Source organism: Phyllostomus hastatus, unplaced genomic scaffold (assembly GCF_019186645.2).
Source record: "Phyllostomus hastatus isolate PE091 unplaced genomic scaffold, TTU_PhHast_1.1 phas_contig_64, whole genome shotgun sequence".
NCBI classification, from domain to species: Eukaryota; Metazoa; Chordata; class Mammalia; order Chiroptera; family Phyllostomidae; genus Phyllostomus; species Phyllostomus hastatus.
In genome coordinates this window covers 11,399,407-11,461,285 of record NW_025333928.1, presented here as the reverse complement: position 1 = coordinate 11,461,285, position 61,879 = coordinate 11,399,407, and the positions used below count along the sequence as shown (strand labels likewise).

General features: G+C 59.3%; 4 protein-coding genes across 10 annotated transcripts; all 4 read right to left on the bottom strand.

The window, feature by feature from the left end:
- Positions 1–2,972: 2,972 nt before the first annotated feature.
- PIGQ (phosphatidylinositol glycan anchor biosynthesis class Q) lies at positions 2,973–17,619 on the bottom strand. The gene is made up of 11 exons (XM_045849086.1): positions 17,428–17,619; positions 13,772–14,470; positions 11,668–11,799; positions 11,394–11,514; positions 9,250–9,376; positions 8,769–8,922; positions 8,515–8,626; positions 7,668–7,748; positions 6,915–7,029; positions 5,214–5,275; positions 2,973–4,409 (listed from the first exon to the last, which is right to left on the bottom strand). Exons 2-11 carry the CDS (start codon positions 14,458–14,460, stop codon positions 4,257–4,259), a joined length of 1,746 nt encoding a protein of 581 aa, XP_045705042.1. The 5' UTR covers positions 14,461–14,470; positions 17,428–17,619; the 3' UTR covers positions 2,973–4,256.
- A 2,973-nt stretch (positions 17,620–20,592) lies between these two features.
- Positions 20,593–20,937, bottom strand: NHLRC4 (NHL repeat containing 4). Its single transcript, XM_045848824.1, is given in 3 exon segments — positions 20,593–20,733; positions 20,735–20,829; positions 20,832–20,937. Coding segments are annotated over 3 exon segments (342 nt in total).
- Positions 20,938–23,606: 2,669 nt separating this feature from the next.
- On the bottom strand, positions 23,607–29,764 carry PRR35 (proline rich 35). 4 transcript variants are annotated; one of them, XM_045849138.1, is made up of 5 exons: positions 28,899–29,764; positions 28,626–28,771; positions 26,012–26,090; positions 24,729–25,861; positions 23,607–24,461 (listed from the first exon to the last, which is right to left on the bottom strand). In XM_045849138.1, the coding sequence occupies exons 4-5, from the start codon at positions 25,820–25,822 to the stop codon at positions 23,828–23,830; spliced, it is 1,728 nt and encodes a 575-aa protein (XP_045705094.1). In that variant the 5' UTR covers positions 25,823–25,861; positions 26,012–26,090; positions 28,626–28,771; positions 28,899–29,764; the 3' UTR covers positions 23,607–23,827. The 4 variants fall into 4 exon arrangements, with proteins under 4 accessions (XP_045705094.1, XP_045705093.1, XP_045705091.1 ...); XM_045849137.1 differs by having other exon boundaries at positions 26,012–26,086; XM_045849135.1 differs by lacking the exon at positions 26,012–26,090.
- A 5,042-nt stretch (positions 29,765–34,806) lies between these two features.
- On the bottom strand, positions 34,807–59,861 carry CAPN15 (calpain 15). Of its 4 annotated transcripts, XM_045849150.1 has the most exons (13): positions 59,639–59,861; positions 58,963–59,094; positions 40,765–42,220; positions 39,609–39,817; positions 39,346–39,529; positions 39,049–39,272; positions 38,104–38,229; positions 37,870–38,022; positions 37,279–37,440; positions 36,878–37,110; positions 36,646–36,797; positions 36,393–36,571; positions 34,807–36,326 (listed from the first exon to the last, which is right to left on the bottom strand). In XM_045849150.1, exons 3-13 carry the CDS (start codon positions 42,196–42,198, stop codon positions 36,149–36,151), a joined length of 3,234 nt encoding a protein of 1,077 aa, XP_045705106.1. In that variant the 5' UTR covers positions 42,199–42,220; positions 58,963–59,094; positions 59,639–59,861; the 3' UTR covers positions 34,807–36,148. The 4 variants fall into 4 exon arrangements, with proteins under 4 accessions (XP_045705106.1, XP_045705105.1, XP_045705103.1 ...); XM_045849149.1 differs by lacking the exon at positions 58,963–59,094; XM_045849147.1 differs by lacking the exons at positions 58,963–59,094; positions 59,639–59,861 and adding an exon at positions 50,902–51,098.
- Positions 59,862–61,879: the final 2,018 nt, after the last annotated feature.

Below are 61,879 nucleotides of genomic sequence, written 5' to 3'. Positions count from 1 at the left end.
CTACTTGGTAAAGTTACTACAAATCATTCAATTGTTTACTCAAAATAGGTGAATTTTATGATACATAAAACATGCCTTCCATACAGCTGCTAAAAAAATAATAAAAGTTGTCAAAATGGAGCCAAATGCAGCCCTTACTAGACCAGGCACAGAGTGGTGTATGCTAGGGAGAAGCCACACAAGAGTTAGGGCTTCCTAAAAATCCGATCTGTTCAGAAGGAACAACACCGCGACCAGGCCCCAGTGTGCTGCACAAAGGGCACCCTGGCTGGCATTCCTCCCGGCAGGCGAGGAATGGGCAGTAGGAACTTTCCTCCCAGGGGGTCACTGCATCTGTACCATGCCTTCAACAGTAGGTGGTCTTTACAGAGAGCAATCCCTTTCATGGGCAGCACCACACCAAGTGACCTCCCATCCTAAAGATGACAACAGCCTTTACTGGCCAGCAAGCCACACGGATGCTTCCTTTCTGTTTCAGTGTGCTGCCGGGGGAGACTTCCTAAGGTGCAGGTCCCTGCGTTAGGTGGGCAGAACCTGATGAGTTCCTGGGCCTTCCTCATCTGCCTTTAGTAAGAGGGTATCTAGGTGTCCTCCGAGCCCTTTGTGGAAGCAGGAAGCGGAAGCAGGAAGCTGGGACACTTGAGGGCAGGGCCACTAGGAACCTTCGTGGTCCTGCTTGTGCATTTCCTCCGGCCATGTCCCCTCCCCCAGGAATGGCTATTCCCTGGATGTCAGATTACAGCAGACACTGCCTCCCAGGTTTACAGAAAGGGCACACCCACCCAGAACACAATGTTTACAGAAACAGCCAGCAGGTGGTCTTTTTGGCCCTCAGCTGGTCAGGGGTGGGGGACTGAGTCCCCAGAGGGGCTAGGGACTGAGCAGTGACTCATGGAGCATAAGGGAAGCCAGCAGCTTGCGCTTGCTCACCCTTGAACAGGGAGGTTCAAGGTCAGATAGGGCCCTTGGGGTCATCAGGTCAGGGGTCTCTGTGCCCAACCTTGAGCCTACTTCTGCCATGGCCCTGTCCACTCCCTGCTCTAAAGCCACCCAGTCCCCTCTCCAGGGGAAGCACTGTGGTGTTAACTTTTTATCTCACACAAGGACTTTTTTTTTCATTGCTCTTAGAAAGGGGAAGGGAGGGGGAGAGAAGGGAGAGAAACATCAATGTGAGAAACCTCCATCAGCTGCCTCTCTCACACGTCCAACCTCAGGCAGGTGCCATGACTGGGAATCAAACCTGCAACCCTTCAGTCCATGGGACGAAGCTCCAACCAACCTAGCCACACCAGCCAGGACAGCATGCACATATTCTGACTGGGCCTTTCCCAGCACAGCCTGTGGAGCAGGTGCAACCATCATAGGTTGGTAGCCTATCCATGGGGTGTGATTCTGGGCAAAACTGGGTAACCCCCTGGCAGGGGCTTTCAGGTTCTTTGCTGGGATCCTACATTTCAGACACTCAGCCACACAGTAAAAAGGCACCACAAGAACCCATAGGGTCTGAGGCAGCAGGGCCCAGTTGAGGAAGGATGCCAGAGGGGTGCCACTGCCTCGTGTTCAGGAGGTCTTGCAGAGAGAATAGCTGGCTTCCCACTTAGCAGCACGTCCTTGTGCAAGGATGTCCTGGGGCTGAGTGCCAGGCCTGAACTGGGGACTGAGAAAGGGACAAGACAGTATTCTAGCCACTGAGGGACCTCAGGCCAAAAACAAGGCAGCTCACATAGCCTTCTGCTCGCAGGCCCTGGGTCAGCCGTGCTTGGGCACCGCATGTTTGGTGTTTGAGGAGGCCTGGGAATCGTCTCCCTCATGGTTCCCACACCCCCTTGCTCTGGGCAGGATGGGGACAGGCCCCCAGACCCAGCCTCTGTTCAGGTATAGAGTAGGGATACAAGGGGAGAGGTCTGGGGTATCTTCGCCCCTCCCCTCCAGGAATATACCCAAATACCCAGGCCCTCCCCTCTGAGAAATATCTAGCGTTTAACCAACCAATAGGGCAAATGGATGTTGGCCCTGAAGCTCTGGACAGAGGCTCTCTTGAGCACCCACAAAGGTTTCAGTTGCTCTGGACGCCCTGGCCCAGGTTTGGTGACATGGAGAGGCCCCACTAAAGTCCCACAGGTGGAAAGAGCCAGAAACCTGTGTCTGGCAAGAACCAGGCCTGGAACCAGAGCTGTCACTCAGGAAATGGGCAGGCAGCTCAGAACCTGGCAGAGGGTCGCAGCTGCCAGGCTGACCTGTGGCACGGCCACCACGTTGCAGTGGCCTGGGCCAAGCAGCAGGACCCTCATCTGGGGCCTAGGGGCCCCAACAGGAGTGGTAAAGGGCAAAGGTGAGCAGAGGATGAGCAGGTTGGCTAGGGAGAGAGGGGGGAGAATTCAGCAAATTCCAAAAATACAGGTGTAGAGGCTGTTTTCAGCAGGTGATGGAGGCGCCTGCCCACTAGGATGTGCAGGGGCCCACTGTGGGTGGAGATGCAGGCCTGGGAGTTGCTGAGTGACTTCTCTGGGTCAGCCCCTCCCTATACAGTCAGGACAACAGAAGCAGGGGAGGCTACCTGATTTCTGGAGACTGTAGGACAGTCAAGGAGTACCTGTATAGAGTCCTTGAGTTTCAGGTGATGACATATTCATCAGAGCCAGGTGTGGCTCACACCTCAACCACAGGAGGGCCTGTACCCCTGGCTGGGGAGACCCCCCCATGCAAGGGCAAGGCTGACACTAAAAAGCAAGTGGTCCTGGGTCCACCCACCCACACTAGGACATCTTCAAGGGGCCAGAGCCTACACACCCACCCATCAGACCTGCAGAGGCCTGCTCTAGGACACAGGGTGCCCAGTGCCCCTAATCTTGGTATCACCAGAAAAGATGTGGTAGTCAACTCAGAATAAACAGTGAGGACCATCTGTCCCACCACTCCAGGAGAAGGGGGTTTCCCGCTCTCATTGCATATAGGGTGATGAAAAGGCAGTGTCACACTCAAACACACGGAAGGCTTTAATGTCACAGCAGAGAAAGGCGGAGCCAGGACTGGTCCCACCAGATGGTGGGGACTTCCCCAGCAGCCCCCTGTATGGTATGTAGCCAAGGAGTGTGGGGAGCAGAAGTGAACAGTCCTGCGTGCCCATGATGGACAGGGAGTATCAGCCACCCCCGCCCCCGACTATGGCACGAAGTTGCCAACTCCAAGATGACAAACTTCATGTGATGCAGCCATACCTTCAGGCTTCCTCACCCTGGGGATTCTGTGACTCACACCCACACAGATCCTGCAGCCAGCCAGCAGGCAGATGCAGCCTGAGTATCAGGACCCTTCCCCAGAGGGGCACAGAAGCATCTGCCCAGGACCTCCCTGCTTTGTTAGGAAACTAGTGAGGGGAGATGGGAGATTTGGCCAAGAGGTCTGTTCTGCAGGAGCACAGGACAGGAATTGGGCACACACTCAGCTTCTAGCAAGGCAGCTCTGAGTACCCCACATAGCCTGGCTTCACATAGGGACTTCCAAAAGCTGTGAGTGGCTTCTCTTGAATAGCAATTTCCCCAGGAAGCATCACAAATAACCCTGTGCAGTTCAGGGTATAGGGGGCACTGCCTCATTGGGGATGCCGGTTTGGTCCAGGGGTCAGCGGTTACTTGGATCCCCCATATTGGTTGGCCACTGCCCCACTGAGGCAGCTGGGATGTACTGGGGACTCAGAAGTGTATCTGTAGAAAAATACCCAAGGAAGAAGATGCTTGAGAATCAGAGTCTCAAGAACTATTGAGTGCTACCTGGGAGGAGTCCCCCCCACCCCATGACAAGGTTGGGCCACCATGGAGCATCCAGGGAGACATGTCAGCTCACCCCACTAGGGAAGGGCTTGGTAGGCAGAGGTGGGGCTCTGCAAACCCCTCCCAGGCAGGGCCTGGGTCTGAGGGAAGTCAGTGGGGGATTGGGCTAACAGCATCATCATGACAGATAGCAAGCGGGTCCTGAGGCAACAGTGCTTGTTATAGAGCACAGGCCAGCTGACCTGGCTGGGCACCGCCCCCCCCGCCCCCCCCCCCGGCATCCTCCTGCTCACCACCCCATGACCTCAAATTCAACCTCGAAGTTGGGAGGATATGCAACAGGCAGGGCCTGCAGAGGTCCCAGACAACTCAGGGCAGGAAAGTCAGAGTGAAGGGCCATGTGCTGCCTGACAGTCAACACCACCCAGGGTAGAGGGCTGACCGTGGTTGTGCATTGGTGCTGAGTGGGCTGGTGGCTGGGGCCCCTCAGTCCTGTTTGTCCCCTCTCTGCCTCCAGGGGTAGATGAGCTCCCCGAAGAAGAGCTTGCGGCACAAGGAGCCCCAGGAGTGCTTGGGGTGGCAGCCACAGCTGGGGAGGCGGTAGGTGTGTACCACATGATTGTAGGGCAGGGGGTTTATCTGAAAGCACAAGAGCAGCAGTCAGCCTGAGCAAAGCCCCAACTCCCTGGGGCTTGAGGTCTCTGGGCCTCGAAAACCCTTGTGGGTTTCCCTGGGCTAAACAATTGTGTAGCAAGGCCAGCTCTGTGCCAGATGGGCTCTCACCAGTGGTCCATGTGGTAGGATAAATAGCTCAGGAGGGAATGATCTGCTCTGAGCAGGCTACAGGGAGGAGCAGTGGGCTGGGCTGGCAGACTTGCAGACCCCTCAGCATCTGATCTCCCCCAGTGACACTCAAGCCAACCCCACCTGCCTAGACCCAACACTGGCACCCAGTGAGTCACCAAGGGGGGTCACCCAGCAAATAGTCTGCTCCCTCCAGAAGGCTGGAGGCTCCAAGACTTTTTCAAATAAAGGAGTCTAACAGAAAACACATGTGTGTCCTGACTTTTGCCAAATCTGTGCTATTCTCCCTGGAACAAAAGCTCTTGGGGCTCATGGCAGGATTTGGGTACCCAGGGACAAGCAGGCAGGAGCTCTAGGTATTTGACAGTGCAGGGGATCCCGTCCAGGGGCTCTGCTGGGCAAGGTCCCAGGCAGAGATGGTCATGGTGCCCAGAGGCCTTGGGGGTGGGAGAATCTCCCCTTGGGCCCCACCTGTCAGCTTTGCTGGGCCCTTTTGGTTGTACCTTACCCTAGGCCTGTAATGTTCCCAACCCAGGGAAGCACAAAGAAGCCTGATCCCAACTGCCCAAGAATGTGAGCAGTAACATGGCGGGGGGTGGGGGTGGGGGAATCAGCACTAGTGGCACATGGAGGCCTTACCTGCATCAGGAGACGGAGGGGCCTTCCAGCTTCATGCTCCAGGACTCGAAACTTCACACCAGCTGGAGGGAAAGCAAGGTATTCGTGAGGAAAAGGAGTGGCCCCCCAGACCTCAGCAGGCAGCCCCCATTAGTCCTCCTACCCTGTGTGTCAGCAGAAGCAGCATGGACAAAGGAGCTCTGGCAGTGAGGGCCCCTTTGTCTCTGGGTGGCACTCAGAGGCTACCTGGACTCTCCCATCCCTCCCATCCTTCCCATCTGCTGCTGGGCAGATATCAAAGCCTCCTGCACAACTCCACTGAAAGGAAAAGGCTGAATGTCTGGCCAGCAGGGAAGAGCAGCTGGGCTGTGGAGCACAGCCTGTGCTGTCTTCTGAATGAGGACTAGGTTTTCCCACAGAGCCAATGGGAACTTGCTGGGTGGCGGCTGTCCTCCTGGCATCTACATGTCTTCCAAATTCTGTGTGCATGGCCAACTAGGACCCACTATGCCCCTGGCCTGCAGTCTGGACACCCAAGCCTGGGAATTCCCAGGCTGAAGGTTTTTTGAAAAGAGAAATGGGAGCTAATTATCATTTGATGAAGAGGCCCAAGGCAAACTCAGGGAAGAAGAGAGGAGGCAGCAGCATCTGTGGCCTTTCAAGTGAAGTTAAAACAACTCTGCTCTGGCAGGGAGCCAGGGTATGGGGGAGGGGGATGCCGAGTCTCGGGCTCTCCACTTGCATTGTCCAAGCATTCGGAGGTGTGGGTGGAGACTAGGGGCTGAGTGACCTCGGGCAGCACAGTAGATGGGTCCCTGGCCTGGCCACCAGTGGGGAGAGTGCCTTGGAAAGAGGATTTGAGGGTGTTCGGCAGGCAGACTTCAGGCCCAAAGCCTGTAGAAAACCACATTCACACGCTCTGGCTCAGAGCTGTCTGGGAGCAGCCACCATGAGCTGCAGGGTGTGCCCCAAGCTGCCCGGTTACAAACTGGTTGCAGGGCCTCCTTGGCACTGTGACTGTCTCAGGGGCCACCTGAACAGCTGCTAGATAGGGGCTGTGCTGGGGCTTCCTGAGCTCCCCAACATGTTCAACGTCCCTGCACCAACCCCCAACCCCGGAACGGGTTAGGTGGGCCTCCCAAGGTCTGAAGTGGGGCAGCCTCCCCTTGCGGGCATGTGACCAACAGAGTGGTTAGTGTCGGCGTGCAAACAAGCAGCCACCTACACCAGGGATGGCCAGAGGTGGCTGGGATTGGGGAGTGCTGGCCCAGCAATTAGTGGTGTGCTGGGTACAGAGAGGGAGGCACTCTTGTCACACGGATCTGGCCAGCCCAGTGTCATCCGCCCAGTGTCCTGCTGCCTCCAAAGTTGAGGGGCACCAGCAGGCACATACAGCCTCACACAACCACACAGGGACACATCTCTGAGCCACATTCAGGTACCACCTACACCACTGTGGACAGACCTCAGGGCTGATATTCACGGTTGTCACAGGAAAAGGTGAAAACTAACAATGGTCATCTCTATGGCCTCTGAACCCGAGCACCAACTGAGCCCTCCACCTCCAACTTAGTGCAGATGCCCTGGGACCAGGTGTCTCTGTCTTCCCTGCCCACCCACCCTATGCACACCACTGCTTCCAGGCAGGAGGCACACGTGGTGCAGTTGGTGCTTTTCCAGGGCCCACAGGTGTGTGCCTGTCCACCCACCACACAGACCTACCTGCGAGTCTGTAGGGCCGGCAGAGCCGGAGGCCGAGTGCATACAGCGGTAGGGAGTTGATAAGATCCACGAGCAGATGGATCAGACCCTGCACAGTGACCACCAGGAGCCGGAGCTGCAGCATAGACAATGCTCAGGGCCTCTGAGCTGGGACCAGGGCCTGAGCCACACTGACATGCCCACAAGCAGAGCAGCCCAATGGGTCCTGGTCACCCAATGAAGGGTGACCAGAGCCTTGGGAGAGCACGAATCCCACCCTGAGGAGGACACAATCCCCGTCTAGAACATGAAGTCCAAGCATGAAAAGGCAGGGAAGCAGCAGGCAAGAGTGGTTGGCCCTCCCACAAGGTCAGAGGAGATGGTGCTCTGATCCAGCAAAATGAGTCACTGGTCCCTTGGCCCAGACTACCTAGGTGCTGCTCCCCTCCTTCTATCTGAGCTCCCACCCCCATGCCAGGCACTAAGGGGAGACCACCAGTATGACCCACCCACCATGAGTCTTGCCTTCCCTGTTCCCAGCTGAGTGTCCAAGAGCGGTGGGTAGTACTCTCCCAGGGTAGGACCCCTACCCACTCCAGGGCCCAGCATATACTGCCCAGAGAGTCTAGAACAGCCATACCCCACATGGCCTGCAGCAGTGGATGGCCTGCCACAAACTGCCAGACTGGCAAGCACATCTAGCAGTGACCACTCTAAGCACTGTGGGTAAGGCCCCTCAGCCAGGCGTCACACCCAGAGTCTCCCACAGCTCACCAGGGTGAACACCAAGTAGTACAGGGCCGTGGTAGGCAGCAGGAAGACCAGGACGGTGAAGAGCAAAGTCCCAATGAACAACTGCCGGGAGAAGAGTCACCCTCAGCATCAGCTGGAGCTCACGCTGAGGACAGCCCCACCAGCACTGGCCACACCCCTGCTTCCCGTCCCCACCAAGCCTATCCTGTAACTGAGAAGAAAGGGGGGATGCCTGCTGGTGGGACACTGGCTTCCTAAGACAAATGGGAAAGCCCACTCATGATACTCCTGTCTGGTACTGGGAAGGAAATGACTACATGCCCTCCAGACCCAGTGACACCTGGGGGGTGGGGAGGAGAGAGGACCAGCCACCAGGGTGTACAGCCACATGTACCAAAGACTAAAGGGTTGTGAAAATTAGGCAAAAACAAAAGCAAAACAAACAAACAAAAAAAACGTGCCTAGAGGGCACTCCTCAGGGAGGGCCCACGTGTTAGGTCTGAGCAAGCTAACAGGACAAGCCAGAGCCAGGCCCTGTGCCTGGGTCACCTGAAGGCCCACTGCCTAGGTCACCTCTAGGCCCCCTCCTGGGTCACCCTCAGGTCCCACTGCCAAAGTCACTTCTAGTGCCTGCTGACCCACTGGCCTCCTGAGAGCAGGGTCCCCCTTCCACCTGGGGCAAAGTTCTGCACTAAGGGCCCCACATTGGCTCTGTCCCTTGTAGACCCCACTGCAGCAAGTGGACTTCAGGACAGGACAGCAGCTGCCCCCACAGTGCCCACTCAGCAAGGTCTGTTGCACTGGTGCTGGGAGGTCACACTGGCCAGTGGGGCCAGGGTGCCCCCTCCCCTGCAGTTGTTCCCAATACCTGGTCCAGGTCATAGGAGCAGGAGTCCACCCGCTGGCGCAGAACATTCCACTTCTTCCCCCGGAACAGGCGCCAAAGTGAGGACAGGCCACAGATCTTCAGGCAGTAGAGCCTACAGGACATAGGCACCATCAGGGCCCAGCCCGGGCGCCGCACCACCCACACAGCAGCTCAGTCCAAGAGGCCTGTCTGTGGTGCCCAGGGCGTGGAGGGCCGCGCCGGACCAGCCTTCGGGGTTGGGAGCACACACCCACCTGGCACCATAGACATAGAAGCAGTAGATGTGGAAGGTGAGGAGGGCGATGATGTCCGACAGGATGGACAGGGCAACTGTGAGGCCCAGGCAGGCTGAGAGGCCCACATGCCACAGGATTCGCTCGATGAAGGGGGACATGAGGTGGATGTAGCCTGGCAGGAGGGGGTCAGCCCTGAGGGGGTGCTCAGGAGGTCCTGGTCCCCCCAAGTCTTCACTGAGGATGGTACCCGAGGTTGCTGCAAAACTGAGTGACAGACTATGCCACTGGCCATGCTTCAGTAGAGCAGCCAACCTAGCACAGCAGGGCCCCACAAACAATGGACGCAAGGAGGGCAGGAAGCAGGGACCAAGGGGATGGTGCCAGGTCTGGGCCCCCCTGCCCTGCTCAACCAGGGCTTGTATCCCTGGAGTCACACACTTAAGGAGACAAATCAGGGGTCATTGGGAAGTACCTTGGCCCACCCACCCACAGCACTCACTGATCCACAAGTGGATGTGGTACAGGAAGAAGCGGCCTAACACCTGGTCCAGTGCCCGGTTCATCTTGAGCCCAGCAGGTGCACCCATCAGCCACTGAAGCAGATGCTGGAGCTCCTCGGCCACTCGCTGGGAGGACACAGAGGGGCGTGTTGTCCACACACTGGGCCAGCCCATCTGTGCATGCCAAAAGTAGACTGGGCTCCCTCCTCCAGGTGTCTGCACTGCCATCTCCAGTCATGACTGGCACACGGGGTTTCCCACACTTGTCTGGCCATGGAAGCCCTCCCTATATATGTTCTGGGACATGGGGCGGAGAGGCACAACCTACAATGCTGACAATCTTCCCCTGGCCTTCTAGACAGGTAGCCCCTGATGGGAGTCAACCTCCGCATAAAACGTCCTTTCCCCATCTCACCACCCTGGCCACTACAGCCACAGGTACCCTTGGCCTGAGGCTCCAGGATATGGGACAGACCCAGGCCCACTGTGAACCTTTGAGGGGGAACCCACGGGCCCACCCAGTCTTCCTTTACCAAGGACCCACCCTACCACCTGCTGAAGCAGAGGCCTGGGCCTGCCCTGGGTGGATGGCCTCAGGTGAGGGTGAGGGTGTCAAGCCCACCAGGGGCCCAGGTAGTAGGTAGGAGGGCAGGACTGTCCCCTAGAGGGAATTACAGAGGGGAACTCAGAGTCAAATCGATGTTGAATGAAGGCCAGAGACATCACAGGGCGTCTCACAAACAGGCAGGGAAGCTGACCATTGTCCCAGCTGTCTCAGGAGGAAAGCCAACGTCCACGTGCCATGCTGGCCCCAGGGGATGGGCCCTGAGGACTCACAGCCTCTTCACTGACGCTGAGGCCACAGGAGTAACAGCCCTGCCGCACAGTCAGAGGTCTGCCACCACCCCCCTACCCCGCCACCCAGCTCACCTTGCAGGCCTCTCCCGGCCCTGCATGAAGGCCTTAGCCATGGCAGGAGCAATGAGGAGGGGAACAGAACATTCTTTATAAAGAGAGCTTATTTAATATTTAAAGGATAAGAGCTTGGCAGCAGGAAGAGGCTTTCATTTTTAAATTAAATATTTATATTTCTGAGCAGTTTTGCAGAGGAGAGGTCTAGGGTGAAGTTGGCCACAGGCAGAGTGCAGAGGAGGAGGCGAAGCAGCCAAGCCCCTTTCCCAGCCCCCAGACTCTCCTTCCTCCTTCCCTCAGAAGCTGGGCCACGCCAAGGAGCCATGAACACTCTCAGCCTGTGAGGGCTCCTGTCCAGAGTCTGGCCCAGCCACAAGTAGGCCCAGCAAGCACCCATGGCTGGACACTGTCACGGCCAGCAGGGGCTAAGCCCATGTGGGCCACCCGGTCAAGCCTCAGCCACTCAACCACAGGAGGTGCCTGGAGAGGACTGTGGGTAGGCCAAGGGATCAGAGGGACTGCCTTAAGCAAGAAAACCAGCTTCCAACAGAAGTGACAGGGCCTTCAGCTCTGAGAAAGGGAGGCAGAGAAGCTGAATGCAGGGAAGGATGCTATGGCAGGGAGGAGGGGCATGGCACCCAGGTCCTAGAAGCACTGCCCAGATGTGCAAGGCAAATCCAGGTGCACAACAGGTGAGCTGGTACCTCTGGCTATCAGCACGGGAACTACAGACCGACGCTGGGAGCGATGTGACCACTGAAAGGTGGGAGGCCAGAGCTCAACCACACACAGACAGCCCCAGGCACATGAATGTTTCCCATGACGGGGACTGAGTAGAGATGCCAAGCCAAAGGCCAGCCAGGAGAGCAGAAAGAGTCATGCACCGGGGGAGGCAATGGGGATAATGTGATACCAGGCTGGGTGGCAGGAGGTGGGTTCCCGCTAAAAGCCTCAACTGCAGGGTGGCCCCCATACACTACCACCTTCGGGAAGAGAAGGTGGAGGCCAGGAGCTGCAGTGTGACCCAGCTTGGGAGCGTGGGCACCTGGCAGACCCAAGCCTCTGAAGCTCTCAGGGTCAGTGTTAAGGGCTGTTCCAATGGCCAAAAAAGTGGAGGGAAAGAGCTGCTCTGGTTGGTGCAGCAGCCTCTGCTGCCCCCAGGAAAGGCCCCACCCCCACCCCAAGAAACCAGTGCTGGAGTCCAGACCTGGCTCCACCCCATCCAACTCACATCAGCCACAGGTACTAGGGCATCGGCCAGCTGCCCAATTCGGTCTTTCCTGTGGAGCCAGGACAACAGCGCAAGACCTAGGGCCACGTCAAGGAGCACGGAGACAAGCATGTTGGCCTTCCTGGAAGAAGGGGTCCAACAGGAGTGGGTGGTGAGGGCAGCCTGGCTAGAGAGGGTCAGCAAGGATGTGTCTGGTGTGGAGAAGCAGGTGGGGAAGGGCCTGGCCTATGATGCCTCTGGCCACTGCAGAGCAGACCCAGGAAAGGCCCCGAACCTCATCAGCTGGGAGGGGTTCTCGGCTTTCTGGGTGCTGAAGATGAGTGTCAGCTGCTCCAGCCGGTGCCTGAGCTGCTCACATGTGGAGAGCTTGCTCCAGATGAAGGACAGTGGCCACAGCTTGAATACCCTGTGAAGGAGCAGAGATGGATGGGCCTTCAGCTCCTCCTGGAGCTCTCCTGCCTACCAGGGAGCAAGGGTTGCCTCCATGTGGCCAACAACCCTCACTGTGCAGACAGGAAGTACCAGGCCAGGCTCGGCCAGAGTCGCTAATGGCTCCAAACACTGACAGCCACACCCCTGAACTCAGCAGAGCAGGAACACAGGTGAGAGGGCCCAAAGAGCAGCCCAGTGGGGCTCATGGTACATTCATGACCATTAACTGGGAGACCAACCATCGCACAAAGTGCTGACCCCAGGCCACCTTAGTAGTGACAGAATGTGCTGTCTCACCACCCAGCACCTTGCTGTGTTGGATGGGTGACCTTTGTCAAGGGTCTCTGGGCTGACCTGGCTGTCCAATGAGACTGATTTCTCTCTAGGCAAAGGATGCACTGAGATGCTTCCACAGACATTCTAATGTTAAGGGCAGTTGCTTGCAAGCAAAGATGAAGAGAGTACTGCATTGCAACTCAGCCATGCCCAGAGCCCCTTTCCACTCACGACCTTGCTCTTGCTGCCAGCAGGGGACACAAAGGACTTGTGCAAAGTGCAGAGCCACCAACCAGCAAGCACTTAGATTCTTGGGAAAAAAGAGGTCTAGACTTAGAAAAGTTTAAAAGCTTCGTCTCCAACCAAGCAGCTTTAAACCAATGCCAAGAAATGAAAAGAAAGAAAGGGAGGGAGGGAGCAGGGAGAGAGAGAGAGAGAGAGAGAGAGAGAGAGAGAGAGAAAACACGTTCAGCATACACCCCTCCCTGACCAACTCCAATCAAGTGGCAGGTAGCCTCGTACTGGCTGCACAGAGACCCCTGCCTGCACAGCAGTCCCCTCAGTGTTAAGGCCAGCCCTAGGCAGCCTGGACCCCGACAACACCCCTGGGCCTGCCCCAGGGAAACAAAGCGGCTTCATTACTGCAGTGACAGTCATGACTCACGTGAACACGGCTGTGCTGACAGCCACCGCCAATCATTGACCAGCCCCTCCGACAGACAGGCTAATCCATATTCGGGCGCATGAGCAGTTCTTAACTTTTCTTGGTCCTTTGAAAGCCAATAAAAGCTAAGAACCTTCTCCCCCCAAAACTGTACCTAGGCTCAGATGCACTTTGACATACTTCATTCCAAAGGAGTCATGAGACTCTGCAATCCACCCATCCCCTGCAGTACCTACAACCCTAGGCATGCCCACCCACAGCTACCAAGGGCTCTTGCACTGGTGAGCAAGCAAGGCCAGTCCCCAAACCAGACAACTTGAACCCTGGACCTAAGGAAGAGGGTGCCTGGGGGTGTAGCACAGCTGCTCCCCAGCAGGGAGATGGCTTCTCACAGAAAGAGGGGTCCTACAGCCCAGCCAGACACCCTGGTGCTGCCCCCAGCATTCCCCAGGGTCCTCAGGGACTTTTGCAAATCCCTTAGCCAGGCCTGTAGCCAGGAGTGTTCCAGCTGATTCTAGAAAGTAGTCAAGGCTGGGGATCACCACCCCACACCCATGGCTGTCAGTGAATAGGTGCACGCCTGCAGCCTCCAGGGCTGCCTGTCCTATGGGTGCCCAGGCCAAGGAAGTGGGCGGGTCTACATGTGTTCAGGAGTACAAACAACACCCAAGCAGGGCAAACATCAGCTGTCGGCCAGCAACTACCCCATCGCCTCATCTCCCTCTCATGAGCTGGAGCCGTCTGAGGTTCACCCAGTACTCCCCACCAGTGGGGCCTACGCAAGCGCTGAGGTTGTCAGGAAGCCTAGCTTTCCTCGGGAGTGAGGGCCACCAGCACAGTTCCCCTCAGGACGTCCTCTGAAATACCAGGGGTGGAAGTATGAAACAGCTGAGGTGTGGGGGGCAGCTATGAGCCTGAAGAGGGCTGGTCTGGGCCTCCACCCTGAGGGGTGGGCCTAGGACTCAGGAGTCTGACTCCTTCCCACCCCAGCCCCAGGGGCACTTACCGGCAGGTGCTGGCAGCTGAGATGAATGACAGCAGGCAGGCCAGCAGCAGGCAGACGGGCCCCGAGGCCTGCTTGGCCAGCTCCACAAGGATGCTGGCTTCCACACCCTCCGACTGCCAGTGGCTCAGCCGCACAAGGCCCTCATCAAACTGGTCACTTCGGAATAGTGCCTTGCTTCGTGACACTGTATCAAAGACAGCAGCCAAGCCACAAGCACTGGCTGTGGCATCTCCAGCCTGGTGATCAGGCAGGGCTGCAGGCGGGTGCAGCTGGGACAGCAGCACCTTGCGCTGGTCATAGAAGATGAGCATGACCTGGTCCTCACTGTGGGCACCAGGGGAGGTAGGCACCTGCTGATAGGTGGCCTTGCAGCTCCAGAACTTGCTGTCCCTCTCCCGGCACAGCTGGAGCCAAGGCTCGTGGGAGAAGATGGCACCCAGGCCCTCCAGGAAGTGGCCCAGGCTCTCCTCAGGCTCCTGCCGACGGTGGCACCAGGTACCCAGCACAGCCACACCTACTTGGCTGGCCTGCTGCACCTGCGCTAAAAGCTCCTTGACCTGGATGGGGATGAAGGGAAAGTGCACCACAGCCAGGACCACAGCGCTGCTCTGCTCTGGGACCCATCGTCCAATGAGTAGGCCGCTGTCTGCTGAGGTGCAGCACGTGGGGAAGAAAGCTTTAAGCACCATGCTGGAGACACTGGAAGAGAGGGGAGTGGCTTAACTCAGAGCTGCTGCCACCACCACTATGCCTGCATGACCCCAGGGTGGCTGGCAGCACTGCAGCTATAGGCCACCGCCAACATGTGGCACAAACACCCGGTGGGCACATCCCACATGGCCACATGGTTGTGGTGTCCAGGTTTGGGGTTTGGTCATGAAGGTGGGTGGGGGGGTCCCTGGCTGTCCATCTCCCAAGGGCAGTGCCCTCACTTTGCCCTGGCTGTTGTAAGCACAGACCCCAAATCACCATCCTCTGCCCCCCCACCCAAAGCACATCGGTGCTTTCCCCCATCTCACAAATAAGTAGGCTGAAACAGGGATGAGGTTGCATGGCCTTCTTGGTACAACTTGCAAGGAGTGTGGAGGTGAACAAGAGGTTTTATCTTTTGTTTCTAAAGAAACTGATTAGTTTTTTATGTGTAGCACATGGAAAAACGTAGTCTCAATAACACAGCAATGCAAATTAACACTCTGAAGAACGCTGATTTACTTACTAAGCTAGCAAAACTAAAGGTGAAAACTTAAAGAAATTGCTGCTGGGCTGAGGGAAACCGGACACATGCACACTGCTGGTGACTTGGGCACCAGTGCAGATGCCCCAGAAGATGCCCAGAAAGATGCCTGGGAACCTAGGTGCACCCCTCTGCCCAGTCAGCCTCCTGGAGGAGCCTCAGTGCTTAGAGAACAGGCTCAGCTGTCACGGGCCTTTGGCCTATGCTCTAAGCCCCCAGCTGGGCCTAACCTGCCCTGGGAGCCCCATCCATCCGCCACTTCACATCAGGGCTCCCAACAGAGGAGTGTTTCCTCTTGTCACAGCTGAGTATCTCCTTTGGGATGTATTCTTCCAACCAGGTAGCTATCCACAAGTGGGAGTGGGAGAACTTCACCAGCCCTGGGGCATCAAGAGATATCATCATCTTCTCTGAGGGTGAGGGACACCAGCCTTCCTGGCCCTCACCACCCTCACATAGACACCCCCAAGCAGCTGCAATTCCTGAATTTTGTGGGATCCTAAGCCTTAACTTGCCCAGAAGTAAGCTCAATGGGGATGAGGGTTTCCCAGCAAGAGCCTCATTCTTCCACCTGAGCCCCTCCCAGATGAGGCCAAGCAAGCAGCAGGACCTCACACAGCAGGGACTGGGGGTATTCAGCTTGAGGCGTGCCCATTCCCAGACACTGACTGCCCCACATCATAAAGGGCAGAGCAGCCACCCTGAGCTAAGATCCCCACATTGGAGCCCGCACCAGAGGGAGAAACACAGGCCTTGAACTGAGCCTGGGCCTCCAGGTCTCGATGCTCACCACCCCCTTGGGGACAACGGGACAGAGACAGACACACATGTTGGAGCAGTGTGACATTGTAGAAGGCACAGGGAGCCTTTTCCTGAAGATCAGGGGGCACTGGGAGGCCTCACACAAACAGAAATGCCCAGGGCTTAAGAGATCACTGATGTAGCTGCTTTCCTCCCCTGCAGGCAGCCCAACCTGGGGCTAGAGGGTGAAGGCCTCTCCCAGCCATCTTGGAGAAGGGACCTTTCACATCCGTGGGTTCCAGCTGAAAGGATCCATCTGAGTCCAGCAGCAGCAGGACTCCTAAATACACAACTGGTCTAATGATGAATAGATGCTCTGGGGGAAGCTGGGTACATGGTGTTCACTGTGGGAAACTGCATTGCGTTGTACACTCTCTTTGTACGCATTATGCTTCATCTACAAAGTTTACTGAAACAGAAGAAAAAAGCAGCAACTCCTCATGTCTAAGGAACAGCAGAAGGCAGAAGTTGATGTTCTTATCCCTGGGGTAGTGAGAAAGAACTCTTAACAGATTACGGGGCAAATTCCCATTCTTGTTCCCACCTCAGCCTCTGGGAGTGATGAACACAAAGGAGTCTGCTCACATCACACAGCCAGAAAGAGATGAAAGAGCAGGCAATCGATAGCAGAGGTGCAGATGGGAGAAACAGGGCAGCAACTTAGGCAACATGCACATCTTTAAAGACTGTGATTTAAAAAAAATAAAAATAAAAAAAGAGGGAAAAAAGAAAAAAAGGACACACGCCTGGAAAAGCCTGCCCTGTTAAGAACAACACCAAGTTACCTTGTGAAACAAGACATTCCCAGATCAGTCGGGATCTCTAGGATGCCCCTTCCCACAGAACCACAGGCCAACAGTCTACCTTATTAAGTGGGAGGTGTACTTTCCTCTCATCCTTTGAATGAACTGATTCCAGGGAAAAGCCCAGATATGACTGGCCAGGGACATCTCACTGACTGAAACCCTCCTCTGTGAAGCCTCCCAGTCACTGTTCTTCAATAGCTCACAATTAGTTTTTACCCCATGTCGTTTGTGTTTTAAAAAACATTTTTTTTCCTCATGCTTTGTGAATAGTGCCTTCCCCCCTATCATTTCAGAAGAATGGATTCTATTTTTTGCCCTTTACTTCAGTCAGGGACAACTATAAAGTTCCTCTGACCCTGAATGCCCTTCCGAGGAGTCCACAGCGGGGCCCAAGTTGCATGGGTCAAAGGGAACCAGCCAGGCGCCCTTCACTCTGCAGGGTATTGGCACCAGGCTCCTGGCCAAAAGAACCCACGCGGCCCTGCCACAAAACCTCCCGGTCTGGGAAAACGCGCTCCTGGGGCGGGCGGCGGGGAGGCGCTGGCGGGGGCCGCTCCCTGCCCTCCTAAGTCGCAGGCCGGTCCTAGGCCGTGGCTAGTGGCGTCCCCATTTCATGGATGATGAAAGAGACTCCGAATGGCTAGAGGAATGCGCCGGCCCCGGGAGAGGACTCCGGTATACCCTTTCGATCTCCTTCGCCTGAGCCCAATCCCGCCGCCGCCAGGGAGTCAGGCCCACAGCCGGTGCCCCGGGCCGGAGGGGCGGCGCCCTAAGGTCACACCACGCGGACGCCGGCCCTCCCCGCGAATGCTCACCGGCTGCTCCCGGGGGAAGCGCGCCCTCGGGCGGCGGGTTCGGGGTGGGGTTGGGGACAGCGTTGGGCCGGCGCGGGCAGTCAACAGTGGTCCCAGCTCCCACAGCCCTACAGCAGGAGTGCCGCGGGACGCGAGCCCCATTTCCGCTGGCTCCTATCGTCGCCGCGCGACGGTCCGGCCCCCAAAGGCGCTCGGACTGCCCGCCAGCCGTGCCCGAGCGTTCCGCGCACGCTAAGTTCCCGTTCCCGGAGCCCGTGACTGGCGAGCGCAGCGTCCTTGTAGCTCCACAGCCTCCTTGTTACCCACCCCCGCAGCGTCCTTGTCCCTCCATGCATCGCTTTGTGCTCCCCTCAGCGTCCTTGCCCCCCCATTTACTCTACCCGCAGCATCCCCAGCACCCCCGCCCCCCAATAGTCCCTCCACCTTCCCACAGTTGGCAAAGCTCCCCGGGATTTCCTCATCTGAAGAACCCGAGCTTTTGAGAGGCCCCCACTCTCCCAGAGTGATAGGGCCCCCAGGCCCTACGTGTGATTCCAGAAAGAGCTGCCTCCCCAGCTCCAGGCTGCCCCTTCCCTTAGCACATTGGTCTCTGTAGAAGGTCGCCCCCAGATCCCATCCCGACCCCCACCCCTTGCCCCAGGAGCAGGTGGACTAGGAAGTGGTTGGGTCCCGGAGGATCAGCCCAGAGGCTTCTGCCATGTGATCATCAGGGGGAGCTCCTGGCCCCTCCTGCCCTGGGGAACAATCACGCTAACACCAGCCTCAACAACTGTTGAGCACCTACTGCACACACTTGACATTGACCCATTTAATCCCCCTCCCACAGGGCTGGGACGTTTGGAGAGAAACTTATCAGAGGTGAAAGTCCTAAAAACCACAGACCCCAATGTCCTTGTGATAAACAGGAGCACCCCTTCATCAGCCCTTGGGGTCAGGACCAGGCACTGTCCCCTCTTGATGAAGACCCCTCACTGGGACTGGGAGCCTGGCTAGGCACCAGACTCAGAGTCACTCCACACTTCCCTACCATTTTGGGGTCTCATTTCCATGCTACCTTTTTTATTTTTACTTTAAAAAATAGCCCTGGCTGGTGTGGCTCAGTGGATTGAGTGCTAGCCTGTGAACCAAAGGGTCACTAGTTCGATTCCCAGTCAGTGCACATGCCTGGGTTGCAGGCCAAGTCCCCAGAAGGGGGCACGCAACAGGCAACCACATGTTGATGTTTCTCTCTCTCCTTCCCTTCCCCTCCTTAAAAATAAATAAAATCTTTAAAAAAATGTTAAATAAGATTTATTGATTTTAGAGAGAGAGGAAGTGAGAAAGAGAGAAACATTGATGTGAGAGAGAAACATCGATTTGCTGCTTCCCATACACACCCCAACCTGGGATCGAACCCATGATCTTTTGATGTATGGGACACTGCAACTAGCTGAGCCACGCTGGCCAGGGCTCCCTGCTGTTTTTAAGCAGCAGGAGTCTGTCCTCATAGGAAGGCTCTCCTAGACTTGACCACCACCCGGAACCCTCCCAGTACCCCCACCCATGAGCTTGGAGCTGTTCAGCCCTGGTTTATGGAGGAGAAAATGAATGATTAGCGAGCCTGTGAGACAGTCTCACATGAGAGAAGTGGCCAGGGCCATGGAGGCTCCCAATCCAGCCTTGTGACACCCCAGAGTGCCTCCAGGGTAGCCCTTCCTCTGCCTCCCCCTTACCTCAGCTAGTCCCAGAGAGGCTACAGGAGGCTTGGAACCTGACACGTCTCTGAGGATGAGGGACTGTTAGGGGCCGCACCCTTGCCCTGGTCACCCAGCCTAGCCTAACCCAGCCCAGCCGCACCCTCCCTGCCTGCCTGTGACTGATTATGATACTGGGACCGGGGCACCTGGTGGGAGAGCCTGCCTGGGTAAGTACTGGCTGTTGGCCTAACACACCAAAGATCTCCAGGCTTCAGCTGCTGGCCCCAAAGCGCAGGTCTTCTGGGCCATAAGCCAGCAGGCCAGGGCCTGAGTGGACATGGGGGCAGTGAGTTCTGGGGCACAGTGAACTGGGGCATGGAGAGGACTCAGCTTTGGAGGCTGGGAGGCAGCTGATTTGTAACTTCTGACAAAGTCTGAATTCCTTCCAAGAGGAAGACAGGTGGCCAGCCCAGGGCCTGGCCCAGTAGGTGCTCAGTGAATGTGCAGGGTCAGAAAGGCATGTCTGGCAGCCCTGAAGGACTCTACCACCCTCAATGCTTTTCTCATAGTGGTCTGGGAACCTGGGGGCTGGACCTATGCACAGTGAGGGGACTGCTGCCATCTGAGCCCATCTGGTCAGGCCAGATACAAGTGGTACTGGTGTTACTGGGCGGGGGCCTGGCCCTGACAAGGTCCGCCTAGGGCCAGTTGTAACGTGTGGGTTCTTGACTTCATGTGGGAAAGATTCCACAACACAAGTCCAGGTGACTATGAGGATACATTTATTAAAGCTGGGGACAGTGAAACAAGGGCTTAGCATAGAAGCAACAGGAGAGCTTAGGCTGGGCTGCCGTAGCTCACTGGAAAGTCAGAGAAAAGGGGTCTTAGGGGACAGGTTCAAGGGATCAGCCCAGGACAAGCTGCTGCCGCCCATGGCCTTAGGGTTTAAGAGGCAAGTGCCTGTGAAGAAAGAAGTGGGGGGAGAAGAAGGGAAAGGGAATGGTGTGGGCTGCTCTTCAGAGGGAGAGCGGTTCTAGCAGGGTCCTTCCTCTTGAGGCTTTTTTCTGTCTCTTATAGGCAGGAATCTTAGGGGAGGTCTCAGGGGGTTTCAGAAGAATAATCATCAGTTCTCCAGGTGTGCCCTTGCAGGGTCATGCTCTCCACTGATTGATCAGTGACAGGTCAGGGGCTCTCTAGTCATTGCAGTTGGTCCTGGCATCGCCCACCTGGTTTTGCTGCTTTTCTGGGCCTGGAGCTGAAACACAACTGAGGCCTGGATGTTGTCTCCAGGGAGGAAAGACCAGGAGAGAAGAGGTTATTCTGGGGGCAAGGTCCTCATTTTCCCAGTTTGTCCCCTGCCAGGCACTTGGGTTCCCCTTGTGACCATCTGCACCTGTCTGTGAGTTGATCGGCCAGTGTGTTCAGCTGTCTGTCTCAGTTTCCCTATTCCACTTGTCAAGGAATTTTCCTAGCTTCTTACTATCCTGCCTCACCGGTACCTCTTGATGTAGCTGCCTCTTGCATCCGCCACCATGAGCTGGCCCTGTGGCGCACAGGCCATGCCCAAGGGCTGCCCCAGCCCCTTTAACACCAAGCAGGTAGGTGCCGCAGCCCAGGGAAGCAGGGGCAGCTTGGCACTGCTGCTTGTCTGTCACAATGACATTACCCTCTGAGTCAGTGCACACACAGGCTGGGCTGCCAAAGGCAGGCCCTGGCAGGCCCCCCGGGAAGCCCGGGGTGGCAGGAACTGCCGAACAGCCCCGAACTCCTCACTCACAGCAAAGCCCCCATCTGGCCCCAGGCCCACCCAGCAGGGGCCCTCCAGACGCAGCATGGAGGCTGAAGCCAGCAGCTCCAAGGTGGGGACTGATGCGAAGCTGTGTACAGCCCCAGGCCTATAGTCTGTTACCAGGAAGCAGCCAGGGGCATCCACAGCCAGCCCCTGAGGGGCCAGGAGGTGTCCACTGTCACCCAGTGGCCTTGGGGGTTTGGGAAGTATGTCCATGAGCACATGGACAGCCCTGTGGACAAGGTCACTGACCACTATGAGCCCAGCAGCTGTCATAGCCACATCCTCTGGCAGGAAGTCCCCGACCCCTGGAACTTGGCAGGGCAAGTGGCAGTCTCACAAGGTCCAGCACATAGATGTAGGGAACAGACCCAGCTGTCAGGAAGGGCAGGCCATTTGGAGAGTAGTGCAGAACCCGGGGCCCCTGTCCAGGTCCTGAAGGCACCTGGACCTCCCTGAGCAGCCAGGAGTGAGTGGAGTCTCCAGGTCGGTCCAGAATGAGGTGAAGGCCCTGAGGGGCAGCTGATCAGCTAGTGGGGAAGGTCAGGGGGGTCAGAGCAGGAGGCCAGAGGGTGGATATGCTGGCTCCCCCGCTCTGAGGTAAGTTACTACAGTTGAGTCGAGTTTGGGGCAGCTAGAGAAAGAATGCCCCACTGTGCGCCAACCAGCAGCTACCGAGGTTCTCCTTTGACCGCCCAGGCAGTGCTGGTGTTCTCCTGTTTTACAGATGAGGCAACTGAAGCACGGGGGTGGGGGGTGGGGGAGCTAGATTTAAACTCAGTTTCACCAGGCCCTGAGTCCAGCTCAGTCTGCAAACCCAGCAGCCAGCTGTGTCTCTAAAGTCCTGTTCTCCTAGGTGTGATACCTGGGAGACAGTTCCAGGAGACGTGGACCCATGAAGATTGCCATGAGTTTTTCTCTGATGCTTGAATGAGCTCAAGGGCATTGAGATGTCCCAAAGTGGAGGTTGGGGTGACAGATGAACAATTTCTCAAATTCATCAGCCCACAAAACCCTTCCTTCCTTTAGGCAGGGAAAATGACCCTTCTTGGGGGACAGCCCAAGCCCCTGTCCCCTGCCCATTGCCCTCACACAGTCCCTGGGAACTTTCCACCCCTGAGGGAGGAGGCCGGGGTCCTGTCCTAGGCCTGTCCACCTGTCCTTACCCAGGGAGGCCAGCAGGAAAGGTCTTCTCCTACCTGGGGCCAGGTCCTGGGGCCTGCTCCACCAGCAGCTACTAGGGCCTGAGGAAGTGGGAGGAGCCACCTTGACGTGGGCAAAGGAGGAGCCACCGGCCCCAGTGGAGTCCTGACACTCCAACGCCAGGGACTCCCCAGTGCTGCTACATGTGTGCCTTGGGGACTTTGCACTGGCCTCTGGGACATTCTTTCTGCTGCCCCTGCTTGGTTGAATGCCACTCATGGTCAGCCCAACAAACCCCTCCACAGGGAGGCCCCCACAGCCACCCATACCCCACGCTCCTCTGCAATGTCAGTCATGGACAGCCCCACCCACCACCACACGCCCCTCCCACAGGGCCACAGTCCAGGCTGGAGGACCACCAGGGGTCCCTCTTGTCCCCCCACCCCCAGACTGGGCAGGTTGGATCCTGTCTTCCAGATCCCTTTCCTGCACCTGTGAAGCTGGGGTGATCTCCCCCAGCAGGCAGGCTCCCGTCTGCCCTGTGGCTGATGAGAAAGCAAGGAGCAGCAGACACCACACTGGCAGGTGCCGATGGGAGGCTGAGGGCTCAGGACCTGGGGGTTCTCTGGACACTTCCTAACTCAGCCCACAGTCCCCTGCAGCTCCTCCAGGAAGCCCCAGGCAGGTGGAGAGTCAGCCTCTGTCTGCGATTCACAGCTTTCCCCACTTGGCTGGTCTACACCTGCCTCGTGGACACTGGCTCTTAACGCCCTTGGTGGGGAGGGCAGCCGATGCTATCTGCTGCCCGGTGCAGTTAATGGGGCAGCCACAGGTCCTGCTCCGACTGGCTTCAGCCCGGCTGGCCCAGCTTGGGGAGCCAGGCACAGGCAGGAACTGCCTTCCCTGGGGCCATTCCTGAGTGGGCACAGGGGTGTGGCCACCTCACAGGGAGAGAAGTGATTAGCTGGATCCAAGGGTCCCCTGGGAACCCCTTCTACCTGCCCCCCACCCCTGCCTGTGGGAAAGGCCAAGCCAGGCCCAGCTCTGCTGGGAGGGAGGCAGCGAGCTGTGAAGGCCACCCGATGCCTATCATGGCTGCAGGGCCTGGCGGGGGCCCAGTGGAGGCCATGCCGGGCGAGCAGCCCTGGGCCACAGAATGTGGGGGGCACCTTTTAACCACAGTGGGAGCGGCTTCCAGCACGAACCTGACGTGAGGGCCGTCCTGCCAGACTCAGGGCTGCAGGCATACCTGGAGGGCCCTGCCCACCGCTGATGCGCCGAACCATCCGATCGGCCCCCAGGCCACACGCACCTGCCTTTCCTTGCCTCTGCCCCCTCTGATGGAAAGCCCCCTCTCTATCCCCAGTTTCTGCCCCCTCCCCAGGGAGGGCCCAGTCTATGGGAGGCAGGTCAGGACCTGAAGTAGACACCCGGCAGGGAGGCCCAGGACACTCCCCACCCCGGACGCCCAGGCCAGGTACATTTCCATGCGGAGAAGGTGTTCTGCGGGTGATGGCGCAGCAGGAAAGGAAAGAGGAGGCTCAGACACAGTGTGTGAAGGTGGTTTCTATTTTAATGTCCATAATTGTGATCGATAAAAAACCATGGTTCTCTGCTGTCCCCCTGTGGCCCCAGAGACAGGCCACAGCCATGGTGGGTGGGGTCTGTCCATGGGCATGCTGGGCAGGCTCCAGGCCTCACCTCAGGGTCTGAGGCAGGTAGAGGGCCAGGGGGTGGGCATGGGGTTGGGAGAGGACCTCCGTCACGACAGAGGTGGCGGCAGGAGCTGCAGTCAGACCTCTGCGCCTGGGGAGCTCTGAAGGCCAGAGACAGCCTCCGAGGGCCAGGAGCCCCCCACCCTGCCACGGGGGCCCCAGCTACCGCCAGGAATGACAGGGTCGTCTGGGGCTTTGAGGGGGAGTCCCGGAGGTGGGACACTGGAGTCAGCCTCACACTTGGTGGTGTGGCCAGAGAAAGGCTCAGCTACTGTGGGGCCCAGCACTCTGGGGGGTTCAGGGGCCCCCTGGACCAGTATGGAACCCAGCTCTGATTGCCCCCAGGCTCCCGAGGTCACCTCGGGTAACTTGGAGGACGTCCGTTTCACAGAGAGGTCAAGGGGCACGTCCGGGGGCCGCACGGCCTGCTCTAGCACCTGGTGGATGGTGAGCAGCTCCCGGCGGATCTTGCCCAGCTGTTCCCGAAGAGGCCGTGGAGCCAGGCCCCTGGCAGGTGCCAACTGCCCCAGGCGCTGCTCCACCCTAGCATAGTCACCGAGGGCGCGTGTCAGGTCCTCGCACACATGCCCAGGGACCACGAGCATCGGGCCCGATGGCTGCTGGGGCAGGGGGGAGACAGGGCCCGGGGTCTCAGGGTCGCCTGGCTCCTTGTCCTCAGGCCAGAGAATCACGGAAGGGCCAGTCCGCAGGCTAGGGAGTAGGAGCCAGTCAGAGGCTGTGCTGTGCCCCCAGCACCCCCAGCCTCTGTCCCTCTCCCCCTGTGTCCCCCGTGCAGCCTGTCTCCCTGGCCTAGAGACTCAGAACCCCAGAAAGACAGACAGGCTGGCTTTCTGGTCTCAGTAACCTGTCTGTGGCCTGAAGCCTATAATCCTGGGCACTGAGCTCAGGACAGGGGCCCTGCCCTCCTCCCCCAACCTCAGCCTCCCCCCTACATGACTGGGGGGCCCTGATACCTACCTGCTCTGGGAACCAAAGCTGGCCATTCTGGAGGGGGCCTTCGGGGGCTGCAGCCTGCTTCCCAGGGGCAGCTTCCTCTTGGGGTCACTCTGGGCAGCAAGCTCCAGCCCACTCTCCTGCCCTGGGTCCCTGGGGGCACCACAGAGCCAGGGCCCAACCAGCCCAGGTACTGGCACTTTCAGCAGCCCAGGGGCCAGAGTCCCAGGGGGTCCCTTGGGAGGGGCAGGGGGCTTGGCAGGAGCAGCCTTTCCTGACTGCAGCCCCAGGCTATGCTCCAGGAGCAGAGGGTAGTACAGGTGGGGAATAGGGGTGGGGTGCTCGGGGGGCTGCAGGGCAGGGAAGGCAGAGGCTGGGGGAAGCAGGGGGCTGGCTGAGCCCAGGAAGGGCATATGGGCTGCGGCAGCCAGGGAGGGACCCAGGTAGGAGAAGAGGCTGGGGCCAAGAGGGTAGTTGACTCCCAGCAGGGACAGCTGGAGGCTCTGGGCCTCGGGGAACTCGCTGGAAGCGGGCGGAGGGTAGCAGGGGACGCCGCTCTCAGGGCCCACTGTAGCCGAGTCCACCGTAACTGAGCTCCTGGGGCCCCTGCTTGGCCTCGGCTTCCATGATTCAGCCAGGAGCCCACCAAGGCCTGCAACCTTCTGGGCATCCTTGGCCACAGAGGGTGGTGTCCCTGGGGACCCCTCAGCCTCTGGCTTGGGGCCCCCAACTCGGCAGTGCTGGGAGAGAGTGTCAGTGACAATGAGGTCGGGTGAGGTGGGATTATCTGGAAGCTCAGCTCCTCGGGGGTGCCTGCCAGGGTCTGTGGGGCCAGAGGGACAGTCTGTGGTGGGCCCGGGGGGCCGGGATGTGGTTGGGGCCCTGCGGCACGCCCAGTCTGGAGAGTCAAGCAGCAGCGAGAGGGAGTCCTTGCAGAGGCTGTACTTCATGTGGTTGTACAAGTGCGACTTCTCCAGGCAGGTGAACGGGCACTGGAAGCACTTGTAATTGTAGGGCTTGCCCCAGGGCCGAGGGATGTAGTGTGGCTTCTTGGGCTTCCGTGCCCGGGCCCGGGCCCCAGAGCCCAGGCGGCATGAGCCTCCCACCTCTTGGGACATGGCAGACTGCTAGCAGACAGGCCACGGTACCATGACCACCTGCAGACAAGGGGACCTTGGTCAGTGCCTCTGTCAGCTCCCCGAGCTCCAGGAGCAGAAGCCTGGCATGGCGCTGCCTCCATGCTGCAGCCTGGGCCTCCCTGGACTTTGCACACGCAGCCCCGACCTGGAATGCCCTCCCCACCTCACCCTTTAGTTCCTCTCCACGCGCACGTCTAAGGTTGCCAGGTGTAGCTCATAAAAACGTAGGCTGCCCAGGTACACCTGACTCAAATAAAACACAAATGCTTTTTTAGTATAAGTATACTCTCTAGCCAAAATTTGCAATGTACTAAAAAGTATTTGTTGTTTACCTGAAATTTACATTTAACTAGACACCCTGCATTTTATCTCTGCCCCAGCCCCAGCAGCCCCACCACATGGTGATTCCACCCAGGCCTGTTTCTGTCCACACTGCAGGCATTTGGTGAGTGACTGGAAGAAGTCAAGTATGACCAGGCACATTTCTGGGGGACATGAGCTCTTCCTTGTCTTACTCCCCTCCAGAGCCCCTCTGCCCATGCCAGGAAGCCGAGATAAAAAGTCATTCGGATGAGAAAGCAGCAGAAGGCTCCGAGCCTCCGTGCGCGCACCAGCGTGTGCTCCGGCTGGGTACTAGAGGTCTCTGGGGGGGTCAGCCTCACGTGGGGCTAGACCAGGCTGGGGGGCGTGGATGTCACAGCACGACCCCACAGCACGGCCACCTGCTCAGCCTGGCTCCATCTGGGTGGCTTCAGGCAGGTCAGCAGCCGAGCCTGCAGTGGCTGAGCTCGGCCAAGACCTTCCTCTCCCCATGCCCTGCATGTTCACTCAGAAGCCGCTCTGCACTCCATCTGGGCCGCCACCTGGGCTGGCCGCCACCCTGGTGCATGCCTGCGTGGGACACAAGGAGAGCGTGTGCACACAGGCCTGTGAGCCCCTAGATGACCCTCACTCGGCGTCTTGAGGGACACCTCTGCACAGCTGGGCCAACTCCGAACAGAGTGGACCACCAAAATGCATGGGGCCTGGGCACACACCCACATGAGACTCACACCACACTCAGAGTGGACATGGTAGCTGCATGTGAATGCACTCACAACACAGCACAGGCGGGGTGTGAGCAGACACTCACACACATTCAGACAACACACGCACACTGCACACCCACGGGCACACACGGTTACAGACACCCCCATGGGTATGGACGGGCACATTCGCCCTGCTCCCCCGGGCTCAGGGCCGGCCAGTGGGTGAACAGGGGGGCTGGGGGGGCCGGGCAGCCACTAGAGCAGGTTGTCCTCCCTGCTGGCCTTCGGGCTCTGCACATGGCAGGCAGCCATGTCTGCTCCCCTCAAACACTGGGTGGGCTCCCCCATTATGAGGACAGCCAGAGGGATAGAGAGGCCTCTTCACCCGAGGAGACCCCTGAGAGGGGCGTCAGCGTAGTTAAGGCCAGGACGTGGAAGGTAGGGCAAGCAGCGACTCTCTGCTTGTGGTTTGTGGGTGTCCGCATCTGGGAGGGGATGGGGCTCCAAGAGGGGTACGGGGGTTGGGAGGAGTGGGCTGGGCCCAGGAAAGGGCTTGGGGCTTCCCAAGAGGCTGCAGAACCCCCTGGACTTGGTGGTGGGTGCAGAGGCAGGCCTTCCCCGAGCCCCCGGCCCCCCCTAAGACACAGATGACAAATGGGCATGTGTGCTGGGGAGATAGAGACGGCTGTGCTGGGGCCATCGATCACCCAGCCCTGGGAGCCACACAGCTGTGCCGCCTGGTGCCACCACCCACCTCACCTCCCAGCCCAGCCCCTGGACTTGGGGGGGGTCTCCTTCCAGGCCTGACAGCTCAGGAGGTGGGGGTGGGGCAGCTTGTTCAGGAACCACCTCAGCAGCTGCTGACCCCACGGGGACCCAGAGGACGCCTGACGCCCACCTCTGTGTGCTTGTGCACAAGCAGAAGACAGCCCGACACCAGCACACACCCATATACACCCAAAAGCACATTCATTTGCACACGTGTCCCTACCCGTGACTGCGTACATGCTTCCAGAGGGGCCTGCACCCACATTCTGCCAGCCAGACGCCCAACCCCAATAATTCCTTGTCTGGGGAGAACTGGTGGCAGGCCAGGAACTGAAGTCCCTACGCCCAGCGCCTGGAGAGACCACTGGCCACCAGAGGATTACAGCTCACCCATGCCATTGGCCCCTTTGGGACTTGGGGAGCACCCTGCAGGGTGTGGTGCAGAAGGGATGACCAGGCTCCTCCTAGGCTGAGGACCGAGACCCCCAACTCCCGCCTGCCTAGCCCTCCCGAGCCTCTTCCTACAGAGACGGGGCTGCTTCGTTCGGACGATCCGGGTGTAAGGAAGGAGCCTAGACGCTGGGAAGTGGGGGACGTAGGGGCTGGGGTTGCCTGGAACGCGCCGGATACTCCCGGCGTCCCACCGCCCCCAGCCCCTAGCCCTCGCGCCCAGCGCGGCCCCATGCACCCCCTGAACTTCGAAAGAGGCGCTGATGCTTGCGCCCGCCCTGCCTGAGCCCTGGCCAGAACAGAGCCTGGATCGACCCAGGGCTAAGGCAGAAACTTCTCGCCGCCGCCCCACCCCGAAACCTTCCCCACCCACCACCCCCTGCTCCCCGATCTCCCCCTCCCCCTGCCGGCGCCGGCCGCCACTCCAGACCACGGGAAACCTGCTCAGGTTCTTCGGAGCAGCGTCGCGGGATCCCGCAGGGGAAACTGAGGCCCGGTGCTGGGAGCGGCCCCCCGCGCCGTCCGTAGTCACTCACTTGACAGCGAGTCTCCGAATCCTCCGCCACCGACTGCGTCCCCCCGACGCCGACTCGCACCCACCGAAGTTCGCGGCAGGAGCGGCCGCGCGTGCGCCGCGGCGCCGGGCTCCGGCTCCGGGGGGCGCTGCGACCTCCGACACCCGCTGCGGGGGAGGGGGAGAGCAACCGTAGGTTGCGGTCTCGCCTTGGCCACCTGGTGACCCGCTTCCTCCCCAGTCCCCGTCTCTCCTCCTCTCACTTGCCCACGGTCACCCCCTCGCGTGCACTCACCAGCCTGGCTTGCCCAGGACCTGCTCAGCTCTCTCCGCAGCGCCGTTAACTCCTGGATAGAGCGGTGGCCGGTGACACCAGTGGTACCACCAGGGAAAGCAGCGTCGCGGAGGAGCCAGGAGTGGAGGCGCAGGTGTGCAGACGAATGCGGGGCGCCTGGCACCGTCCCCGCCCCCCGTCGCCTGCAGGCTGCCGCCGGGGTGCGCAGAGGCGGCCAGGTCTCCCGGGGTCCCCGCAGCGGTGTGATGGGGTGTCAGCGGAAGAGGGCACATGGAGAGCGGCCGTCAGCACTCATCCGTCAGGGCAGGGCTCTGGCCCCTGACAGCTGCCGGCCTGAGCCAGGGCCTGGGGGCCAAGCCCCAGGACAGGAGGTGTTATGGGGAACAGAGCCAGCCTGGGGAGGGCTGCAGCCCAGCCCAGGAGGGGACGGAGCCTAGCCCTGGAAGGGTGGGAGCCCTCAGCTGAGTGGCATAGCCCAATGCATAGACAGTGGGGGCAAGAATGCTTTTCTGGCCAGCTCCGCCTGGCCAGGCCTTTGCCTCCAGTGTTGTTTCGGCTTCTCCAAACAGGAGGCTGAGTGTATCTGCACCCCTCAATCCTTTCCCTGCCCGCTGACCCACTCACTCACTCCCCGCTTCCTGGAAGCATTACCACCTCTCCTGTTCCCAGGTTGGACTCCTCGCTCCCCTGGCCGGTGTCCTAGGAAGACTGCATAGCCAGGGCTCCTCCCCACTTCCGGAGGGCCTGGAGTGGGTAAGAGGCGAGGCCAGGGAAAGGCTTGGACGTTGAGGACCCGCCATGATACCTCCTCCCTCTAACGCCCTCACGGCCACAGCCGCTCCCAGCCCTACCCAGGGCATACCAGGTTTCACCTTCTTCCCTGAGCTACCAAATCTTAACAGTCTGGGGTCCCACTGCTTTCCAGCTGGGTCCTCGTGAAAATTCCTCTGGCCAGCCAGTCCCATCCTGGACATAGACACAGACATGCCAGGATAGGGCCAGGCCGTGTTCTCCCAGCAAATCTGCCTCATCCAGGGGCATCCCAGAGAGGCGTGATGGTGCTGTTTCAGGCAGGGCATGGCCCTGGCAGCCAGAGGGGCGGCTGCTGCTGCAGCCAGCTCTGTGGAGGTGCAGAGGGCCCCAGGACCATTCACTCGGCTCTCCCTGCAGGCTTAGCTTAGGCTTGCTGGGGTATCCCCAGCTCAGTTTGGGGGACAGGAGCACACTGGGAAAGGAAGGGGTCCCCACTAGGGGCTGTTGCATCTTCAGTGGGGAAAGAAAACTGGAGAGAACTGGATCCAGAGTCTAATATGTCCTGGGCCCTGTAAGCCAGGCCTCAGTTTCCCAAGGAGGGTAACAAGCCACGGCCCAGTTATTGGCACAGGTCTCCCTCTCTGACTACAACAGGCATTCATAAGGAACAGGGCTCTGTGGCTCCGGGGGCACCCGGTGTGCAGGGACTGACGTGAGGGTCAGTGCCCCACTGCCACCTCCCCTGATGCAACTTAGGGTGGCTCACTTCTTCCCTTCAAGCCCCCAGGGCAGGAAGGGGCCACCATGGGTGGCACAGCCTGCCAGTCTTCTCCTCTCTGCCCGACTGGCCTGGCCCCTGGCTGACTAGCGGACCGTGCAGGCAGCCCCAGGCCGAGAGACAGCTTGAGCAGCCATCGTGCCAGCAGCCCTGTGGAGAGAGGGGGCCAGGAGGCCTGCCCCTCCTGCACACAACCCAACCCTGGACATGCTCAGCCAAGCCCAGGCCCTTCACCACAGACACTGCGCGCAGAGAGGGCAGGGAGCACCTTGAAACAGTGGGAGGGGGTATCCTGGGCCTTGGCCACTTGGTCCCGGGAACAGCTTTCTCCACCACTCACTGGCTAACCCTTCTGAGGAGAGGCAAAGGTCACCATCACGGGATGGACTGATTGGATGCTCTTGCCATCCCTCAGGGAAAGGAAGGCCATGGATCAGGAAGTTTGCACAAAGCATGCAGAGCGAACAGACCAGTGAAGTCCAGGTGACCAAGGAGCCCCTGGGAGGAGGGAGGAGGCGAGAACTCTGGGTTCTGGGAAAAGGGGGAGGCCAAGGAGGGTCAGCTCAGCACCAGGCATGGCGGCCGTCATTGTTGCTGTTTTCCCTGGAAATTTGGGTGAGAGGAGAGGTGGCAGCACCTCCAGAGGAACTCAGCACCCAAGGGGCATGACCTGGGCACATTTCTAGGCTTCCAGGAGGGTTTTCTGGGTCTCTAGGAGGCATCTGTGTAGGGGGTACAGGTGGGCCATGAGTTTGTTGCCTGGGGCTGGGGGTTCCTAGAGCTCGGGTGCAGCTGCAGCCGGGTGGTCCATGCATGGGCATGCAAGTTGGGCCACCCCAGCAGGTGCACAGATGACCACACCCACCACACGGGAGTGGGCTCGGCCAGGACGTCAGTGCCAACCCCATGAGCCCCTGTGCTTTCTGCTCGAGGCTCTCCAGGCACATCTGCTCCCTCGCAGCTGGCACACATTGTGCCTGGGGCCTGTCCCACTTTCCACCGAAATGGGGCATTACCCTGAGTCCAAAACCCTTGCCTCGGTGCCCTCACCTGCAGAATGGGCGGTGGAGACTTAGCCTCTGGGTGCTCCTGGCACCAGTGAGGTCCTGGAGAATGGCCTTCTCTCTGCTCAGCTGGTTCCAGGGCAGGGTGGTGTGGTGACACCCAGCTCCTTCTTCTGCCTCCAGCCAGAGCTCATCTTGGCCATTCACCTCTGCCCAGCTTGCTCACAGCCCCGCACCTGTCCCCTCCATTAATGCTGGTATGTGCGTGCTGGGGGTTGCAGGGGCCGAACAGGCGACAGGCCTAGAGAAGGTGGGGGAGGGTGGCACGGCGCCCCATAGGCCTGCCTCATCCCATCAGTGTACACACACCGCCCTGGATAGGGGCAGGGGCTGGGCCAGCCTGCACCTGCCCCATGGGTGGAAGAATGAGGGACAGGAGCACCCAGGTGATGCCTGTCAGCCCCTGGGAGGGTCAGCACCACGCAGGCTGACGGCCACGGCTCACGTTCACCCACTCGCTGATGAGCCCTGGGACACACGGCAGCCTCAGTGTTGAGAGCCTCTGGGCCCAGAGCATGGATCGCCTTCGGCACTTCTTCCACCTTGCCCATTTGAGGTGGCCTCAGGGACCCAAAGCAGAGAGGGATGGGCCCAGGGCTTGGCTGTAAGGGGGGGCACGCCTGAGGCCACTGATCCCAAGAGCACGGGTAACCCACAGTTGGGCTGTGAGGGGAGAGGTCGAGCCACAGTGATGGGTTTGGGCAACTGTGTGGACGGAAATTCAAGCAGGTTTTCAGGCCCCCCGTGCAAGCACTTGGAAGGCTGGGAATTAATTCCCCAGGGAGTCTGTGAGGGGGGCTGTCCAAGCTGGTCCACCCTAAAGGAGAGGGGTCCAGCTGGGACACTTTTGATACCAAGGACCCTAGAAGGCCTATCATCTGCTCTCCTGGATCAACAGACTCTGCAGGGTAGCTGGACCACACCTGCTTTGCTGTGCCTCGATTTCCAAAGCTCCAGAGTTGTCTCCTTTGGAAGCCCTGATGGCCCTCATGTACTCTACCCCTGCACCCACTAGGTCATCAGCCACCCTGGTGTGGGAGCCCTCTGTATGCCTCAGATTGCCGTGATGGAGGAGAGGGTCTGTACTGGGAGTGAGCTCCCCATCGTAGGAGGCATGCAAGCTGGGGCAAGAACTTTTGGACCAATGAGGGAGCAGCCTGGCCAGGCAGGTGGGATGAGAGGCTTGGGCCGCCAGAGCCCCCACCCGGTTTTGGAGGCAGCACTGGCCAAGCAGTGCCCTGGGCCGACAGCAACCATATGTTGGGAGAAGAGCTGTGTGCGTTGTTCCTCGGGCCCCCGGGGCCTGGCCTTCCTGGGCCTGTCACAGCCGATTTTCCCTGCCTGAGTGGCAGTCTGGCCAGCGGGTGGGGGCTGCAGAGCCTCTGCACAGCTCGTTTGTCCCCCATTGCTCTCAACACTGGACCTGGCGCTGAGGGTGGGTCCAGGTGCTGTTCCCCAGTATATCCCTGCACATCCCGCCCTCTGTGGTCCCATCCAGGTGAAGCCGGGCCCCTGAGAAGAGCCCTGGTGTCTGGGGGCCACCCTCCTGCTCGGTCGTGGGCGGGCGGCCAGAGGTGCACATGGGCTGCGTGGCCCTGGGGCAGGCGGGAGAGGGCCCGGAGCCTTGGCCCTGTCAGTCCAGCGCCCAGAGCTGTGCAGAGGGAGGCGGGAAGCAGAGGCTAATTTGTACACTAAGTGCTTTTGACAGGGATGCTTCACAAGTGAGAACACATCACCGCCCGCCCTGGGAAGGCCGCCATAGCCAATGGGTGGGCAGAGGAAGCCTGGGTGAGGGGCTGGGAGAGATGGCCACGGGGACGCGCAGTGCCAAACCAGAGGTGGGGCGGGGGTGGGGGGTGGGCAAGGATGTTGGGAAGGGGGGATGAGGAAGAGAAGGGCAGAAGGGTTTAGGGGAGGGAGATGTGCCCAGAACCAGAAGCCCCCACTGCCAGAGGAAGGGAGCCAAAGCCAAAGGTGAGGAGGGGGACAGCCCTCCCACCTCGTGTCCTCTCCCTGCTGTGGTCATTTGCCCTGTCCACTCCTCACACCTGGCCTGGGGCCCAAGGGCCACCCTGAGAGGGCTGAGGGCACGACTTAAGTCTACCTCTCAGGCAGGCCTGGCTGGCGCCTGCATCATCTCTCACCACCAGTCCCCTCTCCCTGAACCTGACCCTGGCCAAGGCCCCACTTGGGCCCTACTAGTGTTCTACCCCTGCCTGCAACCCCCTCAGTCCTTAGTGCCATGGCTAAGGGTCTTGTCTGTGGGACCTCTCAACTTCTCAGACACTGTGCCCTCTGGGGTTGGGGCACAAGGCCCCCCTCCCCTTACCCCTCCCTGTTGGAACCTCCCCCCACCACAGGCTGGGGGGTCTCCAGGTTGGCCAAGGGGGTAGGCATGCAACCCCCTGCCTCACTGTGATGACCTCTGACTGGCTCGACACTGCAAGGGTGTTGGGCGCCCACTGGAACACTAGTCTAGGCTTCAGAACACCCGGGGTGGGGGGGGGGCGTCGAGCTCTCTGATGACTGGAGGGTGGACTCGGCCTGGCCCCTGCCCCACAGGAGAGGGGGAGAGGGTCTGGCGTGGCTAGCGCAGCCTCGGTGAATCAGGGCGGGCAGTCTTCGGGCGTCGATGCAAGATGTGTTGTGGCAGCTCCCCCGCCGCCCGAGGCCCGCCTGGAGCGAACACTGCTGGTGGCTTTAATTGCTTTCACATTCCATAGGCTAGCCTGTGACAGGCCTCTTACACTCGCCGAGTGCCAGCCTCAACACCCCAGCCCCCCACTCATTCAAACCACAGGCCAGACGGGGAGCTGCCGGACATGCCCAGCCTCAGTGGCCACCTGCGAAATGGGGATGGTGCCTCCCAGAATGAAAAGGAGGGGCCCAGGGCCCAGCAGAAGCAGGTTGTACCCACCAGAGTGAGAAACTTTTCTCCCTCTGTGTTCCCCCACCCCTGCCCACCATGTTCCACCTGCTCCTGATGACTGATGGGTTCGGACAGACGTCCCCAGACACGGACATCTCACTGGGAAAAGCCACACAGACATATCCTTCTGTCTGTGTGAGGACCAGCCTGCCAACCACCACAGGGTCTGGCCCAAGCTGCTGCCCTGCCTGGACGCTGGTCTTTTTTGGGGGGGCGGAGGCAGCTGTTGAGCAGCGGAGCCTGAAGGCCAACCTCAGGCACCAGCAAACCACCCCCACTGTCACCAGGCAGGCTTGGGTGCCCCTCAGCAAGGCTCTGCACACACAGGGGAGGTAAGGACCCCATCACCCGCGGGAGGAGTGACAGACAGATGAAGAGGCATCATTACAAAACAAAACATTTTCATTTGGTCCATCAGAGCCTGAGTCTGGAAACACCCATGGAGAATCACCCTACAAGGCTGGGAAACAACTGATAAAATAGTTTCTGTGTCAGAAGAGCTGGCTGTATGTACAGGGTTAAAAATATTCACAGCTCAGAGTAAAAGGAGCAAATATAAAGGAGGCCCAGAGGGGAGTGTAGTGCTTCCTGGTGTTTCTCCAGTGGTAAAAACCCTATGACGCCACGGCAAGTGCGGGGCGGTGGGCAGGGCCGCCCACGTCCTGGGGGCTGGAGGGTAGCGAGGTCGGGGGGCCTCTGGGAGTCGACCTCACACGTCCACAGGCAGATGCAGGACTTTGAGCAGCCACAGGGGAGGGCAGCTGGGAGGCGGCCCGGCAACCTGGGCTTCTGACGCAGGGGGAGGGCTGGAGGAGCCACACCCTGCCCTGTGAGTGCCTAGGCGGGGCTGGCCCAGGATTTCTGTCGGACGCTGGTCCTCCTGGCAGAGGTCAGGTGGTGCTGAGGACAAACCACCTTACCAAACGGCAGCTCCTGTCCCGCGGCCCTGGGGGCATGGCTTCAGTCCTGACCAGCGCTCCAGGAATTGCATAGTGTAGCCAGAGAGGGCAGCTAGGACTCTCCCCATCCCTGGTCCTGAGCCCATGGTCGCCAGGCACCTGCCTCCCGGGATACACTGCTGAGACTCCAGTGACCTCAGCTGGCCTTGTGGGAGTGCGGGGGGTGAGAAGGTGGGCTCCTGGGGCAAGCTGCGGAGAGAAGGCTCGTGCCCCACAGAGGCCGTGGTCCCTGCTCAGCCTGCAATTCTGGCCTCTGACCCTCAAAGGCAGTGGTCCCTACCCATCTCAGGGTCCCAACCTCTGGTCCCCACAAGGGGGTAGTCCCTGTCTCCTTACCCTGGAGTCCTGGCCTCTGACCCCAAGGGGGGGAGGGTGGTCCCTGCTAACCCTTGCGTCCTAGCCTCTGACCTACCCAGATTTGGTTTTGTAAATGGAGCTCTCGACTGCCTCACACAGGCAGGAGCCCCAGGCCCATGGGAGAGGGGCAGCCTCACCTCAGCCCTGGCAGTCTGAACCTGACCTGGAGGCAGGCTGGACAGAGGGGCTGGTGCGTAGCCCCCTCATGCTAGAAGCGGGGTGGAGGTATTCTGCTTGGCGGCCGGGAGGCCCCGGACAGGAGGGAGGGGCGGGAAGAAAGGTCCAAGGAAAGCTGCGGTCCGTGGCTGGCAGCTCCCTGGGCGGGGTCCTGAGATTCTGGTTCAAGCGTCCTCTGTTGGGGTCTCCCTCCTAAAGTGCATGTGGGGGGCAGGCGGGCGTGGGTGTGGAGGTCACAATGGCCGGGGCACGTGCAGGCCAGCGACCTCGGGCGTGAGTGGGGGGCTGTGGGTGCCCCTGGAGGCCGTCCAGTCGCTGAGGAAGGCCTGGGCGGCCTTGCGGTGTGCCAGGCGGTGGGTGATGGAGAAGCCGGCGTTGCCCTCGAGCTGGGACAGGATCACCAGGACCTGCCTGGGGGAGGGGGCTGGTGAGGGCCGGGGGAGGCCAGGGAGTCCGGGGGTCTGGGGCGGCGCCCACCTGTGCAGGGGCGGCACACTGTCCTGGGTGCGCAGGCTGCCGCGCGTGGACACCACGTTGAAGCTATCGGAGCAGTCGCACTGCACGTGCAGGTAGGACTTCGGGTGGCGGTTCTCCACGACCACGATGAGCCCCGCCCAGCCATGCGTCAGGTAATAGCAGGTCATGCCCTCACGTCCCTGGGTGCAGAAAGAGCAGGTGTGGGTAGGGTGAGGCCTCCTCCCTGCCCCCTCCCCTTCGCCGCCCACCTCACCTCGTGCCGTTCCCCCCGGCTCTCTGTGAGCAGGATGATGGCGTCCGCCAGTGTGGTTGGCTGAGCCTCCACAGGCTCCACCATGACCAGCCTGGAGCTGTACACGGCCAGCACATGGCCGGGTGGCTCCGGGGAGCAGCGTGGGCTGGAGGCTGTAGAAGGTGTGAGTGAGGGGAGCCTGGGGCACCGTGGTGGGGAGGGCTGGGGGTCAGGGTGGGGAGGGCAGCGTTACCCTGTGCAGCAGCCGGGGGGCCCAACGTGGTGGGGCTCCAGTGGTTGAAGGCACAGCACACCACGGCGTACTCGCCGGGCTCCAGCATCACGTCACAGTTGACAAACTTTTTGACAGCTCGCTTGCTGTGGGCCAGCAGGCGGCCCAGGCTCAGGCGGCCACCGCTGCCGAAGGAGGCTCGGAACACCAGGACGCACAGGTCCAGGAGGTGGCTGTCTGCTGAGTCTGCACGCCTGCAGCCAGACCCGGGAGGGGTCATGGGCAGCACCTGCTGTCTGTGGCCCCACGGGCCCACAGTATCACCCAGCACCCCCGACACATCCCCCGGCTCCACCCACCCACCCCAACCAGTGTTCTAGCCCCACCCTGCCTCTCCCCCCACAGCCCACAGCTGCCCCCACCTGCTGCCCTCCTGGAAGAGGGCAAACTCCAGGGACGCACGCTCCAGCACGGTGAGCGCTGTCACCCCCACGGGCCCGCTGGCCGAGGTGGGGAAGCAGCCCTGCACGCGCGCCTCCTGCCAGTCTGAGTGCACTTTGCAGATGTCCACGGAGTCAAAGTACCTGAGCAACAAGAGGACGCTCCGCTGAGCAGCCCCACCCCAGCTCCAGACACGGGAGCCACGCGGGAGTCCAGGCACCCCCTAAGCCCCTTCCCCGAGCCAATCTCTGCCCCTCTGTGTCCTGGGCCTTTCTTGGGACCAGTGTCCTGGAAGCCCTGGTCCTGGCGGTTGCCCATGGACACCACCAGAGGGCCCAGGCCCTAACAATGACCTAGAGAAGACAGAGTCCTAAGGGCAGAACTCGACTTCTCCCCACCCCCTGCCTCAGGTCTGCAGAGGAACAGGCCAGGCTTCCCAAGCGGGACACACCGTGGGTAAGGGCAAGGGGTCGAGGGCACCGACAAGTCAGGTGGGCCAAACAAAGGTGGCCAAAGCACAGGGAGGCTGTGCGGTAGATGTCGGATGCCCACTTCCCACAGAGTTCAGGTACCTGATGAAGTCACTGTACTCCATCCAGAAGACACCTTCACTGCTGCCATGGGGCATGAGCTCGCCACGCAAGTGCCCCGGCCAGTGTGGCCACTCATCTGACCAGCTGCCATTCCAGGAGAAGCGGCCCCATGGGTTCCGGAGGCGCAGGAGCCTGCAGACCACGGGGCTGAGGGCCACGGCTTCCACCACACATCCACATGCCCTGGCTACCCACGGCCAGCCCAGCCCCTACCTGGAGCCCTGGACATCTCGGACATCCAGGATGGAGTAGGCATGGCGGGGGCGCAAGCCCAGGCTCTCGTAGGCAGCATCGTCCACCTTCATGTTGCCCCCACCACAAGAGGCGCCCATGAGGAACCTGTGCAGGCAGAGTGGCCTGACTGACCGGGGAGGCTCGCTGACCAGGGGCCTTTAACGAAGGGTGCCCCTTAGTAACCAAGGGCCTCATTCACGGAGGAGGGCTCACTCACCAGAGGACCCCTGTTGGCCCTGAGGCTGGGGGGTTCTTCCCTGACTGTGGGGGAGTGCAGACCCCAGGGACCCAGGAGAGACACACAGAACTCAGGAAGTGTCGGTCTGCTCCCTACACAGTGGCCTAAGAGCTCGGAGGGTTTGGGGCTAGGGGTTGGGTAGGCCTAGGTCCTGCTGGCTCAGGGCTGTGGCCCCCTAAGTGACTGCGGCAGCGGTGATGCCCAGCATCAGCTGAGGGCAGGGGGTCTTGGCACCAGTGAGCCATCTCTCTCAGGCTTAGGGTTTTGGACCCCCCTTACAGACACACTGGCCAATTTGGGCTGGGTCTCAGAAGGCAGCCCACTCCTACCAGGCACCTCCATGGAGCTTGCTCCACAGAGCTCCAAGGAGGTGCATCTGATGGCCATCACAGGCCCAGGTCAGATGAGACCTTCCAGGTGAGGGCTGATCAGCTGTTATTCTGCCTGTTGCCCTGGCCTGTGCGGGTGGGACCACCAGCCAGCAGTGGGAGATCACAGGGCTGCAGGCCCGGCCTCCTAACTTCGGTCAGCCCACACCGGAAACATCTCATGAAACACAGGGTGCGTGTCAGAGGACACCTGCCTCTGCATCTCCCGCCACTCCGGGCCCGGGCCTGGCTGTCCCCTAGCCTCGTCTCTCCTTTCCTCCCAAAGCTGCTGACCGCCAGAGCACCCGCCCCTCTTACCCAGCCTCCTTAGAACTCAGCATTTTGGCCCAGATGAGGTCAGTGTCAACGGGCTCCTCGCGGGGGTTAGTGGAGCTGACCTGCAGCGCCAGGCTCTCACAGGGGGCACCGGTGAGTGTGGCCAGGCCTTCGATGGCGCGCCCTGCCTGGAGGGCAAAGTAGGAGCCGTGCAGCTTGGCCAGCGCCTTCTCGATGAGGGCCACCCACAGCTGCTTCCGCTGGGCCTGCAGGGAGGGGCTGGAGTCACGGCCCTCCAGTGCCTGCCCCTCGCCCACCCGTGCCTGCCCACCCTGCCACCTGTGAGAAGAGGAGGAAGCCAGCCTCGTCGCAGGGCAGCATGTCATCCACCAGCACCGTTGTCCACGTGCCGTCCTTGCAGAGCCGCACCTGGTAGGCACCCTCCGTGCACAGGCTGCGTGTGACCATCACCCGCTCGACCAGGTCGGGCCGCTCTGCCAGCACGGCCAGAGCACTGAGAAACCTGTGCGGAGCCAGAGGCCTGGAGGTGAGCATGACCAGACCAGCCTGCCACCGGGCCTGAGAGGACGCCCCACACTCACCAGCAGTTGCCCAGCAGCCCCTGCAGGATGTCCGAGGGCCGTAGTGTGTGGAACACAGACCAGGAGGTGCTGTGGTCCCTGAAGACGGAGCAGTTGATCTCATGAGGCCTTAGCCACTGCTTAACACGCTGCTGGACGCTGTCACCTGCGGGGAAGCCCACAGACTCGGGCCCGGGTGGGAAGCTGTCATCCACAAAGTTCACGTTGTTCTGCAGAGACATACACGCTCAGGCTCAGCTGGGTGGCCCCGGGCCAAAGATGCACCTTGCTCCAACTGGCAGCCCGAGACAACACCCTGAAAATGCTGCCTAAGTCCCAGAGGAAAGGGAGTAGGCACGTGTACAGTTACCCTGACCCGTGTGGAGAACTCAGTTGGGGCCTCGTGTGACTCACACTACCCTACGTAGGCACGGGGGACCACAGCCAACCAGGGCACTGCAGGCTGGCAGCAGGTCAGTGGGAGGTATGGATGCCCCAAGGAAATGGAAAAGCCCCCCACCGCAGTCTGGAGACTGCAGGGGTGGTAGGCACAGAAAACCTGGACAGCCCCCCGCCTAGCCCATGGCCCAGCACACCAAAGGCCAGAGGTGAGGGGACCTGGCTGGGTGGGGGAAGGCAGGACACAAGACTGGGCAAGCTGTCAGGGTGGGCTGCAGGCAGTGACGGGGCTGCCAAAACCCTCTAGCTGACCTGAGGGTGACACTGCCCTGGGCTCAGGTCTCCCACAGGTCCTTGGGCAAGAGAGCATGAGGGGGTGTCCCAACCCCAAGTTTTGGCTGGGTCTGCACAGCTGGAGGAAGCACCAGGCCTGCCTGCTGTCACGAGGCTTCCACCTGTGTCCCTACCTCCCTGTGGCTTCAATGTCTACAGAAAATCATACCTGGAGGGGTCAGGACCACTGACTATGGGGCTGTGGGCTCATGTGGAGAACAAGGGGGCAAGATGTAGACAGTGGGGGCCAGTCACACTCAGGTGAGGGGTGATTTGGTGCCAGGCTCAGCGCCTGGGGAAGAGAATGCTGCCTCTCTTGCCACTGGTTCCACCCCCTCTCTGGCTGGAGAAGGGACAGCAGGGAAGGACAAAAGATGCAGAGCAAGGCCCATGGGGAAGGGAGCATCAGCCCTGGTGTGTGGCCCACTCTCCTGAGAGGACTCACCTCCCGGCAGAAGGCCACGATGTTCTCCCATAGAGCCTTGGCCTCACCCTCATCGGTCTGCCGCCGCTTTTCCACGTGCATGCTCTCCCTGCGCCTCAGGGGTGCTGCGCCCCGGCGCTGGGCCTCCAGGAGCTGGGGTGTGTGGCAGGCAGCACAGTGCTTAGCCCGTGGCACATTGAGCAGTGTGCAGGCAGGGCAGGCCCACTGACCTGGGCGTTCAGGTGGTGCCTCGGGAAAGAGGCGGCTGGCCTTGTGGGCGGTGCAGAGGCCAGGCTTGTCCACGCTGCAGTCAGGGCAACGAGCAGGGGGCTCGCTGTGCTCCTGGAAGCCATGCAGCTTGGAGCAGCCACACACAGTGCACCTGGGGGCTGCCGTGGGGTTCTTGAGTGTGCACTTGGCACACGACCAGGTGGTGAAGTCGGGGCTGGAGGGGCTCGCTGGTGTGTAGCGCACAGTATCACCGGCCAGGTCAATGACATCGCTGCCTGGAGCAGTGCCACAGGCCTCACACAGGCTTGCGGGGCTGGGCGAGGAGCAGGAGCTGCACCGGCGCAGCACGGTGCCACCCTCAGCCGCCTCCTCCTCCAGAGCACTAAGTCGCTTGCCTGAAAGCAGCTCTGCCAAGCGGGAGGCCCCAGCAGAAGTCCGCCCTGGGCCCTGAGGGGGCCCCTTGGAGCCAGCAGTGGGGGAGGGCTGGGTGGCCTCAGGCACCGGTGGCTGCAGCTGGGGGGGTACCTCACGGCGGCTGCGAGGCACAGGGTTGTTCTGCAGGGTGGGTGAGAAGGGGCTGAAGGGTGGCATCCGGGGCGGCTCCTGCTCGGCAGCAGCAGAGGGAGGGTCAGCTTCATTGCCTTCCCCAGGCTGGGGTGGAGCAGGTGTGATGTGGAAGCCGGCGGGGGCCACAACTTCGGGGACCACCAGGGCCTCAGGAGGGATCCTGGGCAGTGAGAGTTTCCGGGGGCCCCCACAGGCAGAGCAGGAGCTGGCAGTCGGCGTGTTGTGCAGTGTGCAGCGAGGGCAGGCCCAGCCGCTCCCAGGTTCTGCTGTCCCCTCCTCCTCCTCCTCGGGCTGCCCCCCACCTGGCTCCATGGCCACTAGTCCCTCTGTCCGTGCTGGACCTGCCTCCTCCTTGCAGTTGCCCTTGGGTTCCACCAGGATGGTGGGCGGCTTGGGTAGGACCCCGTTGATGACTGGCAGCAGGGAGGTGCCGGGCACAGGCTCTGGGGCAAAGCCACACACCTCACAGGCCTCCTTGCCAAGGAAGTTCCGGAATGTGCATCGGGCGCAAGGCCATTTCTGCTCCTCAACGCTCAGTCGCAGGATCTGGTCGAGATCAGGCTTGTGCCGGGGAGCCTCGCAAATGGAGCACTGGCGCTGGCCGGCCGGGTTCAGGAAAGTGCAGCGCGCACAAGACCACTCTCCAACCGTGGCCATGGACCCAGGCGAGTGTGTGTGGCTGCAAGGGATGGTCCCAGTCAGTGCCAGCCCAGAGGACGGGAGCCCGAGTCGCTGCCTGGGATGAGGGGGATCAAGCCAGCAGGATCTGTGTCCTTCTGGGCTGTGACAGATGTCAAGCTCAAGAAGGCAGCCTGTGAGGGGCTTGAGGACTCTGAGGAGTAAGAGGTCCTCCAAAGCCTCCAAGGGACCTCAAGGCTCTATCCTCAGACCGTTTCTGGGGTGGTGGGCCTGTGGGAAGGGAGGGATGGGGCTGAGCCACACCACCTTAGTGGCCGTGGGGCTCCGGCGTGAAGGTGGTCTTTGATAAGTCACAGTAAAGAGTGTGAGTAAACTTCCTCGACAGGACCAAGGGGATCCACAGAACACCTGCAGCGGGCGTGGCACCCGCAGTGAGAGACGGAATGCCGCCCCCCCCCCCGCCCCGCCCCCTGCCCGGTCGGGAACACAGCAAGGCTAGCCCAACACTGTGCTGCGGTGCCGGCCAGAGCAACCAGGAAAGAAAAAGATAAAAAGGCATCTAATTGGAAACGAAGAAATAAAAGTCTCCATTTGCAGACGACATAATCCTAGACAAACTCTCAAGAACCTACAAAGAAAACAACTAGGGCTAATAAACAAATTCAGCACGAGATCAACGCAAAAAAAATCAGCTGTGTTTCTGTGTCGGCAATAATTTGAAAAGGAAGTTAAAAAAACAGCACTACTTAAAATAGCACCCCAAATAATAAAATACCTAGGAATAAATTTAAGGAAGTAAAAGACTCATACTCTGACAGTTATAAAAATTGCTGAAAGAAAAAAGACCTAAATAAATGTAAAAACATCCCACATTCATGGATTAAGACAATATAGTTATGATGACAATACTACCCAAAGTGATTCAATACAATCCCTATGGCCTTTTTTTGTGTGTGTGCAGGAATGGAAAAAGCTGATTCTAAAAATCGTATCACCCTGGCTGGTGTGGCTCAGTGTATTGAGCACTGGCCTGTGTGAACCAAAGGGTCACCAGTTCAATTCCCAGTCAGGGCACATACCTGGGCTATGGGCCAGGTCCCTAGTAGGGGGTGTGTAAGATGTAACCACACACCGATGTTTCTCTCCCTCTCTCCCTCCCTTCCCCTTTCTCTCTAAAAATAAATAAAATCCACATGAAATTCCAACAGCCCCTGAACAGCAAAAACAATCTTGAAAAAGAGTTAGAAACTCGAGACAGTATGGTACTGGCATAAAGACAGACTACATGTATATGCTATATGGTCTTTTTAAAGCAGACTTTATTTATTTATTTTTAGAGAGAAGGGGTCTCTCTAAGAAAGAGAGGGAGAGAAACATCATCCGGTTGCCTCTCACATATGCCCCAACCAGGGAGTGGACGCATGGCTCAGGCATGTGCCCTGACCAGGGGTCAAACTGGCGACCTTTTGTTTTGCAGGATGACACCTCTCACAGCATACTCTGTGGTCGTCACACGACCAATAGAGTAGAATGGAGAGTCTAGAAATAAACCCTCGTGTATACGGTCAAGTGATTTTTGACAAGGGTGCCAAGACCACTCAATGGGGAGTGGACGGGCTTTTAACAGATGGTCCTGGGACAACTGGGTACAAACAGAAAGGAATGAAGGTGGGCCCTTACCTCACACTGTAGTAAAAAATACCCTGAAAATGGACTAATGACCTAAATGCAGGAACAAAAACTGTAGGACTCTTAGAAAAAAACATAGGTGAATTTTCATGACTGTGGATGTTAGCAATGGATTATCTGACATGACACCAAAAGCATGGGAAAGTAGAGAAAAAAATGGATGTCGTCAAAAAAAGGGGAAAGGCAACTCACAGAAAGGGAGAAAATGTTTGCAAACTGCATGTCTGATGAGGACCTTGTATCCAGAATATGTAAAGAATCCCTAAAGCCAAACAACAAAAGAAAAACAACCTGTTTTAAAAATACACAAAGGACTTGAATAGGCATTCCTACAAAGGAGATACACAAATGGCCAATGAGTACCTGAAAAGATACTCATCCCTGGTTATTAGGGAAATGGACACGGAAACCTGCCGTGAGATACCACTTCACACCCACTTGGACTGCCAGAGTCAAACCCGCAGACGTTAACAAGTGCTGGCGAACCCGAGGAGGAAGCAGAGCCCTTCCCGACACTGCTGGTGGGAATGCAAACAGCACAGCTGCTCTGGAAAACAGTCCGGCAGCTCCTCAAGAAGTTACACTGACCCACCATACGACGTAGCAATTCCACCTCCAGGTATCCACCCTAAAGAACTGGCACACGTTCACAGCAGATCTACTCACGACAGCCGAATGGGGAAACGCCCCAGAAGCCCACCAGTGAATGCACGGGTGAGCCACAGGAAAGAATACAGTTCTGATACATGTGTTGAAAACCTTGAAAACATGCTAAGTGAAAGACACTAGACACACAAGACCACATGTTTTATGATTCAATTCCATGAAATGTCCAAGGCAGGCAAATCCATAGAAGCAGAAAGACCGGAGTTTTCAGGGGCTGGAGAGCAGTTAACTGTATGGTGCGCATGAGGCTTTCTTCTGGGGTGATGAAAACGTTTCAGAACCCGGCATAAGTGATGGCTGCACACTGTGAATGTACTAATACTACTGAATTGTTCACTTTGAGATGAGTAGGTTTTTAAAAAGAATGTCTTATTTATTTCTTTTTAGAGAGAGGAGAAGGAAGAAAGAGAGGGAGGGAAACATCAATGTGTGGTTGCCTCTCACACACCCCCTACTGGGAACCTGGCCCACAACCCAGGCATGTGCCCTGACTGGGAACCGAAGTGGAGACCCTCTGGCTCACAGCCTGCACTCAATCCACTGAGCTACACCAGCTAGGGGTGAGACCAGTAGTTTTATGTTACATGAATTTCATCACGCACAAAAAGTCTGAGTATATGGAGGGCCAGGTCACCACGCACAGTCCTCTCCATGCTGGGGGTGGGGTCACCCCTGATCCAGAGCCTCCTGATGGGTCTCCCGGCCTGGCTGGCTGTCTGCTTCTGGAATTTCTAGGAACCCCCTGGGCAGGGGCCAATTCTGACACGTGCTGAGGGCTACAGATACCTGATCATGAAATACAACCTAGCAGTGTTCATGGCCAAGTGAGTACACTCCTGCCTAGCAAAGGACACAGCCCTTCCATCCAAGGTGCTTGGACTGACCCAACTCCTGTACCTCAGCAGCCCCTATTGAGGCCTAGCCCCTGGGCACAGCCTGAATTCTGTGGGTACTGAGCACCCTCTCCTCACCTGCCCACCTGGACCACTGCAGGCCCAGTTCTGCCCGGCAGAGGTGCAAAGAGGCAGCTCAGCATCCTGCAGCAGCATGCAAACCCTCTTCCTCTCACAGCTCACATCCTGAGGCGGTGGGGGCCATGGTAGCCCATGGGGTGGGGGTAGGGGCTGGCTGCTCAGTTCCGGGAGAGTGAGGGGGGATGGCCGAGGAGAAATATCCAAGATCAAAGGAGGTGGGAGAAAGGGCCAACACCAGCCTGTTTGGAGTAGCCTATGCCAAAGTGCTAGCCACACCTGGACCTGGGAGACCCTGCTTGCGACAGGACATGGCCTTCCTGGGTGGATGGAGACTGGCTGGGGGAAGGCACCTGTATGTGGCTGCAGGGCGGACAACACTCAGAGGGGGCTCCACCCCACCTGGAGCTCTGATATCAGGAGGCCTCTGGCTGTGCCTTGGGGGGTAGGTAGGCTGCTGCCAGACAAAGACCGGGTCTACACCTTAGGGGCATGACAGACCCCACAGGGAGAGCCAGGAGACACAGGCCAGGTGTGGCCAGAGGACATGGTACTCCAAAATGTTGCCAGGCCCAAGGAGGCATGCATGGCAGTGTGGTAGGCACATGGAGGGCAAAACGGGAAGGCCTGAAGGACTGGGAAGCGGGAGCCAGGAGACCTGCACCTGGCTCCCAGGACCTTGCTGGTGGTGCAGAGCAGGCAGGGCATCCACCTTCCACTCCTCCAGGGTCCCCTTCCACAGCTTGCCCTGCAGGCTGCCCGTGTGTTGGAATGCAGCCTCCTTTGCTGGGTGGGTTCTTGGGTGCCTGGCCTACCCACTTTCCCCAAGGCTGGGCCTCTGCTTCTCCCAGGTGCAGAAGAAAGGCACCCAGGCCCACGGCAGGGCAGGTGGGATGCTCCAGAATGGTTCCTCCCACCCAAGATGGGTCTCGTGTCTACGCTAAGGGCAAGGCTGGCCCATTGGCCTGCCTACGAAGGGCTAATCTGGGCTCGAGGTGGCATCCACGCATCACAACACACTCTCCTGCGCCACTGCTCTGCTGGCAGAGAGATCAATTGTTCTTTACAACAAGACACAAAGCTTGTGATTCTAATGCTATCTATATTCACATCAAACCCTTTTGGTTCAGGAAGAAAAAAAAACTTGCCTCTTCAGTAATAAAAAAGTCTACCCTGGGCAACACGACTGTTTCCCAAGGCCCATAGCAAACTCTGTAAAGCCACCTTCCAGCGTGGACAGGCCCTGGGGTATGTGAGAGGGCCCCCAGCACCAGCAGAGTGGGTGTGGCCAAGGGCCAGGTCAGCTTTAACATTGGTTTCTGCAAGGTAAAGCCTAAAAAATCTTCCTGGACACTACCAGGGACCCCTGCTTCCTACCATTCCCCATTAGAGAAGGGCCCGTGGTCCAGGTGTGGGGCACCGTGTACGTCCACAGACATGTATACACAGGTGGGGTCCTAGGCAGCCTCCACCCCAACCCCAGGCTCAGAGCATGGCCACATTCACCCTGTGTACCCTACCTAGCCTGGGAGGTCTCCAGAGAGAAGACTCAGGTTCCTGCCCCATCAGGAAAGGTGGGCCACGGACCCTGCTGGTACCAGGCACACTGAGCAAAGAAAGCCTTGCAAACGCTGTGGGGAGGTAGAGGGCAAGGAACCCAAGTCCTGTTCACCTGTGTAACCCGCCGGCTGGCCAGTCCCTGCCTTGGACTAGCTGCACACAAGGCAAGGTGTCTGCTGCCCCGGCCTGCACCTGGGTGGGACCAGGGCAGGTTTCACAGCTGCCCTTGTAGACACAGACAATCTGGAAGATTCTTTCTCGAGTTCAGAAAGGTTTAAATGAAAACAGTACCTAAAACTCAAATTTAGCCCTGGGGAACCAGAGGAGAGCTGGGCAGAAGCAGCTGCCCCTCTGGCTGGAAGGAGGCTCTAGGGACGGTGGCGGTGGCACAGCCTCAGGACAGGCACGCGCTCCCTCACCGGCCCCAGCGACCCTCACTTCACAGCCTGCACCCCTCTCAGTGCTGTCGGGCGGTGGGAAGTGGCTCAGGGGTCAGTGACGGCTGAGCAGAGGAACCCTGAGCAGGGGAGCAGCTGCTCTGGTCTCCGAAATGCCAGGGCCACCCTCAAGGGCCCGGCAGACACTCAGCGAGGCCCAGAGATCTGAAATCCCCGGAGTGTCCAAAGGTGAGGCCGGGCCACCAGGCAAAGCTGGGAAGAGAAAGTGGGGAATCTGGAGTCAAACCAGACCCTCAACACGAAATGTCCCCAAGTTCCTGAACACTCACTCAGAGGCTGTCACCTGTGCTCCAGGACACAGAAGCAACTGCTTCTGGGGAGAAAACTGGCTGCTCGTGGAAAACAGCCTGAGTTACTCCTTACAACAGAGAAGCCACGTCAGGTGGGAAATGCAGGCAACTGCCCAGAAAAATTCCACAACACATACCTGCTCTACCCTCATTACCTGAGAGTCGCCAACACTCAGTTCTCATTCAAAAGAGAGGGGCGGTTATGGAGCTGCCCTTGGGGCTCACCGTGAAGGCCCCCAGCACACACGTGTCCGCAGGGCTGTGGTGGCGCAGCCCCGTCCTGGGCGATGGCCTTACACCTCCCCAGGAAAGTCGAAAGCAGTAAGTGCTGTCCACACACGGGCCTCGGTCGAGCCACGGGGCCTGAGGCTGGGCTCCTGGGCAGGCCATGCCAGCAGATGCAGGTGCCACACCTAGCTATGGCGGCCCAACCCTGGAGCCCCGGCTGGTTCCAGACGGTGCTGGGGGCCTCCCCTAGAGGTCACCTCCAGCCAGCCTTGGGTCATTCTCCTTGTCTCTGAGTCCCGGGGGGTGGGGGGTGGGGTGGGGAGGAGAGCTTGCGGCAGCCAGTGCCCCCACCAATCACTTATTGATTAAGATGAGCAGCTCCTGGGACACGGAAGTTCCTGCTCCCAGCCTGGCAGTGAGTTCCAGGAGGTGTGCCCACGCCCAGCTCTCTCGCCTTCAGGACTGCAATGGGGCGGGCACTCCCAGCTAGGAAGGCCGCGTGCTGCCGGGAGGCAGGGGCTGCTGTCCTGCGGCTTCTGCACGTGCCCTTCCAGGCCCTGATGCCCCTGTCAGAGCTGGGGAGCGGGTCCTGTGCACACTCCCAGCTGCCCCTCCAGACCGTGGCGAGTGTACGCCTGTGGGGAGGGTGTCCTGCCAGGGGCAGCGCACAGTGCAGCCATGATGCGGTGGAGCCCCTGCCTTCTACACCTTTCCTGCCATCTCCTGTGCCCACCTCTTCTGCCATTCTGTCATCTCTGGTCTGGATGCCTATGAATTCCTCAAGGTCATTAACGCCATTTCTTCCCCATCTGTCTTTGCCCACTGCTCCCAAGGACAGACAGTGACCACCTTGAAGTCGAGGCCCAACTACAGCTCCATGAAAGGAGCTGCCCAGCTGCACCAGCCCGGGGCGAGGCCTGGCGGAAACCAGAAGAAGACACGGTGATGTCAAGCCACCAGGCACTTGGCTTAATGGCATGAGTCAAGGTCCAAAGTCTACCGCATACGCGCGTCCCTCAGAGCACTCACAATGCCTCGCAGGGAGCTGCCTGGCAAACCTCGCAGGGTCCACAGGGGAGCTGCTGCTCGGCAGGGGCCAGCCGCCTTCCCTGGGACCCAGTAATTCTACTCCTGGCAATGTATCCTAAGGAAACAAATGAATATAAAAAGACGTGTGTGGAGAGATGGGAATCTGCAGGGAGCTCAACATCACTGACCGTCAGGGAAATGCCAATCAACCACCGCCGCGCACCACCTCACACCCATGGGAAGGGCCAGGATGCAGAGAAACGGGGGCTGGCCCTGCACTGCTTATGGGAATGCGAAATGGTGCGGCCACTTTGGAAAACAGTGTGGCAGTTTCTTAGAAAGTTAAATATAAACTTGTAATAAACTTCAGCGATTCCACTCTCTCTACCCAACAGAAATGAAAACGTGTCCACCCAAAAACGTATACACAAATATGTATGAAACACAAACAGGTGGACGGGGCGGCCTGCCCGGACGAAGGAGTGTCATGCAGCCACAGGGAGAACGAAGCACCGACAAACGCCGTGCACACAGACCTTGAAACGGCGCTCGGTGCAAGAAGCCAGGCATAGAAGAACACGCATCACAGGACTCTGCTCATGGGAAATTTCTAGAAAAGGCAAATTTGTGGACAGGAAGCAGGGAGTTTGGGGACAGGGAGGGTAGCTGACAGGCAGGATCTTATGGGGGCATGGAGATGCTAAACCACCGTGTGGCGGTGATGGCTGAACTACTCTATAAATGAACTACAAGCACGGAACCGTATCCTTGTGAGGGGTGAACCTGACAGCATGCATTACATCTCAGGAAGCTGGGACACAGCAACGTTCACTAGTACGTCGTCAATACGGTAACAAGGAGATACTCTTAATAATTCACTATACCTCATTCCCAACTTCCCGCCTCCTGGCACACCCCTCTGGACCTCAAGCTCCTGACTCTTGCCCACCAGGGTATCTTACAAGACCTCCGATACCTTTCCAGATGCCTCCTCTACTAGGGACTCAGGCCACAGCTCCGCTGGCATCCCAGGGGGCTGAGCCCACACCTACATGCCCATCAGGGCCCTGCCTGCTGCCCGCCCGGCAGGAGAGCCCAGGATGTGCTTTTGACAGAGGGAAGATGTCTGTCACCCACTGAACCAAGGCCTGGGCACCCTGAGAGAGCAGGAGCTACCCATAACTCTGCCCTGAGGTCTGTGGAACCTGAGTGTATGCTGAGCACTGGGCACCCCTCCCCCCGGCAAGGCCACAGGACAGGGTGAAAGCAGGGGCATCAGTGCTGAGGTGGGACGTCGAAGCTTGACCTGCCCTCACATTGGTCACTGCAGAGCCTCTGAGGCGAGGGTTTCCAGGTGATCCAATGGACAGCCCGGGCTGAGAAACCCGGGCCGAGCCCAGCCACAGCTGGGCCTCATGACCCCCCAGTGCCTGGCCGGCAGCCATGTTAGAGCAGGGGCATTGCACAGATGGGGTGTCCCCCAAATCCTGCAGGAAACAAGCCAGCATCCTCAGCACAAGCCAGTGCCACTCAGGCCTGGGGCTGGCAGGCTCCCCACCTGCAAGGCTAAAAACTCCAGAAGCTGTTTCTTCACGAGCACCAGACGGAGACACAGGCTCAGTGGGCTGAAAGAGGGCCAGTCTCCCCAACCTTCTTCACCAAGCGTGGAGCAACGCCAGGGCTTCTCAGGTCTCGTGCCATTGAGGGAATGTGAGCTGCCATGGGACCCTAAGAAATGGGGATCCCACTTCTCCACAAGCCCCTCTGCCAAAGAGGGGCACCCTGATGGAGCAGCACTCCCAACCCTTGGGGCCCACCCAGCTCTCTTACCTTTGGGCCTGGGGGCGCGGGGTCTGGTGCTGCTGGGTGACCAGGGCAGCGCCCCAGACAGGCCCCCCAGGGCCGCTTCTACAACAGCTGGCTGCTGCCGGGGACCCTGGGAAGGGTGGCCCCGTGGGGAAGCCATGGTCCGACTCAGTCTCGGCGGCCAGCGAGGAAGCGGAGCTCCCCATGGCCCCCGTTACGGTGGCCACACTGAGAGCCAGGCCTGGTCACATGTGGCCAGAGCATGGAGGGAGGGGAGCTCCCACACAGGAGACAGGGCTGCCGGGCTAGTCAAAGTCACACAACAAAAATAAACAGAGAGAGAGAGAGAGAGAGAGAGAGAGAGAGAATAAAGAGAAAGAAGAAACAGCATGATTCACAGGAACAAAGCCCCAGGAGCTCTGGAGGTTCCCCAGTGCAAGCAGCCGTGAGGCGGGAAGGGGACAGCCAGGGAGCAGGGCTGGGGCCTGTGCCCGGCCCCGCAGCACCCACCCCAGGAACCTCCACTGTAGAGGCCCCCACAGGGCCAAGGCCCACGCAGCAGCAGAACTGAGCCCCATCCTCTGCTCTTAAAAACCCACACCAGCCCATCAGCCGCCCAGAGGGGAAGGATGATGGTGTCACCGGTCACTGGCCTTCAGAGACAAATGTCTTCAGTGAGAAGTGACACAATTTTGCTTTATTGTGGAGGGAAGAATCAAGGGGATGTTTAACCAGCGGAAAAGGAAAAACAGGGGAAGTGAACAGAGTGGAGCTGGCACAGCCCTGCAAAGCCTGGCAGAGGCCTGCACAACGCTGTGTCTGCCAACCCGCCCTTCTGAGGCCTTTCTGAGGAGCCTCCCTGACCCAGAGAAGCCTTAGGGCCCGAGAGGAGACGGGTGGCCTGAGAGGTGCCTGGGAGGCCAGCCAGGCCTCCAGTGGGAGACCATCTGCACACTCCAGGGCAGGCCCCTACCTCCACTGGCCAAGGGGAGGAATGAAACACAGCCCAGGAGCATCCACCCTGAGACAGAGCAGGACACATTTCAAACGAGCCAAGTCCCAGTCAGGTTATGGAAGATGACCGCCTCCCCTCCCCTCCCCCAGCCAGCCAGCCAGCCTGCCTCTGGGCCAAGGTGGGCATCTGCTTCGCTTTCCAGCCCCCCACCCCCGAGTCCACTGGACATGCGTCTCCCAGCTCCCAACTAAGTCCCGAGGTGATGGCGGCCAGGGGCTGCAGTGGAGCTGGGGGACGCGTCCTTGCAGCATAGGCAGGCTGGTCGGGCCACGGGCACAAGGCGGGGCTGTGCGGGGCTCCCTGCGTGAGAGTGAACAGTAGCAAAGACATCGCTCTGGAAACCGCAGGAGCCAAGGGCCATGGGATCTGGGACAGTAGACGCCTGGGGCCCCCGCCCCATAAGAGCTTTGGTCTGATGGGCCGAGTGCCCCTGGAGCAATGATGTTGCTGGGTGCCTTTTCTCCAGGGGACATGGGTGGGACAGAGAAACACCAGCCCTGGCTGGCCTGCTGGTCCCACAAGTCACCTGACACTCAGGCCCTCGCCACAGAGCACAGTCAGAGCTGAGCAGTGGGGCAGAGACCCTGTGGGGGCCAGAAAAGCTGACACTGTCCCCACCTGGCCCCAAAAGACTGTCTGCCAGCTCCGACCTCCAGGAACACAGTCCAGTAGGAGCATTGCACGAGCCACGGGGTTTGTTTCCAGTCCACCAACAGCCATGTAAGAAAGGTACAACAGACAGGCTGTGGGAACCCAGCAATGTACCCCATGGAATCTTCTACACCCGGAATGTTATTGTGTCAGTGTAAGACCGGGTGAAACCGTGTGGGAGCTGCGTGACACCATCTTGGGTCAAGGACTTTGGACCCTGCGGCGGTTCATGCTCACCCTCCGAGTGGACAGGCCACACTCTGGGGTCAGCAGCCACATGTGCAGGTAGCTCCACTAACAGAGCATGCTCAGGAAGGCACAACGGGAGGCCTGAGTGCACGCAGCTGAGGTGCACAGGGCACACCCACGGTGGTTTCACACCAGCCCGGGACACCGGAGACACCTGCCTCCCCCGTGAGTGCACGTCAGACATCAGAACGAGCACAGCCCCCCGAACTTTTAAACCCCACTCTACACAAGCCCCTTTGGGAGAAGGGCCCCTTTCAAGGCTAAATCTTGAACAGGTGGGTGGCAGGGAGGGAGGCAGCCAGTGAAGGCAGTTGAGGGCTTGAGCTGGAGCCTCGCTCAGTTGCGACACCCATGGAGCAGGAGTGCTCTTGACTGGGTCCAGGGCTGGTCCATCCCCGGCGAAGCTTTGCCTGTTTCCACCCGGACAACAGGACTGGGCAGCATGGGGAAGCCTGGCCCAAGAGCCCCCACACCAGGGGTGGGGGGCAGGGCACACAGTACCACTTGCAGCCAGGTCAGGGCCACCACATGCGCCTGACTTGGACAGAGCCAAAGGGAGAGCTAGCCGCCGTGCAGAGTGAGGACACGGCCCTGGGCACCCCGGGGAAGGCAGGGGCGGCACCAGTCATTGCTCGGAGCTCAACAGCAGGGACAGAGAAGGGAGGTGGTTTGGACAGGCGAAGATCCCAGGGAGCAGCTGGCTCCAGAAGGGCCTCTCCAGGGATTCCCAGGGCTGCCAGCACTCCAACACCCCCACACCCCATCTTGGCCCGAGGGAGCGAGACCCATGAAGGATCACCCTGGCTGGGCATGGCTTGGCCAGGCCGCCAAGTAGTGTGGACTCTGCTGCCCCCAGCCCACCTGAGGGTCCCATCTGCATGGGCACCGTGTGGGAAGCCCTGCCAGGGTAGGGTGGGCCAGTCATGCTCTGCCCTGACTCCGAGTCAGAATGACCGAGGATGGGAGCTTTTACGAATATCGCCACCCAGGTACTATCCTTTGTGGCGGAACCCCAGGGTGACGAGCCTTATACAACCTTCTTCTCCTGCAGGAGCTGCTGCTCCTCTCATCCCAGGTGAGACCTTCTGCCAGCCCTGCAAGAGCCTACACCCACTCATTTATCCCTTTGCGCACCCTCTAATTCTCCAGCAAACGCCCACTGGGGCCCTGCTGGGTTGCAGGCCCGCCTGAGGCACTGGGTATGGCGATGCTCAGGAACCCTGGTGGTCACTTTCCGGCTGCTGTGTCTCACGAAGAGCCTCATGCACAACGGGTCTCCAGGCAGAAGCCAGAGAGCGGACGACGGCAGCACCAGCCTCCTGGACTGTGCAAAAGGGCAGGATCCCAAGACATGGTGCCTCAGGATAAGCAACTGCCCCCTCCCCGAGCCCCTGCTGGCTCTTCCTGAGCTCGTTTGGGAACCACTGCCCTGGATCTAAGTGGGGCAGTGACCTAGATCTGGCCTTGGAAGCGCAAAGGTGGGGCTGCTGCCGCCCCCAGGGGGCAGGATGCTACTGTCCGCCAGCCCGGGCGCGAGGCATGTGCCTAGCATGGCCCTCTGAGAGAACAGCCAGGGACCACCCCCGAGAGTGATGAGCACACAGAAGGCCAGGTGAGGACAACCATCTCCACAGGACACTGCATGGGGTGCACCTCAGTCATGGCAGCTGGACCCCAGCAGCAACACCCTGCCATCCCTCACCCCAGCTCACCTGCCCCCTCACCCCAGCTCACCTGCCCCCACTGCCCTGTGGGCCTTCAGCATGTGTGGGAAAGGGAAGGGGGCGCTTCTCTGTGCTCCCACCGAGTGAGATTGCCTGGCCCAGGGACAGGGGTGAGCAGACACCAGGAGCCTGCAGCCATGGAGGCCACAGAGGGCAAAGGGTGGGCCACACCCAGATCCCAGAGGGGAGGGGCTGGGTGTTCACCCCACCTCTCCCTCTGGGGGCTCCCTGTGCGTCTGTGCCCACACGTGAGCCTGTGTGACACAAGCCCCATTAAGATTATCGAGACCCACGGCCCCACCCTGTAGTGATGGTCCTTCACCACCTGCAGAGACCCGATGGGCCAACGGAATCAGTGCCAGGATGGGGACCCGGAAAAGGGTCAGAGGGCGAGTGGCCCACCCAGGGGACCCCAAGCTTTTCTAGACCACTGTTCCCTGTGCCCAGGGTGCTCACGGCCACCCACTACACCCCACCATCCTACCCACCAGACATGAAGCTGGGAGCCTGTCCGAAGGGCCCCCACAGCCTGGGGAGGGCTGCCACCTGGGCAGAAACATGAGTACGTAAAGCTCCCGCCTGAGTGAGGGCAGCCTCTCCCGACCCTACCAGAGAACAGAAACCAGGCTGGGGCCCCACCCTGGAGAGGGCCCAGACTTTGACCTCCCAGGCTGGGACTGGCAGGACAGCATTCTCCTGCCGCCACCTTCCTCACTGGGTCAGCAGCTCACCTACATCAACAGCTCCCTTAGAGGTGGGAGGACAACAGGGCACAGAGTCAGGGGATGGGCCCTTGGGGATAGAACACTCACGTGGGGGTAACACCAAAGGGAGACAGGCCCAGCAACATGTGGGTGCCTTGTGGTACTCCCCAGAATGACAGGAGCATGACCCCAAGCCTCAGACGCACACGCTTGCAAGGCCATGAGAACCCGGCTTTGTCAGGGCAGGGGCCTGGGCAGATCTTGGGGGGTTCTGTGAACCAAGGGTTCTACGGAGAGGCTCTGGCACCCCTGCAGAGAGAGGGGGGCCCACACTGCACTCCAACCCCACTGCTCCACCACTGGTCCCATAGCCCCAACTAAGCCATGGCGCCCAGGAAGGGACTCGTCCCTACTGTGGACACACCTGAGCTCCCTTCCATGCCTGTGTCAGTGGCACAGAGAGTCTGCCAACAGCACTGCCACCCCATGCTCATGCCCCCAGGCTTAGTGGTCCAGGCTCAGTGACTATGTGGCTCTTGTGCTGGGCTGTGCCCTCACCCGCAGGCCGGGGCTGCATGGACAGCTGCCCCACTGCCACGCACAAGAGCCTGGACAAGGAATTGCCCTCAGTCACTCTGAGAATACTCCTGTGGGAGGTGGCTTGAGGACTGCATTCCTTTTGAAGCTACACCTGTCCCTCACCCAGAAGAGGCCTGAAGCCCCAGGGGAGAGACTCAGCTCAGCCAGCTCCTCACTGCCTAGCCCACGCCCCTGACTGTCCCTGGGCCAACTAGGGTGGCAGGCGGACCTGTTCGAGATCCCAAGGCCGCAGCTTCTTGCCGCGGCAGAAGGGGCCTCCCTTAGCTGGCTCTGCGCACGGCAGGGGCTGCCAGGGAAAGGTGTCCAGGTGGGGCAGGGCTCTGGGCAAGCAGCCAGGCATCCACTGAGATTCACCCAGACCCAGGTCCTAGCACCGTCTGGCCACTCTCACCTCCAACCACTGCTGCAGGCCGGGTGGCTTTGCACTCACGCCCCCTCCTGTTCTCCCTAGGTGTGGCGCGAGGGCACCGGTGCCCACCTTGCTGCAGCCTCCCCCATTCACTCGCCGTTGTCCTCGGGCAAACACCAAGGCTGGCCACTCCCTGCCCACAGGGCCTGCTACTACCAATAGCAAGTCACAACACTGCTGACCTCTGAGAAGCGGACTGAAGAGGTTCTGCTGAGAATTATGATAAACGCCCACTCAGGAGCGAGGTCCAGGAACAAATGCTGTAAGCTCCAAAAGTATGACTGCTTCCTATCAGTAAACCTGGGAAGAAACACGCCCGCCCCAAACACCGGCCCACCTGACTGGGATCCGCTGTCCAAATATGCCACACGGCAGTCACTGTTCTCGGTGCTTCTGGACTTCTCTGTATGTCAAGTAATTTGGCCCCTGAAGGTTCTGGCCAGTGGCTCTAGGATAGAAGTCAGGGCTCCTCACCGTGCGGCCCGCCCCCATTTCCTTGGCCCGGAGGAATGGCTCTGAGCCCCCCGAGACACCAACTGACCCCATTCACTGTGGCGAACCAGCAGCTGGCGGGTTGTATTCACTCATCTTTCTGAGGCACCCGCGCTCTGGGGTGGGAGGAGATGGGTCCCTCAAAGTCGAAAGCACAAGTGAGGAGGCTGGAGGACAATTACACAGGAGGATCCTGGGGCTGCCTCCAAGGAGGGGAATGGGGTGACTGTGGTCCTCTCGTGTCTTCGAAGCCATATACCACCTCAGTTATGTGTAGTGAAAAAAGGAAATTGTTTTTCATACAGTACTATCAGAGGAACAGGGACACTCTTAGTGTTTCAGTTTCTAGTTCAACAATTCAATATTAGATGTTGAATACTATTTTTTAAAAGATTTTACTTATTTATTTTAGAGAGAGGGGAAGGGACAAAGAGAAGGAAAGAAACACCAATGTGTGGTTGCCTCTTATTTGACCCCTGCTGGGAACCAGGCCCACAACCCAGGCACGTGCCTTGACTAGGAATTGAACTGGTGACCCTTTGGTTCAGGCCGGCACTCAATCCACTGAGCCACACCAGCCAGGACTGAGTACTATTTTTAACAGGAAAAGAGAAGGTACCAGACAAGCACTCTTGTTTTTGGCACTTCTATCCTACATTTCTGTTTGCCAAGTGGTGGCAAGAGCAGCCCTGGCCCAGGCAGTCCGGCAAGCACCCGCCAGCCCAAATTGTCTCACGGGGAGATGGGCGCTCAAGCCTTCAGCTCACTAGAAAGGAAGGCATTAAGGGGATGGGGCAGGGGTAATTCTCTGGAAACACAGGGGCTCCAGGATGTGCTGCCTTTCCTGTGATGTGGCAGGAGGGCAGCACCAGGCAGGTGCAGAATTAAATTCTGCCTCTGTGAATTTAATTCCAAAGGGCAACTCTTCGGAAAAAAATGTGGATGTGAGTGGGGACTGGCTTGAGGAGGAAGTCTCTCTGCTTCGGGTTTGGGCTGTGACAACACAGGCAGAACAGGAAGCTGTAACAACTGCCTCCCTCTGGATGCAGACACACGCGACAATTCCCAATAGCGGCTCTTGACCTGCTTTCCTCCTGATACCTTGCAGCACAGCTCAGGCACATCCCCCAGCTCGGCCACCAGGGAGGTGGGGACACAGCCCTAGAAGGTCCCCCAAACTCCAGAAAAGCCAGAGCAGGGTGTGGGACAGCTGCTAGAGTGGTGAGCAGCACGCCTGAGGCCAGACCAGAGGCTGCTCTGTCCCAAAAGGCCATGACTGTGGGTAGCTGGCCTCATCAGGCTCTTCACTGATCAGCTGGGGCCCATAAATGATATTTAGCTTTTGGAGCACTTTTAGGGCTGCTTCTCAGTAAAATGGGGCTTACCGGAGTGCAGCCTACGAGACAGGGGCTGGAGAGCGCAGGGCCTGGAAAGTGCAGGGTCTGAGTGCAAAGGCGCTTTAGCGAATGTTACCACTGTCCTCTCTCTCTGGTGAAGGACAGAAGGACTCTGCATGACTGGGGACGAAGGAGGGTTCTATGTGTTGTAGGATTACAACACATAGAACCCTCCTGGTCACTTCTGCTCTCAGAGCTGGGGTCTGGCGGTGGGGAGGGGAGGGGGGAGAGTTGCTCAGAGCAGATACAATATCAAAGACCACAGGTCCCTGCCTAAAGCCATGCAGCCACTAAGCCTTGGGCCCAGCAGGGCTTAAATCTGGTTTTTGGAAGGTCATGAGGTCATGGGCCTATCTGCTCAGGAAAAGCAGCTCCAGAAATTTTCAGACGCAGAGGGAAGGGAAGAGGGAGAAGAGTGCTACTCCTGGGAGCAGAACGACCTGGGAGGAAGTAAGGTGTGCCCATTCCCAAGGCCAGGCTGCATGGGCTTCCTGCACGAGCATCAGCCGGGCCACAGAGCTGGGATCCAGGTTCCCCTGTCCCTCTGAGTCTCTCCTTCCAAGACAGGCCAGGAAACACTATCTCTTTTCACATTTGAGAGAGTCATTCAGAGAGGAAGAATGGAATTACCCCACCACCTCAATCAGCTTCTGGGGGCTGAAGATAATCACTCGCCACACCTAAGTGACACACACAGGACTCCAAACCTGGACAGAGGGAGGACCCAAGGGATCCCCAAAGAAGGGGCTCTTGGGAGGAGCTCAAACCCAACTCAGCACCAGTCTGAGTACGTTTTCCTCACAGGATGCCAGGGCTCTAGGTTGCAGGACCCCAAACTCCCTACCTGGTCTCACAGAGATCCTGTTGCCTTCAGTCTAGTTACAAAGTCCTGTGCATTCAGGGGTCTCCAAGAGGCACCCAGTTAGGGCTATGTGACCACACAACAAAGCTTCACTCCTCCGGACCAGAAGGACTCCTTTGTGGCCAACAGGAAAAACCGGGTTACTCCCGCAAATATTCTCAGGAATAAATCCCCTGTAACTTCCCTGTGTTGCTCTAGCGCCAGCCCAGGGAGGAACAGGGAAGAGGAAGTGTTAGGGTGGCCAGTGGGCACACAGGGCGTACCCGCACATACCCATTCCATGGAATCGCCCTCAAGTACCTTAGTGGGGAGGGCTGCGAGCACCACGGGACGCGTCCCCTAATGCAGCCGAACCAGGACGCAGCCTGGGAGATAAGGACACTCAAGGGCAGGCAGAGGCTGAGGCCACCGCCAGTGTCCGCAGCACCCCAGGGATGGTCTGTCAGTGATTCAGATGACCCCGTCCCCACCGGCTCCCCTCTCCAAGCAGCGCACCCAACCCAGTGAGGGCTCGGGCAATGCCCAGGAGGCGCCAGCGAGGCAAGAAGCAGACCCTGGATCCAAGGCTGGCAGCCCTGGCGCTGAGGGGCGCTGCCTGCCAGGCCCGGGCTCCGGTGAGGGTCCAGGCCGCGCCCCCACCCCGGCTGGCTGGACTCACCTCCGCAACCCCGCGGCGCCTCCTCTGTCCGTGCGGCCTGGGCGGCGCGGCCCCCGGCCCGCTCACCCCTGCCAGCCGACCTACAACTTCTGCCACTAACCGCACTGCCCTGCCGGCCTCCGGCACTGAGTGCAGGAGCTGCCGAACGCCCAGACCCGGCTGGACCGGTCCGCGTCGGGCGCCCAACCTACGCCGCCTCCGTAGCGTAGCGCCCAGCCAGGGCCCCGCGGCTACGGTGCGCCCAGGGCGCACGAGGCGCTGTGAATCGCGCGCGAGGACTACTGTTCCCACAGGGCTGTGCGGCGCCGCCAGGCCGAAAGCTCGGGGCGGTGCCCTGCGCGCGAGGGAACCCGGGAGTTGTAGTCCACGGGTTGGCGGCCAACAGCAGCCCAGCCTGGCGCCTTCCAGCGGCCACAGACTTCTTGGACCTTCCCCTCCATCAGCGCCATTAGAGATGGCCGAGCCTCGGGCCCCAGGGAGTGTTGCGTGCTGGATTTGGTAAGTGGGGAGGGAGTGCGCCGTGTAGAGGACTGCGACTACACCTCCCAGGATGCCCTGCGCAGGAGGAAAAGGCCTCAGTGTCCGGCCCAGTCAAGGCGCTTCCGGCTGCGCCTTGCGGACAGTTGCGCTAGTCTGCCGTCACTTCACCCCTTGTTGTTCAGCTCCACTTTGACTCTTACGTGTCCACGGGGCTCCTAGACCTCCTTAGCTTCCTTCAGGACCTCTTCAGTTTCTCTTCCAACCCCTCAATCATCTGTGCAACTTCTCGGTTCCCCTTAAGGACTTCACATTCAAAAGCTCTAGTTTTGGTGGGACCAGCCTGATTCTAAGACACGGCCTTGGCGCTTCGAGTGTGACTAGTGTGGTTGTGGAATCACTTAGAGGTCAAATTACTTCTGAGTCTCAGTTTCCTCCTCGATAAGAGGGAAACTGGGATCTAATTAGACCATTGGGAGGACGAAATGAAATACCACCACAGAACGTGTAGCCCAGTGCCTGGTAGGAAGGAAGTCCTGAATCCTGGGAAGCGGTGTGATTCCTGTGTTACTCCATAGAGACCGCCGAACAGAACCCGCCCCGCCCTGCACGAGAGGCTCCTCAGGTTCAGTTTCCCTTTAAGTTCCCTTTCTGCACCCTTGAGGTCACACACACCTAACAGTCACAAAACTGGAGCCCCTCTGCCATCTGTTGCCTAGATGCCTTGGAGGTAGCAGGAGGTGCAGAGCTGTGGTGTTGAGTTTGTTAGATGCAACCAAGGCACAGAAAGGCTGCAGTGGGAAGTGAATGCTGAGGGCAGAGCCCCAAGGACTGTGGCACTCAGGGACTAGTGAGGAGCCTGAGAAGGCACAGACCATGCAGGAGTTACAGAAGCAAGGCTCATCAGCTAAGATTCAGGGAGTATTTGTTTGTGGTCCAATTCTGCCTCGAGATGGAGTGAAGTTTGATAAATTTGAGGTTGGGTGATGTTTGCTCCAGTACTCATAAAAGCTAAACTGACCTCAGTAGTACCTCCACGGACAGGGTTCTGTGCTCCTAGGAGGCCATTCAAGCCTAAGGCAAACCTCTGTTTTACTCTCAAGATGCTGCAGTATTGAAATGTTGGGGCCTGGGCTTTAGCTGCAACCAAGACAGAGTTGCTTCCTGAATGCTGAGGTGACAAGCTGCCTGCAAGGCACTGGGCTGTACAGTGACTCAACCCACCCCCAGCTTCCTTTCCTGCATGAAACTGACAAGGAGGCTTTGACAATGTGTGGCTGTGGAATCGCGTGAGAGGACTAAGTCAAAGGCTGACTCCCACGGCTTTCCTCCCCAGCCCCTTTCCCTGGACACTGTTTGGAGTGGGTTGAATCAAGACTGGTGTCCACAGCCCTGTAACCTCTCAAGAAGAGAAACAGCTGATGTGGAGCCTGTTGATCTGATGGCCCAGGTTCCTGACAGCTCACTGCAGGTTTTTGAGGAGCCAGGGCCTACACGGGGGCGAGGAGTCAGCAGGTGCATCCCAGTCCTCTCCAGTAAGGGACCAAGGTCTGTTGGGGAGAAAGCCCAACCACCAGAAGAGGGTCTCAGGGGTCATCTTCAAGACTGTTGAGGTGTGCACTGTCCCAAGAGGAAGTGTTGTGGCCAGGTACTTCAGGGTTGGGGGTCAAGGGTCCCCACGTGGGAGGGATGCACTCAGGCCTGGAGGGGACAGGTCTTGACACTGGCCTCACAAGTCCCACCATGGGCCCCTCCAACACAATC

What these genes read in the sequence shown, in the direction of transcription:
- PIGQ (XM_045849086.1), bottom strand. Translation starts at nt 14,460, where the DNA reads ATGGTGCTTAAAGCTTTCTTCCCCACGTGCTGCACCTCAGCAGACAGC. An exon ending in ACTACTTGGTGTTCACCCTG is followed by an intron (nt 7,030 to 7,667) that starts GTGAGCTGTGGG and finishes TCTATGCTGCAG; the next exon opens with CTCCGGCTCCTGGTGGTCAC. An exon ending in CCCTCCGTCTCCTGATGCAG is followed by an intron (nt 4,410 to 5,213) that starts GTAAGGCCTCCA and finishes TTGTGCTTTCAG; the next exon opens with ATAAACCCCCTGCCCTACAA.
- PRR35 (XM_045849138.1), bottom strand. Translation starts at nt 25,822, where the DNA reads ATGTCCCAAGAGGTGGGAGGCTCATGCCGCCTGGGCTCTGGGGCCCGG. An exon ending in AGCTTTGGTTCCCAGAGCAG is followed by an intron (nt 24,462 to 24,728) that starts GTAGGTATCAGG and finishes CCTACTCCCTAG; the next exon opens with CCTGCGGACTGGCCCTTCCG.
- CAPN15 (XM_045849147.1), bottom strand. Translation starts at nt 51,083, where the DNA reads ATGGGGAGCTCCGCTTCCTCGCTGGCCGCCGAGACTGAGTCGGACCAT. An exon ending in CGAGATGTCCAGGGCTCCAG is followed by an intron (nt 38,023 to 38,103) that starts GTAGGGGCTGGG and finishes CGTGGTCTGCAG; the next exon opens with GCTCCTGCGCCTCCGGAACC. An exon ending in AGTGTGCCGCCCCTGCACAG is followed by an intron (nt 36,327 to 36,392) that starts GTGGGCGCCGCC and finishes CCCCTCCCCCAG; the next exon opens with GCAGGTCCTGGTGATCCTGT.